Source organism: Crinia signifera, chromosome 2 (assembly GCF_055691185.1).
Source record: "Crinia signifera chromosome 2, ASM5569118v1, whole genome shotgun sequence".
NCBI classification, from domain to species: Eukaryota; Metazoa; Chordata; class Amphibia; order Anura; family Myobatrachidae; genus Crinia; species Crinia signifera.
Genome location: NC_139218.1, coordinates 160,779,813 through 160,851,679, shown reverse-complemented (window position 1 = coordinate 160,851,679; position 71,867 = coordinate 160,779,813). Strand labels below are relative to the sequence as shown.

General features: G+C 45.0%; 1 protein-coding gene and 1 long non-coding RNA gene across 2 annotated transcripts; one reads left to right on the top strand and one right to left on the bottom strand.

Moving 5' to 3' along the window:
• Nucleotides 1-24,317: 24,317 nt before the first annotated feature.
• Nucleotides 24,318-27,929, top strand: LOC146058917 (uncharacterized). The gene is made up of 6 exons (XM_083171116.1): nucleotides 24,318-24,545; nucleotides 24,640-24,885; nucleotides 24,991-25,324; nucleotides 25,403-25,717; nucleotides 25,811-26,945; nucleotides 27,872-27,929. Exons 1-5 carry the CDS (start codon nucleotides 24,339-24,341, stop codon nucleotides 26,485-26,487), a joined length of 1,779 nt encoding a protein of 592 aa, XP_083027242.1. The 5' UTR covers nucleotides 24,318-24,338; the 3' UTR covers nucleotides 26,488-26,945; nucleotides 27,872-27,929.
• A 160-nt stretch (nucleotides 27,930-28,089) lies between these two features.
• Nucleotides 28,090-29,772, bottom strand: LOC146058916 (uncharacterized). The gene is made up of 8 exons (XR_014470037.1): nucleotides 29,580-29,772; nucleotides 29,381-29,493; nucleotides 29,193-29,299; nucleotides 29,006-29,111; nucleotides 28,819-28,924; nucleotides 28,630-28,735; nucleotides 28,419-28,543; nucleotides 28,090-28,322 (listed from the first exon to the last, which is right to left on the bottom strand). It is a non-coding gene; the product is annotated as an uncharacterized LOC146058916 (long non-coding RNA).
• Nucleotides 29,773-71,867: the final 42,095 nt, after the last annotated feature.

Sequence of the window (71,867 nt, the reverse complement as noted above, 5' to 3'; positions counted from 1 at the left end):
TGGGCATTTCAAATTAGAAACAAGTCAAATGAACAAAATAGTGTGAATAAGTAAGTATTTCAGGGGTGAGTTAGCAGGTTATTGGGGTAGTAAGTCCTGATTTTTTTGGAGGTTGCAGTGACCACTACGCCATTCAAAATAGGCAGGCTTTAGCATAAGCATTTAGGCCCCGTAGGATGATTTTAGCTAAAATGTGCCCCAAACACTCAAACCGGCTTGTATCTTGCAATGGAAAATATGGGAAACATGACTTAGACAGCAAATGATACACTGTATGCCATGTTTCCAAATTTTTATGCACAGTGGTTACAGCATGAAGTGAATGCATGTGAATATACACAGGTGCATTGCATTAAACAAGTCCAATGAGCGTGAAAAAAATGGCCGGCCTGCCTGCTTTCATCCATCATTTGTTCTAAATTTATAATTAATCAATGAGCTGAGGTGGAGTCTTAGCCAGTGGTACCATCAGGGGTGTGTAATGCACTTTAGGGTAGACAGCCAATCAGCTGCCAGATTCAATCTGTCAATCAAACACAGCAGCCAATCAGAGAGCTGGCCATTGATCAGCAGGCCCTTTATGACATCACAGACAGACCCACGGAACTCTCTGTGCTTGTCTGCTGGCTGGCTGTCAGTTGGGTGGGTGGGCGGCAGAGGGGGAGGATGTACGTCTCGTTTCTCCTGAAAATTGCGGTTTTTCGGCGTTTCCGGAAAAAGTCGCGGTCCGACGCGCAAAAGTGGGGTATCGTAGAAATCGCCTTTTAAAGACGCACCTTTCTGGCCCCACAAAAATGGGCATTTCAAATTAGAAACAAGTCAAATGAACAAAATAGTGTGAATAAGTAAGTATTTCAGGGGTGAGTTAGCAGGTTATTGGGGTAGTAAGTCCTGATTTTTTTGGAGGTTGCAGTGACCACTACGCCATTCAAAATAGGCAGGCTTTAGCATAAGCATTTAGGCCCCGTAGGATGATTTTAGCTAAAATGTGCCCCAAACACTCAAACCGGCTTGTATCTTGCAATGGAAAATATGGGAAACATGACTTAGACAGCAAATGATACACTGTATGCCATGTTTCCAAATTTTTATGCACAGTGGTTACAGCATGAAGTGAATGCATGTGAATATACACAGGTGCATTGCATTAAACAAGTCCAATGAGCGTGAAAAAAATGGCCGGCCTGCCTGCTTTCTTCCATCATTTGTTCTAAATTTATAATTAATCAATGAGCTGAGGTGGAGTCTTAGCCAGTGGTACCATCAGGGGTGTGTAATGCACTTTAGGGTAGACAGCCAATCAGCTGCCAGATTCAATCTGTCAATCAAACACAGCAGCCAATCAGAGAGCTGGCCATTGATCAGCAGGCCCTTTATGACATCACAGACAGACCCACGGAACTCTCTGTGCTTGTCTGCTGGCTGGCTGTCAGTTGGGTGGGTGGGCGGCAGAGGGGGAGGATGTACGTCTCGTTTCTCCTGAAAATTGCGGTTTTTCGGCGTTTCCGGAAAAAGTCGCGGTCCGACGCGCAAAAGTGGGGTATCGTAGAAATCGCCTTTTAAAGACGCACCTTTCTGGCCCCACAAAAATGGGCATTTCAAATTAGAAACAAGTCAAATGAACAAAATAGTGTGAATAAGTAAGTATTTCAGGGGTGAGTTAGCAGGTTATTGGGGTAGTAAGTCCTGATTTTTTTGGAGGTTGCATTGACCACTACGCCATTCAAAAAAGGCAGGCTTTGGCATAAGCAGTTAGGCCCCGTAGGATGATTTTAGCTAAAATGTGCCCCAAACACTCAAACCGGCTTGTATCTTGCAATGGAAAATATGGGAAACATGACTTAGACAGCAAATGATACACTGTATGCCATGTTTCCAAATTTTTATGCACAGTGGTTACAGCATGAAGCGAATGCATGTGAATATACAAAGGTGCATTGCATTAAACAAGTCCAATGAGCGTGAAAAAAATGGCCGGCCTGCCTGCTTTCATCCATCATTTGTTCTAAATTTATAATTAATCAATGAGCTGAGGTGGAGTCTTAGCCAGTGGTACCATCAGGGGTGTGTAATGCACTTTAGGGTAGACAGCCAATCAGCTGCCAGATTCAATCTGTCAATCAAACACAGCAGCCAATCAGAGAGCTGGCCATTGATCAGCAGGCCCTTTATGACATCACAGACAGACCCACGGAACTCTCTGTGCTTGTCTGCTGGCTGGCTGTCAGTTGGGTGGGTGGGCGGCAGAGGGGGAGGATGTACGTCTCGTTTCTCCTGAAAATTGCGGTTTTTCAGCGTTTCCGGAAAAAGTCGCGGTCCGACGCGCAAAAGTGGGGTATCGTAGAAATCGCCTTTTAAAGACGCACCTTTCTGGCCCCACAAAAATGGGCATTTCAAATTAGAAACAAGTCAAATGAACAAAATAGTGTGAATAAGTAAGTATTTCAGGGGTGAGTTAGCAGGTTATTGGGGTAGTAAGTCCTGATTTTTTTGGAGGTTGCAGTGACCACTACGCCATTCAAAATAGGCAGGCTTTGGCATAAGCAGTTAGGCCCCGTAGGATGATTTTAGCTAAAATGTGCCCCAAACACTCAAACCGGCTTGTATCTTGCAATGGAAAATATGGGAAACATGACTTAGACAGCAAATGATACACTGTATGCCATGTTTCCAAATTTTTATGCACAGTGGTTACAGCATGAAGCGAATGCATGTGAATATACAAAGGTGCATTGCATTAAACAAGTCCAATGAGCGTGAAAAAAATGGCCGGCCTGCCTGCTTTCATCCATCATTTGTTCTAAATTTATAATTAATCAATGAGCTGAGGTGGAGTCTTAGCCAGTGGTACCATCAGGGGTATGTAATGCACTTTAGGGTAGACAGCCAATCAGCTCTCAGATTCAATCTGTCAATCAAACACAGCAGCCAATCAGAGAGCTGGCCATTGATCAGCAGGCCCTTTATGACATCACAGACAGACCCACGGAACTCTCTGTGCTTGTCTGCTGGCTGGCTGTCAGTTGGGTGGGTGGGCGGCAGAGGGGGAGGATGTACGTCTCGTTTCTCCTGAAAATTGCGGTTTTTCAGCGTTTCCGGAAAAAGTCACGGTCCGACGCGCAAAAGTGGGGTATCGTAGAAATCGCCTTTTAAAGACGCACCTTTCTGGCCCCACAAAAATGGGCATTTCAAATTAGAAACAAGTCAAATGAACAAAATAGTGTGAATAAGTAAGTATTTCAGGGGTGAGTTAGCAGGTTATTGGGGTAGTAAGTCCTGATTTTTTTGGAGGTTGCAGTGACCACTACGCCATTCAAAATAGGCAGGCTTTAGCATAAGCAGTTAGGCCCCGTAGGATGATTTTAGCTAAAATGTGCCCCAAACACTCAAACCGGCTTGTATCTTGCAATGGAAAATATGGGAAACATGACTTAGATAGCAAATGATACACTGTATGCCATGTTTCCAAATTTTTATGCACAGTGGTTACAGCATGAAGCGAATGCATGTGAATATACAAAGGTGCATTGCATTAAACAAGTCCAATGAGCGTGAAAAAAATGGCCGGCCTGCCTGCTTTCATCCATTATTTGTTCTAAATTTATAATTAATCAATGAGCTGAGGTGGAGTCTTAGCCAGTGGTACCATCAGGGGTGTGTAATGCACTTTAGGGTAGACAGCCAATCAGCTGCCAGATTCAATCTGTCAATCAAACACAGCAGCCAATCAGAGAGCTGGCCATTGATCAGCAGGCCCTTTATGACATCACAGACAGACCCACGGAACTCTCTGTGCTTGTCTGCTGGCTGGCTGTCAGTTGGGTGGGTGGGCGGCAGAGGGGGAGGATGTACGTCTCGTTTCTCCTGAAAATTGCGGTTTTTCGGCGTTTCCGGAAAAAGTCGCGGTCCGACGCGCAAAAGTGGGGTATCGTAGAAATCGCCTTTTAAAGACGCACCTTTCTGGCCCCACAAAAATGGGCATTTCAAATTAGAAACAAGTCAAATGAACAAAATAGTGTGAATAAGTAAGTATTTCAGGGGTGAGTTAGCAGGTTATTGGGGTAGTAAGTCCTGATTTTTTTGGAGGTTGCATTGACCACTACGCCATTCAAAATAGTCAGGCTTTGGCATAAGCAGTTAGGCCCCGTAGGATGATTTTAGCTAAAATGTGCCCCAAACACTCAAACCGGCTTGTATCTTGCAATGGAAAATATGGGAAACATGACTTAGACAGCAAATGATACACTGTATGCCATGTTTCCAAATTTTTATGCACAGTGGTTACAGCATGAAGCGAATGCATGTGAATATACAAAGGTGCATTGCATTAAACAAGTCCAATGAGCGTGAAAAAAATGGCCGGCCTGCCTGCTTTCATCCATCATTTGTTCTAAATTTATAATTAATCAATGAGCTGAGGTGGAGTCTTAGCCAGTGGTACCATCAGGGGTGTGTAATGCACTTTAGGGTAGACAGCCAATCAGCTGCCAGATTCAATCTGTCAATCAAACACAGCAGCCAATCAGAGAGCTGGCCATTGATCAGCAGGCCCTTTATGACATCACAGACAGACCCACGGAACTCTCTGTGCTTGTCTGCTGGCTGGCTGTCAGTTGGGTGGGTGGGCGGCAGAGGGGGAGGATGTACGTCTCGTTTCTCCTGAAAATTGCGGTTTTTCGGCGTTTCCGGAAAAAGTCGCGGTCCGACGCGCAAAAGTGGGGTATCGTAGAAATCGCCTTTTAAAGACGCACCTTTCTGGCCCCACAAAAATGGGCATTTCAAATTAGAAACAAGTCAAATGAACAAAATAGTGTGAATAAGTAAGTATTTCAGGGGTGAGTTAGCAGGTTATTGGGGTAGTAAGTCCTGATTTTTTTGGAGGTTGCATTGACCACTACGCCATTCAAAATAGGCAGGCTTTGGCATAAGCAGTTAGGCCCCGTAGGATGATTTTAGCTAAAATGTGCCCCAAACACTCAAACCGGCTTGTATCTTGCAATGGAAAATATGGGAAACATGACTTAGACAGCAAATGATACACTGTATGCCATGGTTCCAAATTTTTATGCACAGTGGTTACAGCATGAAGCGAATGCATGTGAATATACAAAGGTGCATTGCATTAAACAAGTCCAATGAGCGTGAAAAAAATGGCCGGCCTGCCTGCTTTCATCCATCATTTGTTCTAAATTTATAATTAATCAATGAGCTGAGGTGGAGTCTTAGCCAGTGGTACCATCAGGGGTGTGTAATGCACTTTAGGGTAGACAGCCAATCAGCTGCCAGATTCAATCTGTCAATCAAACACAGCAGCCAATCAGAGAGCTGGCCATTGATCAGCAGGCCCTTTATGACATCACAGACAGACCCACGGAACTCTCTGTGCTTGTCTGCTGGCTGGCTTTCAGTTGGGTGTGTGGGCGGCAGAGGGGGAGGATGTACGTCTCGTTTCTCCTGAAAATTGCGGTTTTTCAGCGTTTCCGGAAAAAGTTGCGGTCCGACGCGCAAAAGTGGGGTATCGTAGAAATCGCCTTTTAAAGACGCACCTTTCTGGCCCCACAAAAATGGGCATTTCAAATTAGAAACAAGTCAAATGAACAAAATAGTGTGAATAAGTAAGTATTTCAGGGGTGAGTTAGCAGGTTATTGGGGTAGTAAGTCCTGATTTTTTTGGAGGTTGCAGTGACCACTACGCCATTCAAAATAGGCAGGCTTTAGCATAAGCATTTAGGCCCCGTAGGATGATTTTAGCTAAAATGTGCCCCAAACACTCAAACCGGCTTGTATCTTGCAATGGAAAATATGGGAAACATGACTTAGACAGCAAATGAAACACTGTATGCCATGTTTCCAAATTTTTATGCACAGTGGTTACAGCATGAAGTGAATGCATGTGAATATACACAGGTGTATTGCATTAAACAAGTCCAATGAGCGTGAAAAAAATGGCCGGCCTGCCTGCTTTCATCCATCATTTGTTCTAAATTTATAATTAATCAATGAGCTGAGGTGGAGTCTTAGCCAGTGGTACCATCAGGGGTGTGTAATGCACTTTAGGGTAGACAGCCAATCAGCTGCCAGATTCAATCTGTCAATCAAACACAGCAGCCAATCAGAGAGCTGGCCATTGATCAGCAGGCCCTTTATGACATCACAGACAGACCCACGGAACTCTCTGTGCTTGTCTGCTGGCTGGCTGTCAGTTGGGTGGGTGGGCGGCAGAGGGGGAGGATGTACGTCTCGTTTCTCCTGAAAATTGCGGTTTTTCGGCGTTTCCGGAAAAATTCGCGGTCCGACGCGCAAAAGTGGGGTATCGTAGAAATCGCCTTTTAAAGACGCACCTTTCTGGCCCCACAAAAATGGGCATTTCAAATTAGAAACAAGTCAAATGAACAAAATAGTGTGAATAAGTAAGTATTTCAGGGGTGAGTTAGCAGGTTATTGGGGTAGTAAGTCCTGATTTTTTTGGAGGTTGCAGTGACCACTACGCCATTCAAAATAGGCAGGCTTTAGCATAAGCATTTAGGCCCCGTATCATGATTTTAGCTAAAATGTGCCCCAAACACTCAAACCGGCTTGTATCTTGCAATGGAAAATATGGGAAACATGACTTAGACAGCAAATGATACACTGTATGCCATGTTTCCAAATTTTTATGCACAGTGGTTACAGCATGAAGTGAATGCATGTGAATATACACAGGTGCATTGCATTAAACAAGTCCAATGAGCGTGAAAAAAATGGCCGGCCTGCCTGCTTTCATCCATCATTTGTTCTAAATTTATAATTAATCAATGAGCTGAGGTGGAGTCTTAGCCAGTGGTACCATCAGGGGTGTGTAATGCACTTTAGGGTAGACAGCCAATCAGCTGCCAGATTCAATCTGTCAATCAAACACAGCAGCCAATCAGAGAGCTGGCCATTGATCAGCAGGCCCTTTATGACATCACAGACAGACCCACGGAACTCTCTGTGCTTGTCTGCTGGCTGGCTGTCAGTTGGGTGGGTGGGCGGCAGAGGGGGAGGATGTACGTCTCGTTTCTCCTGAAAATTGCGGTTTTTCGGCGTTTCCGGAAAAAGTCGCGGTCCGACGCGCAAAAGTGGGGTATCGTAGAAATCGCCTTTTAAAGACGCACCTTTCTGGCCCCACAAAAATGGGCATTTCAAATTAGAAACAAGTCAAATGAACAAAATAGTGTGAATAAGTAAGTATTTCAGGGGTGAGTTAGCAGGTTATTGGGGTAGTAAGTCCTGATTTTTTTGGAGGTTGCAGTGACCACTACGCCATTCAAAATAGGCAGGCTTTGGCATAAGCAGTTAGGCCCCGTAGGATGATTTTAGCTAAAATGTGCCCCAAACACTCAAACCGGCTTGTATCTTGCAATGGAAAATATGGGAAACATGACTTAGACAGCAAATGATACACTGTATGCCATGTTTCCAAATTTTTATGCACAGTGGTTACAGCATGAAGCGAATGCATGTGAATATACAAAGGTGCATTGCATTAAACAAGTCCAATGAGCGTGAAAAAAATGGCCGGCCTGCCTGCTTTCATCCATCATTTGTTCTAAATTTATAATTAATCAATGAGCTGAGGTGGAGTCTTAGCCAGTGGTACCATCAGGGGTGTGTAATGCACTTTAGGGTAGACAGCCAATCAGCTCTCAGATTCAATCTGTCAATCAAACACAGCAGCCAATCAGAGAGCTGGCCATTGATCAGCAGGCCCTTTATGACATCACAGACAGACCCACGGAACTCTCTGTGCTTGTCTGCTGGCTGGCTGTCAGTTGGGTGGGTGGGCGGCAGAGGGGGAGGATGTACGTCTCGTTTCTCCTGAAAATTGCGGTTTTTCAGCGTTTCCGGAAAAAGTCACGGTCCGACGCGCAAAAGTGGGGTATCGTAGAAATCGCCTTTTAAAGACGCACCTTTCTGGCCCCACAAAAATGGGCATTTCAAATTAGAAACAAGTCAAATGAACAAAATAGTGTGAATAAGTAAGTATTTCAGGGGTGAGTTAGCAGGTTATTGGGGTAGTAAGTCCTGATTTTTTTGGAGGTTGCAGTGACCACTACGCCATTCAAAATAGGCAGGCTTTAGCATAAGCAGTTAGGCCCCGTAGGATGATTTTAGCTAAAATGTGCCCCAAACACTCAAACCGGCTTGTATCTTGCAATGGAAAATATGGGAAACATGACTTAGATAGCAAATGATACACTGTATGCCATGTTTCCAAATTTTTATGCACAGTGGTTACAGCATGAAGCGAATGCATGTGAATATACAAAGGTGCATTGCATTAAACAAGTCCAATGAGCGTGAAAAAAATGGCCGGCCTGCCTGCTTTCATCCATCATTTGTTCTAAATTTATAATTAATCAATGAGCTGAGGTGGAGTCTTAGCCAGTGGTACCATCAGGGGTGTGTAATGCACTTTAGGGTAGACAGCCAATCAGCTGCCAGATTCAATCTGTCAATCAAACACAGCAGCCAATCAGAGAGCTGGCCATTGATCAGCAGGCCCTTTATGACATCACAGACAGACCCACGGAACTCTCTGTGCTTGTCTGCTGGCTGGCTGTCAGTTGGGTGGGTGGGCGGCAGAGGGGGAGGATGTACGTCTCGTTTCTCCTGAAAATTGCGGTTTTTCTGCGTTTCCGGAAAAAGTCGCGGTCCGACGCGCAAAAGTGGGGTATCGTAGAAATCGCCTTTTAAAGACGCACCTTTCTGGCACCACAAAAATGGGCATTTCAAATTAGAAACAAGTCAAATGAACAAAATAGTGTGAATAAGTAAGTATTTCAGGGGTGAGTTAGCAGGTTATTGGGGTAGTAAGTCCTGATTTTTTTGGAGGTTGCAGTGACCACTACGCCATTCAAAATAGGCAGGCTTTAGCATAAGCAGTTAGGCCCCGTAGGATGATTTTAGCTAAAATGTGCCCCAACCACTCAAACCGGCTTGTATCTTGCAATGGAAAATATGGGAAACATGACTTAGATAGCAAATGATACACTGTATGCCATGTTTCCAAATTTTTATGCACAGTGGTTACAGCATGAAGCGAATGCATGTGAATATACAAAGGTGCATTGCATTAAACAAGTCCAATGAGCGTGAAAAAAATGGCCGGCCTGCCTGCTTTCATCCATCATTTGTTCTAAATTTATAATTAATCAATGAGCTGAGGTGGAGTCTTAGCCAGTGGTACCATCAGGGGTGTGTAATGCACTTTAGGGTAGACAGCCAATCAGCTGCCAGATTCAATCTGTCAATCAAACACAGCAGCCAATCAGAGAGCTGGCCATTGATCAGCAGGCCCTTTATGACATCACAGACAGACCCACGGAACTCTCTGTGCTTGTCTGCTGGCTGGCTGTCAGTTGGGTGGGTGGGCGGCAGAGGGGGAGGATGTACGTCTCGTTTCTCCTGAAAATTGCGGTTTTTCTGCGTTTCCGGAAAAAGTCGCGGTCCGACGCGCAAAAGTGGGGTATCGTAGAAATCGCCTTTTAAAGACGCACCTTTCTGGCACCACAAAAATGGGCATTTCAAATTAGAAACAAGTCAAATGAACAAAATAGTGTGAATAAGTAAGTATTTCAGGGGTGAGTTAGCAGGTTATTGGGGTAGTAAGTCCTGATTTTTTTGGAGGTTGCATTGACCACTACGCCATTCAAAATAGGCAGGCTTTGGCATAAGCAGTTAGGCCCCGTAGGATGATTTTAGCTAAAATGTGCCCCAAACACTCAAACCGGCTTGTATCTTGCAATGGAAAATATGGGAAACATGACTTAGACAGCAAATGATACACTGTATGCCATGTTTCCAAATTTTTATGCACAGTGGTTACAGCATGAAGCGAATGCATGTGAATATACAAAGGTGCATTGCATTAAACAAGTCCAATGAGCGTGAAAAAAATGGCCGGCCTGCCTGCTTTCATCCATCATTTGTTCTAAATTTATAATTAATCAATGAGCTGAGGTGGAGTCTTAGCCAGTGGTACCATCAGGGGTGTGTAATGCACTTTAGGGTAGACAGCCAATCAGCTCTCAGATTCAATCTGTCAATCAAACACAGCAGCCAATCAGAGAGCTGGCCATTGATCAGCAGGCCCTTTATGACATCACAGACAGACCCACGGAACTCTCTGTGCTTGTCTGCTGGCTGGCTGTCAGTTGGGTGGGTGGGCGGCAGAGGGGGAGGATGTACGTCTCGTTTCTCCTGAAAATTGCGGTTTTTCAGCGTTTCCGGAAAAAGTCACGGTCCGACGCGCAAAAGTGGGGTATCGTAGAAATCGCCTTTTAAAGACGCACCTTTCTGGCCCCACAAAAATGGGCATTTCAAATTAGAAACAAGTCAAATGAACAAAATAGTGTGAATAAGTAAGTATTTCAGGGGTGAGTTAGCAGGTTATTGGGGTAGTAAGTCCTGATTTTTTTGGAGGTTGCAGTGACCACTACGCCATTCAAAATAGGCAGGCTTTAGCATAAGCAGTTAGGCCCCGTAGGATGATTTTAGCTAAAATGTGCCCCAAACACTCAAACCGGCTTGTATCTTGCAATGGAAAATATGGGAAACATGACTTAGATAGCAAATGATACACTGTATGCCATGTTTCCAAATTTTTATGCACAGTGGTTACAGCATGAAGCGAATGCATGTGAATATACAAAGGTGCATTGCATTAAACAAGTCCAATGAGCGTGAAAAAAATGGCCGGCCTGCCTGCTTTCATCCATCATTTGTTCTAAATTTATAATTAATCAATGAGCTGAGGTGGAGTCTTAGCCAGTGGTACCATCAGGGGTGTGTAATGCACTTTAGGGTAGACAGCCAATCAGCTGCCAGATTCAATCTGTCAATCAAACACAGCAGCCAATCAGAGAGCTGGCCATTGATCAGCAGGCCCTTTATGACATCACAGACAGACCCACGGAACTCTCTGTGCTTGTCTGCTGGCTGGCTGTCAGTTGGGTGGGTGGGCGGCAGAGGGGGAGGATGTACGTCTCGTTTCTCCTGAAAATTGCGGTTTTTCGGCGTTTCCGGAAAAAGTCGCGGTCCGACGCGCAAAAGTGGGGTATCGTAGAAATCGCCTTTTAAAGACGCACCTTTCTGGCACCACAAAAATGGGCATTTCAAATTAGAAACAAGTCAAATGAACAAAATAGTGTGAATAAGTAAGTATTTCAGGGGTGAGTTAGCAGGTTATTGGGGTAGTAAGTCCTGATTTTTTTGGAGGTTGCATTGACCACTACGCCATTCAAAATAGGCAGGCTTTGGCATAAGCAGTTAGGCCCCGTAGGATGATTTTAGCTAAAATGTGCCCCAAACACTCAAACCGGCTTGTATCTTGCAATGGAAAATATGGGAAACATGACTTAGACAGCAAATGATACACTGTATGCCATGTTTCCAAATTTTTATGCACAGTGGTTACAGCATGAAGCGAATGCATGTGAATATACAAAGGTGCATTGCATTAAACAAGTCCAATGAGCGTGAAAAAAATGGCCGGCCTGCCTGCTTTCATCCATCATTTGTTCTAAATTTATAATTAATCAATGAGCTGAGGTGGAGTCTTAGCCAGTGGTACCATCAGGGGTGTGTAATGCACTTTAGGGTAGACAGCCAATCAGCTGCCAGATTCAATCTGTCAATCAAACACAGCAGCCAATCAGAGAGCTGGCCATTGATCAGCAGGCCCTTTATGACATCACAGACAGACCCACGGAACTCTCTGTGCTTGTCTGCTGGCTGGCTGTCAGTTGGGTGGGTGGGCGGCAGAGGGGGAGGATGTACGTCTCGTTTCTCCTGAAAAGTGCGGTTTTTCGGCGTTTCCGGAAAAAGTCGCGGTCCGACGCGCAAAAGTGGGGTATCGTAGAAATCGCCTTTTAAAGACGCACCTTTCTGGCCCCACAAAAATGGGCATTTCAAATTAGAAACAAGTCAAATGAACAAAATAGTGTGAATAAGTAAGTATTTCAGGGGTGAGTTAGCAGGTTATTGGGGTAGTAAGTCCTGATTTTTTTGGAGGTTGCAGTGACCACTACGCCATTCAAAATAGGCAGGCTTTAGCATAAGCATTTAGGCCCCGTAGGATGATTTTAGCTAAAATGTGCCCCAAACACTCAAACCGGCTTGTATCTTGCAATGGAAAATATGGGAAACATGACTTAGACAGCAAATGAAACACTGTATGCCATGTTTCCAAATTTTTATGCACAGTGGTTACAGCATGAAGTGAATGCATGTGAATATACACAGGTGTATTGCATTAAACAAGTCCAATGAGCGTGAAAAAAATGTCCGGCCTGCCTGCTTTCATCCATCATTTGTTCTAAATTTATAATTAATCAATGAGCTGAGGTGGAGTCTTAGCCAGTGGTACCATCAGGGGTGTGTAATGCACTTTAGGGTAGACAGCCAATCAGCTGCCAGATTCAATCTGTCAATCAAACACAGCAGCCAATCAGAGAGCTGGCCATTGATCAGCAGGCCCTTTATGACATCACAGACAGACCCACGGAACTCTCTGTGCTTGTCTGCTGGCTGGCTGTCAGTTGGGTGGGTGGGCGGCAGAGGGGGAGGATGTACGTCTCGTTTCTCCTGAAAATTGCGGTTTTTCAGCGTTTCCGGAAAAAGTCGCGGTCCGACGCGCAAAAGTGGGGTATCGTAGAAATCGCCTTTTAAAGACGCACCTTTCTGGCCCCACAAAAATGGGCATTTCAAATTAGAAACAAGTCAAATGAACAAAATAGTGTGAATAAGTAAGTATTTCAGGGGTGAGTTAGCAGGTTATTGGGGTAGTAAGTTCTGATTTTTTTGGAGGTTGCAGTGACCACTACGCCATTCAAAATAGGCAGGCTTTAGCATAAGCATTTAGGCCCCGTAGGATGATTTTAGCTAAAATGTGCCCCAAACACTCAAACCGGCTTGTATCTTGCAATGGAAAATATGGGAAACATGACTTAGATAGCAAATGATACACTGTATGCCATGTTTCCAAATTTTTATGCACAGTGGTTACAGCATGAAGCGAATGCATGTGAATATACAAAGGTGCATTGCATTAAACAAGTCCAATGAGCGTGAAAAAAATGGCCGGCCTGCCTGCTTTCATCCATCATTTGTTCTAAATTTATAATTAATCAATGAGCTGAGGTGGAGTCTTAGCCAGTGGTACCATCAGGGGTGTGTAATGCACTTTAGGGTAGACAGCCAATCAGCTGCCAGATTCAATCTGTCAATCAAACACAGCAGCCAATCAGAGAGCTGGCCATTGATCAGCAGGCCCTTTATGACATCACAGACAGACCCACGGAACTCTCTGTGCTTGTCTGCTGGCTGGCTGTCAGTTGGGTGGGTGGGTGGCAGAGGGGGAGGATGTACGTCTCGTTTCTCCTGAAAATTGCGGTTTTTCGGCGTTTCCGGAAAAAGTCGCGGTCCGACGCGCAAAAGTGGGGTATCGTAGAAATCGCCTTTTAAAGACGCACCTTTCTGGCCCCACAAAAATGGGCATTTCAAATTAGAAACAAGTCAAATGAACAAAATAGTGTGAATAAGTAAGTATTTCAGGGGTGAGTTAGCAGGTTATTGGGGTAGTAAGTCCTGATTTTTTTGGAGGTTGCATTGACCACTACGCCATTCAAAATAGTCAGGCTTTGGCATAAGCAGTTAGGCCCCGTAGGATGATTTTAGCTAAAATGTGCCCCAAACACTCAAACCGGCTTGTATCTTGCAATGGAAAATATGGGAAACATGACTTAGACAGCAAATGATACACTGTATGCCATGTTTCCAAATTTTTATGCACAGTGGTTACAGCATGAAGCGAATGCATGTGAATATACAAAGGTGCATTGCATTAAACAAGTCCAATGAGCGTGAAAAAAATGGCCGGCCTGCCTGCTTTCATCCATCATTTGTTCTAAATTTATAATTAATCAATGAGCTGAGGTGGAGTCTTAGCCAGTGGTACCATCAGGGGTGTGTAATGCACTTTAGGGTAGACAGCCAATCAGCTGCCAGATTCAATCTGTCAATCAAACACAGCAGCCAATCAGAGAGCTGGCCATTGATCAGCAGGCCCTTTATGACATCACAGACAGACCCACGGAACTCTCTGTGCTTGTCTGCTGGCTGGCTGTCAGTTGGGTGGGTGGGCGGCAGAGGGGGAGGATGTACGTCTCGTTTCTCCTGAAAATTGCGGTTTTTCGGCGTTTCCGGAAAAAGTCGCGGTCCGACGCGCAAAAGTGGGGTATCGTAGAAATCGCCTTTTAAAGACGCACCTTTCTGGCCCCACAAAAATGGGCATTTCAAATTAGAAACAAGTCAAATGAACAAAATAGTGTGAATAAGTAAGTATTTCAGGGGTGAGTTAGCAGGTTATTGGGGTAGTAAGTCCTGATTTTTTTGGAGGTTGCATTGACCACTACGCCATTCAAAATAGGCAGGCTTTGGCATAAGCAGTTAGGCCCCGTAGGATGATTTTAGCTAAAATGTGCCCCAAACACTCAAACCGGCTTGTATCTTGCAATGGAAAATATGGGAAACATGACTTAGACAGCAAATGATACACTGTATGCCATGGTTCCAAATTTTTATGCACAGTGGTTACAGCATGAAGCGAATGCATGTGAATATACAAAGGTGCATTGCATTAAACAAGTCCAATGAGCGTGAAAAAAATGGCCGGCCTGCCTGCTTTCATCCATCATTTGTTCTAAATTTATAATTAATCAATGAGCTGAGGTGGAGTCTTAGCCAGTGGTACCATCAGGGGTGTGTAATGCACTTTAGGGTAGACAGCCAATCAGCTGCCAGATTCAATCTGTCAATCAAACACAGCAGCCAATCAGAGAGCTGGCCATTGATCAGCAGGCCCTTTATGACATCACAGACAGACCCACGGAACTCTCTGTGCTTGTCTGCTGGCTGGCTTTCAGTTGGGTGGGTGGGCGGCAGAGGGGGAGGATGTACGTCTCGTTTCTCCTGAAAATTGCGGTTTTTCAGCGTTTCCGGAAAAAGTTGCGGTCCGACGCGCAAAAGTGGGGTATCGTAGAAATCGCCTTTTAAAGACGCACCTTTCTGGCCCCACAAAAATGGGCATTTCAAATTAGAAACAAGTCAAATGAACAAAATAGTGTGAATAAGTAAGTATTTCAGGGGTGAGTTAGCAGGTTATTGGGGTAGTAAGTCCTGATTTTTTTGGAGGTTGCAGTGACCACTACGCCATTCAAAATAGGCAGGCTTTAGCATAAGCATTTAGGCCCCGTAGGATGATTTTAGCTAAAATGTGTCCCAAACACTCAAACCGGCTTGTATCTTGCAATGGAAAATACGGGAAACATGACTTAGACAGCAAATGAAACACTGTATGCCATGTTTCCAAATTTTTATGCACAGTGGTTACAGCATGAAGTGAATGCATGTGAATATACACAGGTGTATTGCATTAAACAAGTCCAATGAGCGTGAAAAAAATGGCCGGCCTGCCTGCTTTCATCCATCATTTGTTCTAAATTTATAATTAATCAATGAGCTGAGGTGGAGTCTTAGCCAGTGGTACCATCAGGGGTGTGTAATGCACTTTAGGGTAGACAGCCAATCAGCTGCCAGATTCAATCTGTCAATCAAACACAGCAGCCAATCAGAGAGCTGGCCATTGATCAGCAGGCCCTTTATGACATCACAGACAGACCCACGGAACTCTCTGTGCTTGTCTGCTGGCTGGCTGTCAGTTGGGTGGGTGGGCGGCAGAGGGGGAGGATGTACGTCTCGTTTCTCCTGAAAATTGCGGTTTTTCGGCGTTTCCGGAAAAATTCGCGGTCCGACGCGCAAAAGTGGGGTATCGTAGAAATCGCCTTTTAAAGACGCACCTTTCTGGCCCCACAAAAATGGGCATTTCAAATTAGAAACAAGTCAAATGAACAAAATAGTGTGAATAAGTAAGTATTTCAGGGGTGAGTTAGCAGGTTATTGGGGTAGTAAGTCCTGATTTTTTTGGAGGTTGCAGTGACCACTACGCCATTCAAAATAGGCAGGCTTTAGCATAAGCATTTAGGCCCCGTATCATGATTTTAGCTAAAATGTGCCCCAAACACTCAAACCGGCTTGTATCTTGCAATGGAAAATATGGGAAACATGACTTAGACAGCAAATGATACACTGTATGCCATGTTTCCAAATTTTTATGCACAGTGGTTACAGCATGAAGTGAATGCATGTGAATATACACAGGTGCATTGCATTAAACAAGTCCAATGAGCGTGAAAAAAATGGCCGGCCTGGCTGTTTTTATCCATCATTTGTTCTAAATTTATAATTAATCAATGAGCTGAGGTGGAGTCTTAGCCAGTGGTACCATCAGGGGTGTGTAATGCACTTTAGGGTAGACAGCCAATCAGCTGCCAGATTCAATCTGTCAATCAAACACAGCAGCCAATCAGAGAGCTGGCCATTGATCAGCAGGCCCTTTATGACATCACAGACAGACCCACGGAACTCTCTGTGCTTGTCTGCTGGCTGGCTGTCAGTTGGGTGGGTGGGCGGCAGAGGGGGAGGATGTACGTCTCGTTTCTCCTGAAAATTGCGGTTTTTCGGCGTTTCCGGAAAAATTCGCGGTCCGACGCGCAAAAGTGGGGTATCGTAGAAATCGCCTTTTAAAGACGCACCTTTCTGGCCCCACAAAAATGGGCATTTCAAATTAGAAACAAGTCAAATGAACAAAATAGTGTGAATAAGTAAGTATTTCAGGGGTGAGTTAGCAGGTTATTGGGGTAGTAAGTCCTGATTTTTTTGGAGGTTGCAGTGACCACTACGCCATTCAAAATAGGCAGGCTTTAGCATAAGCATTTAGGCCCCGTATCATGATTTTAGCTAAAATGTGCCCCAAACACTCAAACCGGCTTGTATCTTGCAATGGAAAATATGGGAAACATGACTTAGACAGCAAATGATACACTGTATGCCATGTTTCCAAATTTTTATGCACAGTGGTTACAGCATGAAGTGAATGCATGTGAATATACACAGGTGCATTGCATTAAACAAGTCCAATGAGCGTGAAAAAAATGGCCGGCCTGCCTGCTTTCATCCATCATTTGTTCTAAATTTATAATTAATCAATGAGCTGAGGTGGAGTCTTAGCCAGTGGTACCATCAGGGGTGTGTAATGCACTTTAGGGTAGACAGCCAATCAGCTGCCAGATTCAATCTGTCAATCAAACACAGCAGCCAATCAGAGAGCTGGCCATTGATCAGCAGGCCCTTTATGACATCACAGACAGACCCACGGAACTCTCTGTGCTTGTCTGCTGGCTGGCTGTCAGTTGGGTGGGTGGGCGGCAGAGGGGGAGGATGTACGTCTCGTTTCTCCTGAAAATTGCGGTTTTTCGGCGTTTCCGGAAAAAGTCGCGGTCCGACGCGCAAAAGTGGGGTATTGTAGAAATCGCCTTTTAAAGACGCACCTTTCTGGCCCCACAAAAATGGGCATTTCAAATTAGAAACAAGTCAAATGAACAAAATAGTGTGAATAAGTAAGTATTTCAGGGGTGAGTTAGCAGGTTATTGGGGTAGTAAGTCCTGATTTTTTTGGAGGTTGCAGTGACCACTACGCCATTCAAAATAGGCAGGCTTTGGCATAAGCAGTTAGGCCCCGTAGGATGATTTTAGCTAAAATGTGCCCCAAACACTCAAACCGGCTTGTATCTTGCAATGGAAAATATGGGAAACATGACTTAGACAGCAAATGATACACTGTATGCCATGTTTCCAAATTTTTATGCACAGTGGTTACAGCATGAAGCGAATGCATGTGAATATACAAAGGTGCATTGCATTAAACAAGTCCAATGAGCGTGAAAAAAATGGCCGGCCTGCCTGCTTTCATCCATCATTTGTTCTAAATTTATAATTAATCAATGAGCTGAGGTGGAGTCTTAGCCAGTGGTACCATCAGGGGTGTGTAATGCACTTTAGGGTAGACAGCCAATCAGCTCTCAGATTCAATCTGTCAATCAAACACAGCAGCCAATCAGAGAGCTGGCCATTGATCAGCAGGCCCTTTATGACATCACAGACAGACCCACGGAACTCTCTGTGCTTGTCTGCTGGCTGGCTGTCAGTTGGGTGGGTGGGCGGCAGAGGGGGAGGATGTACGTCTCGTTTCTCCTGAAAATTGCGGTTTTTCAGCGTTTCCGGAAAAAGTCACGGTCCGACGCGCAAAAGTGGGGTATCGTAGAAATCGCCTTTTAAAGACGCACCTTTCTGGCCCCACAAAAATGGGCATTTCAAATTAGAAACAAGTCAAATGAACAAAATAGTGTGAATAAGTAAGTATTTCAGGGGTGAGTTAGCAGGTTATTGGGGTAGTAAGTCCTGATTTTTTTGGAGGTTGCAGTGACCACTACGCCATTCAAAATAGGCAGGCTTTAGCATAAGCAGTTAGGCCCCGTAGGATGATTTTAGCTAAAATGTGCCCCAAACACTCAAACCGGCTTGTATCTTGCAATGGAAAATATGGGAAACATGACTTAGATAGCAAATGATACACTGTATGCCATGTTTCCAAATTTTTATGCACAGTGGTTACAGCATGAAGCGAATGCATGTGAATATACAAAGGTGCATTGCATTAAACAAGTCCAATGAGCGTGAAAAAAATGGCCGGCCTGCCTGCTTTCATCCATCATTTGTTCTAAATTTATAATTAATCAATGAGCTGAGGTGGAGTCTTAGCCAGTGGTACCATCAGGGGTGTGTAATGCACTTTAGGGTAGACAGCCAATCAGCTGCCAGATTCAATCTGTCAATCAAACACAGCAGCCAATCAGAGAGCTGGCCATTGATCAGCAGGCCCTTTATGACATCACAGACAGACCCACGGAACTCTCTGTGCTTGTCTGCTGGCTGGCTGTCAGTTGGGTGGGTGGGCGGCAGAGGGGGAGGATGTACGTCTCGTTTCTCCTGAAAATTGCGGTTTTTCGGCGTTTCCGGAAAAAGTCGCGGTCCGACGCGCAAAAGTGGGGTATCGTAGAAATCGCCTTTTAAAGACGCACCTTTCTGGCACCACAAAAATGGGCATTTCAAATTAGAAACAAGTCAAATGAACAACATAGTGTGAATAAGTAAGTATTTCAGGGGTGAGTTAGCAGGTTATTGGGGTAGTAAGTCCTGATTTTTTTGGAGGTTGCATTGACCACTACGCCATTCAAAATAGGCAGGCTTTGGCATAAGCAGTTAGGCCCCGTAGGATGATTTTAGCTAAAATGTGCCCCAAACACTCAAACCGGCTTGTATCTTGCAATGGAAAATATGGGAAACATGACTTAGACAGCAAATGATACACTGTATGCCATGTTTCCAAATTTTTATGCACAGTGGTTACAGCATGAAGCGAATGCATGTGAATATACAAAGGTGCATTGCATTAAACAAGTCCAATGAGCGTGAAAAAAATGGCCGGCCTGCCTGCTTTCATCCATCATTTGTTCTAAATTTATAATTAATCAATGAGCTGAGGTGGAGTCTTAGCCAGTGGTACCATCAGGGGTGTGTAATGCACTTTAGGGTAGACAGCCAATTAGCTGCCAGATTCAATCTGTCAATCAAACACAGCAGCCAATCAGAGAGCTGGCCATTGATCAGCAGGCCCTTTATGACATCACAGACAGACCCACGGAACTCTCTGTGCTTGTCTGCTGGCTGGCTGTCAGTTGGGTGGGTGGGCGGCAGAGGGGGAGGATGTACGTCTCGTTTCTCCTGAAAATTGCGGTTTTTCAGCGTTTCCGGAAAAAGTTGCGGTCCGACGCGCAAAAGTGGGGTATCGTAGAAATCGCCTTTTAAAGACGCACCTTTCTGGCCCCACAAAAATGGGCATTTCAAATTAGAAACAAGTCAAATGAACAAAATAGTGTGAATAAGTAAGTATTTCAGGGGTGAGTTAGCAGGTTATTGGGGTAGTAAGTCCTGATTTTTTTGGAGGTTGCAGTGACCACTACGCCATTCAAAATAGGCAGGCTTTAGCATAAGCATTTAGGCCCCGTAGGATGATTTTAGCTAAAATGTGCCCCAAACACTCAAACCGGCTTGTATCTTGCAATGGAAAATATGGGAAACATGACTTAGACAGCAAATGAAACACTGTATGCCATGTTTCCAAATTTTTATGCACAGTGGTTACAGCATGAAGTGAATGCATGTGAATATACACAGGTGTATTGCATTAAACAAGTCCAATGAGCGTGAAAAAAATGGCCGGCCTGCCTGCTTTCATCCATCATTTGTTCTAAATTTATAATTAATCAATGAGCTGAGGTGGAGTCTTAGCCAGTGGTACCATCAGGGGTGTGTAATGCACTTTAGGGTAGACAGCCAATCAGCTGCCAGATTCAATCTGTCAATCAAACACAGCAGCCAATCAGAGAGCTGGCCATTGATCAGCAGGCCCTTTATGACATCACAGACAGACCCACGGAACTCTCTGTGCTTGTCTGCTGGCTGGCTGTCAGTTGGGTGGGTGGGCGGCAGAGGGGGAGGATGTACGTCTCGTTTCTCCTGAAAATTGCGGTTTTTTTAGCGTTTCCGGAAAAAGTCGCGGTCCGACGCGCAAAAGTGGGGTATCGTAGAAATCGCCTTTTAAAGACGCACCTTTCTGGCCCCACAAAAATGGGCATTTCAAATTAGAAACAAGTCAAATGAACAAAATAGTGTGAATAAGTAAGTATTTCAGGGGTGAGTTAGCAGGTTATTGGGGTAGTAAGTCCTGATTTTTTTGGAGGTTGCAGTGACCACTACGCCATTCAAAATAGGCAGGCTTTAGCATAAGCAGTTAGGCCCCGTATCATGATTTTAGCTAAAATGTGCCCCAAACACTCAAACCGGCTTGTATCTTGCAATGGAAAATATGGGAAACATGACTTAGACAGCAAATGATACACTGTATGCCATGTTTCCAAATTTTTATGCACAGTGGTTACAGCATGAAGTGAATGCATGTGAATATACACAGGTGCATTGCATTAAACAAGTCCAATGAGCGTGAAAAAAATGGCCGGCCTGCCTGCTTTCATCCATCATTTGTTCTAAATTTATAATTAATCAATGAGCTGAGGTGGAGTCTTAGCCAGTGGTACCATCAGGGGTGTGTAATGCACTTTAGGGTAGACAGCCAATCAGCTGCCAGATTCAATCTGTCAATCAAACACAGCAGCCAATCAGAGAGCTGGCCATTGATCAGCAGGCCCTTTATGACATCACAGACAGACCCACGGAACTCTCTGTGCTTGTCTGCTGGCTGGCTGTCAGTTGGGTGGGTGGGCGGCAGAGGGGGAGGATGTACGTCTCGTTTCTCCTGAAAATTGCGGTTTTTCGGCGTTTCCGGAAAAAGTCGCGGTCCGACGCGCAAAAGTGGGGTATCGTAGAAATCGCCTTTTAAAGACGCACCTTTCTGGCCCCACAAAAATGGGCATTTCAAATTAGAAACAAGTCAAATGAACAAAATAGTGTGAATAAGTAAGTATTTCAGGGGTGAGTTAGCAGGTTATTGGGGTAGTAAGTCCTGATTTTTTTGGAGGTTGCAGTGACCACTACGCCATTCAAAATAGGCAGGCTTTGGCATAAGCAGTTAGGCCCCGTAGGATGATTTTAGCTAAAATGTGCCCCAAACACTCAAACCGGCTTGTATCTTGCAATGGAAAATATGGGAAACATGACTTGGGGCAGTATTCAATGCAAATATTCTCCGTGCACGGCGAGCATTTTTTTTTGCTCGCCGTGCACTCTCCGTGATTTTGCGGAGATTCTCCATGTTTGGAGATTCTCCGTCACGGGTCTTTAGTGAGTATTCAATGCGGCTGATACTCGCCGCCCCTCGCGGCGAGTATCAGCCAATCCGGAGAATGAGGTGACATGGGAGGAGGGCGGGAGAATGATTTCCCGCTCTCCCGTCCCATATAAATAAATTCTCCGCTGCGCACTCTCGCCGTTGGAGAACTGCAGAGAGCAGAGAGCAGTTGTTCAGCACCTATTCAGCACCTACTAACCTACCTGAATTCAGGAGCCTACGCACCCCCGGAGAGAGGAGAGGAGAGGAGAGGAGTGGAGAGGAGTGGAGTGGAGTTTGGAGTGTGGAATTTGTTTTTTTTTTTTTAGGTGAGAAATCTGTGTAGTGTTATGTCGGCTGCTATGGGGGTTTTGGTTTCACTTTAGGGGGGCTATGGCAGTTGTGCATTGTGTGATCAGTTGATTTTGTTTTGTTGTTTGTTTTTGCTGTTTTTTTTGGCTTTTATTGTCATGCTGCATGCTTTTTTGGGGTCTTAGGGGGTGCCCAGCTTGCTTCGGGCGTGGCCCTGGCTCCCCCTTTGCAAGGTTGGGGTTTTTTTTTTTTAAATGGTGCTTTTTTTCTTGCAAAGTGCATTTTTTCTTTAAAGCATGCAGCATGGCTTTTGGGGGTGGGGGTGGGGGTGGGTGCCCCCCTCTCCTGGGTGTGTGATCTGACCTTGCATGGGGCTTTTGGGGGTGTAAATGTGTTTCAGATGTGTTTTTCATGTTTTTTTTTTTCCACCAAAAGTCATGCTGCATGCTTTTTTGGGGTCTTAGGGGGTGCCCAGCTTGCTTCGGGCGTGGCCCTGGCTCCCCCTTTGCAAGGTTGGTTTTTTTTTTTTTAAATGGTGCTTTTTTTCTTGCAAAGTGCATTTTTTCTTTAAAGCATGCAGCATGGCTTTTGGGGGTGGGGGTGGGTGCCCCCCTCTCCTGGGTGTGTGATCTGACCTTGCATGGGGCTTTTGGGGGTGTAAATGTGTTTCAGATGTGTTTTTCATGTTTTTTTTTTTCCAGCAAAAGTCATGCTGCATGCTTTTTTGGGGTCTTAGGGGGTGCCCAGCTTGCTTCGGGCGTGGCCCTGGCTCCCCCTTTGCAAGGTTGGTTTTTTTTTTTTTAAATGGTGCTTTTTTTCTTGCAAAGTGCATTTTTTCTTTAAAGCATGCAGCATGGCTTTTGGGGGTGGGGGTGGGTGCCCCCCTCTCCTGGGTGTGTGATCTGACCTTGCATGGGGCTTTTGGGGGTGTAAATGTGTTTCAGATGTGTTTTTCATGTTTTTTTTTTTCCACCAAAAGTCATGCTGCATGCTTTTTTGGGGTCTTAGGGGGTGCCCAGCTTGCTTCGGGCGTGGCCCTGGCTCCCCCTTTGCAAGGTTGGGTTTTTTTTTTTTAAATGGTGCTTTTTTTCTTGCAAAGTGCATTTTTTCTTTAAAGCATGCAGCATGGCTTTTGGGGGTGGGGGTGGGTGCCCCCCTCTCCTGGGTGTGTGATCTGACCTTGCATGGGGCTTTTGGGGGTGTAAATGTGTTTCAGATGTGTTTTTCATGTTTTTTTTTTCCAGCAAAAGTCATGCTGCATGCTTTTTTGGGGTCTTAGGGGGTGCCCAGCTTGCTTCGGGCGTGGCCCTGGCTCCCCCTTTGCAAGGTTGGGTTTTTTTTTTTTAAATGGTGCTTTTTTTCTTGCAAAGTGCATTTTTTCTTTAAAGCATGCAGCATGGCTTTTGGGGGTGGGGGTGGGTGCCCCCCTCTCCTGGGTGTGTGATCTGACCTTGCATGGGGCTTTTGGGGGTGTAAATGTGTTTCAGATGTGTTTTTCATGTTTTTTTTTTCCACCAAAAGTCATGCTGCATGCTTTTTTGGGGTCTTAGGGGGTGCCCAGCTTGCTTCGGGCGTGGCCCTGGCTCCCCCTTTGTAAGGTTGGGTTTTTTTTTTTTTAAATGGTGCTTTTTTTCTTGCAAAGTGCATTTTTTCTTTAAAGCATGCAGCATGGCTTTTGGGGGTGGGGGTGGGTGCCCCCCTCTCCTGGGTGTGTGATCTGACCTTGCATGGGGCTTTTGGGGGTGTACAGATGGAGCAGGGCTTGTTATTGCTGGCGGAGCGCCAGGACCGTGTCCCTGGCGATCCGCCAGCAATCTGGCGCTCTGGCTGAATGAGACGCTCGTGCGTCTCCCACGCACGAGCGTCTCAATAGCCGGGCGGCGAGGCGGCGCGGCGGGTGCAGTCCTGCCCGTCTCCAGCTTCAGGGAGACGGGCAGGGCTGCGGGGGGCTGCGGGGGGGCGGTGTGGACCGGCGGGGACCCGGGGAAGCCGGCGGGGACCCGGGCAAAAGCTCCGTCGGAACGGGACGCGCGTGCACCTCGTGCACGCGCGTCCCCTTCCGACATACAGATGGCGCGGGGCGGGGGATGGCGGGTGGCGAGTCCTCCGCCATCCCCAGCAAAGACAAGCCCTGCGCTATCTGTAAATGTGTTTCAGATGTGTTTTTCATGTATTTTTTTCTCCTTTATATACAACAGGTATGTCGAGGCCAAACAGAGCACGTGGACCCCCTTCCCCTCTTTTTTCCCATACAGGTGAGTCCAGTCAGGAAGCAATGGAATCAAGGGAGGAAGAAACGGAGACCATTCCTACGTTGGCGAGGAATCCTAACCGGCCGGTGCAGGATGTAGCGGAAAGCCAAGGACAAGGAGTGCAACGCACACAAACAATAACTAAAAGAAGACAGGTACTGTAACTTACGGAACAATGAATATGCACACCAGGATGACATACAATCAAAACCAAACTAATTTTTGTTTAATCATTTTTTCAAAAAACAGGCCACAGATGAGGAACAACCCAGTGGATCGGGTGCACAACCGTCTGCACCAAAGAAAAAAAGAGGACGGAAGAAGAAGGGACCCACAGAGGATGCAACAGCGGAAGAGAACACTCCGTTCACTACAACGGAGAATAATGTTCTGGTGGAATACGCGTACAAATTCCAGGACAAGCTGTTTGGTGTACGCAGACAGGAGACCAGCTTCAAGGAGCGAAAGAAGATCTGGTCATACATTGCTGAGAAGGTACGGTCTACAGCTGTTTACATCCTTTTAATTCAACTTGTTCATAAGGTCCTTTTTCCAGTTTAATTCCAGATTTATTGATGTATATTTTCACTTCCATCATAGGTTACAGCTGTGAGTGGCAACCCAAAGGATGCAGACAAATGCCACAAACGATTCAATGACTGTCGCCAGCAAACGAAGAAGAAGATGGGAAAGGTTCGGCAACATGGTTTGGGGACTGGAGGAGGCTCTCCATTACAGGTGAAATGGCTTCCATGGGAGGAAGTCATCCAGGCCCACTTCAATCCCATCATGGTTGAAGGAGTACCAGGTTCGGTGGAGTCTAATGTACGCCGGGCCGAAGTGTTGAATGCACAGGCAGATGCGATTCCCAGACAGCACAGAAGACGACGAGAGGAAACACCAGCAGGAACCTCTTCGCAAAGACCACAGGAGGGTAAGCATTTGTGATTAACATATGAGAATTTTTTTTAGACTTTTCAACTTAAATGATTTTCTGACATTTGTATAACAGATGTTCAAGCAGAAAACACAGCAGCTGTAACTGCACCAGCTCCAACTACAATCAACCAGGAAAATGCACCCGACGAAGAATCGACGGCACAAGAGACCTTCACCCTGGAACTTTGTCCACTTAGTCACTTGGAAAGCTCAAATGTGACTGAAGACACCCTCATTGGATTTGAAGGAAGCAGTTTGTCTACTTCCCAGCGAACAGAAGAAACAGGATTTTCCATTCAACAACCGAGTTTCCAGCTTTCCAACCTGGATACCGTAGAGGAATCGGAGGAAGAGGAGGTGGATGCAATAACAACACCGCCATTGCAACGTAAGCTAAAATCCTTATTTTAAACCTTGTGTTACAGTTATAAAAATGGGTCATTTTGCAGTTTCTCAGACAATCTTTTCTTGATTATTGTAGCGGACTTGCAGCTGATTGAAGACATCCAGCAACGCCAGACTCCATCACGTGTGCAGAGAGTACGTCAAATGGCAGCAGTCATCGAAGACAGCCAGAACCAGTACCGCCTCATGATGGAACAACGGATGACTGCCATGGAGAGGCACCTGGAAACGCTGGCAACATCAATGGCTGACATTGAAAGACGAAGGCAAGAGGACTGGGCAGAAATCGAAAGACGACGTCATGAAGACTGGCTGGAATCCGAACGCAGACGACAAGAAGACAGCAAGGGACTTCGAGAAAGCATTCAGATTTTGACAACGGGAATCTACAAGCTGGTAGAGAACGTCACGTGTCAACAGGAGACCTTGAGGAACATGTCTGCTTGCCAGACTCAAATCTCTGCAAGCTGCATGCTAATTGCCAACTGCCTGAGGACCAGGAATGAACAGGACTACGTGGGACAACAAAGAAGTTCAGACCTAACGACGCCACATCTACACCAGCAGCCTGTGCATCCACCTACATTCATGTATGGTCCATCCCAGTCTTACCAAGGATACTCTGGACTGTACAGCCATCCACCTCCGTCAAGCACCGTCCAAAGGCCAAGCAGACCACCAAGACACTCAACACCTGAAAGAGCATCAACCACCCAAGCACCAGCTGAGGAGGAAGAGGAGCACACATTGTGAACACGGTTGTATATTTCCTTATATATTTTGATTTGTATGTCTATCTTAATTCTTACTTTTTTATGTTTATGTTCTCATCCCTTCTTTCTTTTTTTTCAATTTTGTGTGTTTATTTAACCCCTGCTTTTACATTTTCAGCTGTGTTCATAAAGGAGTTGGGCGTTACAGATATGCAATGGATGCGCGTGCATGCATTGTAAATTGTTGGGAAATGATGAGAGCTCCTTAACAATGGTGGATGTAATAATGGGCCAAAAAACAGCAATCTGATCCCACATTTTCTTTTTTCCCAAAAATCTTTACTTTTGTTTGTGAAATATGTTATATTGAATGCCAGATGTATCACCATTTTTCCCTAATTTTTTTTTTCAGATGTTGCAAAGAAGATTGGTTAGAGTTGAAATCGGGACTCATCTATTTTTGAAGCGGACAGAATGAGACAACATGATCGCATAATGGTGAGTTACAATAACCGTGCACTTGTGTTATCGCACAGGCCAAGCGCTGGACTCCATCCTTTGGCCTGTGAGATAGAACAACTGCTCTTTGCAAGTGTTTGCGCCAGCAAAGCTCCATTCCACAGGCTCCACGCACCACCCCAACCGTGCACTTGTGTTATCGCACAGGCCAAGCGCTGGACTCCAGCCTTTGGCCTGTGAGATAGAACAACTGCTCTTTGCAAGTGTTTGCGCCAGCAAAGCTCCATTCCACAGGCTCCACGCACCACCCCAACCGTGCACTTGTGTTATCGCACAGGCCAAGCGCTGGACTCCAGCCTTTGGCCTGTGAGATAGAACAACTGCTCTTTGCAAGTGTTTGCGCCAGCAAAGCTCCATTCCACAGGCTCCACGCACCACCCCAACCGTGCACTTGTGTTATCGCACAGGCCAAGCGCTGGACTCCAGCCTTTGGCCTGTGAGATAGAACAACTGCTCTTTGCAAGTGTTTGCGCCAGCAAAGCTCCATTCCACAGGCTCCACGCACCACCCCAACCGTGCACTTGTGTTATCGCACAGGCCAAGCGCTGGACTCCAGCCTTTGGCCTGTGAGATAGAACAACTGCTCTTTGCAAGTGTTTGCGCCAGCAAAGCTCCATTCCACAGGCTCCACGCACCACCCCAACCGTGCACTTGTGTTATCGCACAGGCCAAGCGCTGGACTCCAGCCTTTGGCCTGTGAGATAGAACAACTGCTCTTTGCAAGTGTTTGCGCCAGTAAAAGCTCCATTCCACAGGCTCCACGCACCACCACAACCGTGCACTGGTGTTATCGCACAGGCCAAGCGCTGGACTCCAGCCTTTGGCCTGTGAGATAGAACAACTGCTCTTTGCAAGTGTTTGCAATAAATACATTATTAATTTATTTTATCTGTTTTTAATTACAGGTAGGTTCTACTGCAATCAAATGAAGATTACAAAGTAATGAAAGACAATTGAAATTTCGCAAAACTTTTATTTTTAACATGAAACATATTTATGTAATTTTTTTCTAATAAAAAAAGAAAAAAAAATGCTGTGTCAAGTGTTTAAATTGTTAAAAAGGTGTAGATTCATTGCGAGTGTCCATTAATGTTCAGAAGGTATAGCCCTTAGGTATATAGGTCCAGGGCAAGTGTCCCAAAGGTATAGGTCCAGGGCAAGTGTCCCAAAGGTATAGGTCCAGGGCAAGTGTCCCAAAGGTATAGGTCCAGGGCAAGTGTCCCAAAGGTATAGGTCCAGGGCAAGTGTCCAAAAGGTATAGGTCCAGGGCAAGTGTCCAAAAGGTCCAGGGCAAATGTACCAAATTGTTCTCATGGTAAAGGACCAGGGCAAGTGTTCACAAATATTCGGAGGAATCTGTAAGAAAATTTTTTTTCAAAAATCATTTTCATTGATAAGTAGATTTATATTAAAGTACAAATGAGGATGTCTTCCTGATAGTGCGACACTCACCTGATAACAGCAGCAAGTCGACTAAAAGTAGTCATGGAGCACACATCATCAGGTACAGCCTGTTCTAAAAGTAGGGGGTGACACACATCAGTCCACAGCCATTTGGGATCAACCGACGGAAGATGCTGGAAGAAAAAAACAGAAGGTATTATTCCAATTACACAAGGCCCCATTCCTCCTCCCACCTTCCCCATGGGGAAGCGATGCTCACCTGGTGACAGCTCCTGGGAATGAGGCAAGCAGCATCACAACAGCAGGGGTTCCCCATATACACAGGTATTCATCTGTAGGCCCCAAAACCATTCCGCCTGAAGAAGCTAGAAGAGAAAAAGAAGGTGTATTATTAACATTACACAGGGCCCCATTCCTCCCACCTTCCCCATGGGGAAGCGATGCTCACCTGGTGACAGCTCCTGGGAATGAGGCAAGCAGCATCACAACAGCAGGGGTTACCCATATACACAGGTATTCATCTGTAGGCCCCAAAACCATTCCGCCTGAAGAAGCTAGAAGAGAAAAAGAAGGTATTATTAACATTACACAGTGCCCCATTCCTCCCACCTTCCCCATGGGGAAGCGATGCTCACCTGGTGACAGCTCCTGGGAATGAGGCAAGCAGCATCACAACAGCAGGGGTTACCCATATACACAGGTATTCATCTGTAGGCCCCAAAACCATTCCGCCTGAAGAAGCTAGAAGAGAAAAAGAAGGTATTATTAACATTACACAGTGCCCCATTCCTCCCACCTTCCCCATGGGGAAGCGATGCTCACCTGGTGACAGCTCCTGGGAATGAGGCAAGCAGCATCACAACAGCAGGGGTTACCCATATACACAGGTATTCATCTGTAGGCCCAAAAAACTATTCCAACTGAAGAAGCTAGAAGAGAAAAAGAAGGTATTATTAACATTACACAGTGCCCCATTCCTCCCACCATAACCATGGGGAAGCGATGCTCACCTGGTGACAGCTCCAAAGTAGCATAATTTCAACAAAATGATCGGCAAACAACAAGGAACAACCAAACTAGTGGGCCAACAGATGTAAACAAAAACAACCACGCCAAATAAACTCTGAAAAACATGAAAGAAAAATATAGAAAGCATTAAAAAAATATATTTATACAAAAAAAAAGAAACTATGGAATAAAAATACTCACAGCGTGAAAAATAAGTCCGGATGAGTCGAGCTCTCGCTGTATCTCGTTCATTCATACCGGTGTGCAAATCTGTAGAAAGGTCCCCATGCCGGAAAACCTCGGCATCTACAGTCACCGGCAAACGGTTTGCGATACAAATGTTGTGTAGCACACAACAGGCATTAATTATACCGCAAACCTTCGCCGGTGAGTATAAAAGGGCCCCACCGGTCTTGTCTAAACATCTGAACCGGCTTTTAAGGACACCGAAGGTTCGCTCAATTACTGCCCTCGCTGTCGTATGAGCCTTTTGGTAGTTTTCTGCAGCTTCGCCCACCGGATCAGACAATGGGGTCAGGAGCCAGTCCTTATTGGGATAACCGCCATCACCTATATCAAAAAATGAAAAAATTCAATTGTAGATATTTGTATTGCAATAACAAAAAAAAAAAAAAAGGAATAGGCTACTCACCTAACAGCCAGCCGTCCGGCATTCGACCGTGCTCGAAATCGGCATACAAGGCAGACTGGCTTAAAATGAACGAGTCGTGGGACGACCCAGGAAAACCCACGAGTAAATCAGTAATTTTCATTCGGTGGTCGCAGACCACCTGAACGTTCAGTGAGTGAAAATGTTTTCGATTGCGAAAACACTCCTCACTTTCACGCGGTGGTCTGAACGCCACATGGGTGCAGTCGATCGCGCCCAGCACATTGGGGAACTTCCATTTTGAATAAAAACCAAATCTGATCTCATTCCAACCGCTCTCTTGATCTGGGAATTTTATAAACTGGGTCGTCAATTTGCGGAATGCCTTTATGACCTGGCCTATACAGCGCGAAAGGGTCGGCTGTGAGTATCCGCAGGTTTGGCTCAAAGTGGGCTGGAATGTGCCCGACGCAAAAAAATGCAACGCACCCAACAGTTTCTGGAAACCGGTGAGTGCGTGATTGCCCCGTCCCCGAGCGACCAGGTCTGGCTCCATGAGATCATAGAGCATGTGGATTGCCTCAGACGAAAGGCGATAATTAGATATCACCTCCGCCTCGGTGAGATCACCCAGTTCACGCCTACTACGAAAATGGCGTGGACGTGGGACTGAAACCCGCACTGCCTCACCTAATGGAGCTATCGCCGAAACACTAGTGCCATCATCCAAATCTGATTCCTCCTCCACGCAGGCATTCAGCATGAACGTGACAAAAGTGTCCCTAAACAACTCCATAACTGTAGACAGTGTTAAGAAATTGCAGACAAATGCAAAAAAACGCAAATTACCCTGAAAAAACGTTTCCAAACAGCAGACTGCAAAAGCTGTGTTATCTCCTCAAAGGCCAAACGAAGGAGTGAGGTGGGGAGGTGATTCATGGGTAAAAAACGTGTGGAGAATCATGCTGGGTAAAAAAAAAATAAACTTATAAATCAGATATATATTTATAATGAACTTGGAGAACAAAATGAACTTGAAGGAAACTCAAAATAAATTAAAATACACTAGTACAGTTTATATTAACACTGCAAAATGCTTATTGCATGAATTCAGAATACTTTTCTCCATGAAAAGATGACGAGGGATACACGGAGAGGCACGGAGAACTTTACCTAGAAATTTATTCTCCATCTTCGCATTGAATACACTCATGGAGAGTGACGGCGAGAGACGGAGAATCTACATGTAAAATCCCATTGACAACACGCGGAGAGTGGCGGCGAGTAAAAGACGGAGAGCACGCAATAAATCACTGTTCTCCGACGGCGAAAATGTCACATTGAATAGGGTGGCTCGCCTTTGGAGAAAAAAAACCTCTCTCCACGGCGAAAAAAGCACAAATTCTCCACAAAACACGGAGAACTTTTGTCATTGAATACTGCCCTCTGACAGCAAATGATACACTGTATGCCATGTTTCCAAATTTTTATGCACAGTGGTTACAGCATGAAGCGAATGCATGTGAATATACAAAGGTGCATTGCATTAAACAAGTCCAATGAGCGTGAAAAAAATGGCCGGCCTGCCTGCTTTCATCCATCATTTGTTCTAAATTTATAATTAATCAATGAGCTGAGGTGGAGTCTTAGCCAGTGGTACCATCAGGGGTGTGTAATGCACTTTAGGGTAGACAGCCAATCAGCTGCCAGATTCAATCTGTCAATCAAACACAGCAGCCAATCAGAGAGCTGGCCATTGATCAGCAGGCCCTTTATGACATCACAGACAGACCCACGGAACTCTCTGTGCTTGTCTGCTGGCTGGCTGTCAGTTGGGTGGGTGGGCGGCAGAGGGGGAGGATGTACGTCTCGTTTCTCCTGAAAATTGCGGTTTTTCGGCGTTTCCGGAAAAAGTCGCGGTCCGACGCGCAAAAGTGGGGTATCGTAGAAATCGCCTTTTAAAGACGCACCTTTCTGGCCCCACAAAAATGGGCATTTCAAATTAGAAACAAGTCAAATGAACAAAATAGTGTGAATAAGTAAGTATTTCAGGGGTGAGTTAGCAGGTTATTGGGGTAGTAAGTCCTGATTTTTTTGGAGGTTGCATTGACCACTACGCCATTCAAAATAGTCAGGCTTTGGCATAAGCAGTTAGGCCCCGTAGGATGATTTTAGCTAAAATGTGCCCCAAACACTCAAACCGGCTTGTATCTTGCAATGGAAAATATGGGAAACATGACTTAGACAGCAAATGATACACTGTATGCCATGTTTCCAAATTTTTATGCACAGTGGTTACAGCATGAAGCGAATGCATGTGAATATACAAAGGTGCATTGCATTAAACAAGTCCAATGAGCGTGAAAAAAATGGCCGGCCTGCCTGCTTTCATCCATCATTTGTTCTAAATTTATAATTAATCAATGAGCTGAGGTGGAGTCTTAGCCAGTGGTACCATCAGGGGTGTGTAATGCACTTTAGGGTAGACAGCCAATCAGCTGCCAGATTCAATCTGTCAATCAAACACAGCAGCCAATCAGAGAGCTGGCCATTGATCAGCAGGCCCTTTATGACATCACAGACAGACCCACGGAACTCTCTGTGCTTGTCTGCTGGCTGGCTGTCAGTTGGGTGGGTGGGCGGCAGAGGGGGAGGATGTACGTCTCGTTTCTCCTGAAAATTGCGGTTTTTCGGCGTTTCCGGAAAAAGTCGCGGTCCGACGCGCAAAAGTGGGGTATCGTAGAAATCGCCTTTTAAAGACGCACCTTTCTGGCCCCACAAAAATGGGCATTTCAAATTAGAAACAAGTCAAATGAACAAAATAGTGTGAATAAGTAAGTATTTCAGGGGTGAGTTAGCAGGTTATTGGGGTAGTAAGTCCTGATTTTTTTGGAGGTTGCATTGACCACTACGCCATTCAAAATAGGCAGGCTTTGGCATAAGCAGTTAGGCCCCGTAGGATGATTTTAGCTAAAATGTGCCCCAAACACTCAAACCGGCTTGTATCTTGCAATGGAAAATATGGGAAACATGACTTAGACAGCAAATGATACACTGTATGCCATGGTTCCAAATTTTTATGCACAGTGGTTACAGCATGAAGCGAATGCATGTGAATATACAAAGGTGCATTGCATTAAACAAGTCCAATGAGCGTGAAAAAAATGGCCGGCCTGCCTGCTTTCATCCATCATTTGTTCTAAATTTATAATTAATCAATGAGCTGAGGTGGAGTCTTAGCCAGTGGTTTCATCAGGGGTGTGTAATGCACTTTAGGGTAGACAGCCAATCAGCTGCCAGATTCAATCTGTCAATCAAACACAGCAGCCAATCAGAGAGCTGGCCATTGATCAGCAGGCCCTTTATGACATCACAGACAGACCCACGGAACTCTCTGTGCTTGTCTGCTGGCTGGCTGTCAGTTGGGTGGGTGGGCGGCAGAGGGGGAGGATGTACGTCTCGTTTCTCCTGAAAATTGCGGTTTTTCAGCGTTTCCGGAAAAAGTTGCGGTCCGACGCGCAAAAGTGGGGTATCGTAGAAATCGCCTTTTAAAGACGCACCTTTCTGGCCCCACAAGAATGGGCATTTCAAATTAGAAACAAGTCAAATGAACAAAATAGTGTGAATAAGTAAGTATTTCAGGGGTGAGTTAGCAGGTTATTGGGGTAGTAAGTCCTGATTTTTTTGGAGGTTGCAGTGACCACTACGCCATTCAAAATAGGCAGGCTTTAGCATAAGCATTTAGGCCCCGTAGGATGATTTTAGCTAAAATGTGCCCCAAACACTCAAACCGGCTTGTATCTTGCAATGGAAAATATGGGAAACATGACTTAGACAGCAAATGAAACACTGTATGCCATGTTTCCAAATTTTTATGCACAGTGGTTACAGCATGAAGTGAATGCATGTGAATATACACAGGTGCATTGCATTAAACAAGTCCAATGAGCGTGAAAAAAATGGCCGGCCTGCCTGCTTTCATCCATCATTTGTTCTAAATTTATAATTAATCAATGAGCTGAGGTGGAGTCTTAGCCAGTGGTACCATCAGGGGTGTGTAATGCACTTTAGGGTAGACAGCCAATCAGCTGCCAGATTCAATCTGTCAATCAAACACAGCAGCCAATCAGAGAGCTGGCCATTGATCAGCAGGCCCTTTATGACATCACAGACAGACCCACGGAACTCTCTGTGCTTGTCTGCTGGCTGGCTGTCAGTTGGGTGGGTGGGCGGCAGAGGGGGAGGATGTACGTCTCGTTTCTCCTGAAAATTGAGGTTTTTCGGCGTTTCCAGAAAAATTCGCGGTCTGACGCGCAAAAGTGGGGTATCGTAGAAATCGCCTTTTAAAGACGCACCTTTCTGGCCCCACAAAAATGGGCATTTCAAATTAGAAACAAGTCAAATGAACAAAATAGTGTGAATAAGTAAGTATTTCAGGGGTGAGTTAGCAGGTTATTGGGGTAGTAAGTCCTGATTTTTTTGGAGGTTGCAGTGACCACTACGCCATTCAAAATAGGCAGGCTTTAGCATAAGCAGTTAGGCCCCGTAGGATGATTTTAGCTAAAATGTGCCCCAAACACTCACACCGGCTTGTATCTTGCATTGGAAAATATGGGAAACATGACTTAGACAGCAAATGATACACTGTATGCCATGTTTCCAAATTTTTATGCACAGTGGTTACAGCATGAAGTGAATGCATGTGAATATACACAGGTGCATTGCATTAAACAAGTCCAATGAGCGTGAAAAAAATGGCCGGCCTGCCTGCTTTCATCCATCATTTGTTCTAAATTTATAATTAATCAATGAGCTGAGGTGGAGTCTTAGCCAGTGGTACCATCAGGGGTGTGTAATGCACTTTAGGGTAGACAGCCAATCAGCTGCCAGATTCAATCTGTCAATCAAACACAGCAGCCAATCAGAGAGCTGGCCATTGATCAGCAGGCCCTTTATGACATCACAGACAGACCCACGGAACTCTCTGTGCTTGTCTGCTGGCTGGCTGTCAGTTGGGTGGGTGGGCGGCAGAGGGGGAGGATGTACGTCTCGTTTCTCCTGAAAATTGCGGTTTTTCAGCGTTTCCGGAAAAAGTCGCGGTCCGACGCGCAAAAGTGGGGTATCGTAGAAATCGCCTTTTAAAGACGCACCTTTCTGGCCCCACAAAAATGGGCATTTCAAATTAGAAACAAGTCAAATGAACAAAATAGTGTGAATAAGTAAGTATTTCAGGGGTGAGTTAGCAGGTTATTGGGGTAGTAAGTCCTGATTTTTTTGGAGGTTGCAGTGACCACTACGCCATTCAAAATAGGCAGGCTTTAGCATAAGCATTTAGGCCCCGTATCATGATTTTAGCTAAAATGTGCCCCAAACACTCAAACCGGCTTGTATCTTGCAATGGAAAATATGGGAAACATGACTTAGACAGCAAATGATACACTGTATGCCATGTTTCCAAATTTTTATGCACAGTGGTTACAGCATGAAGTGAATGCATGTGAATATACACAGGTGCATTGCATTAAACAAGTCCAATGAGCGTGAAAAAAATGGCCGGCCTGCCTGCTTTCATCCATCATTTGTTCTAAATTTATAATTAATCAATGAGCTGAGGTGGAGTCTTAGCCAGTGGTACCATCAGGGGTGTGTAATGCACTTTAGGGTAGACAGCCAATCAGCTGCCAGATTCAATCTGTCAATCAAACACAGCAGCCAATCAGAGAGCTGGCCATTGATCAGCAGGCCCTTTATGACATCACAGACAGACCCACGGAACTCTCTGTGCTTGTCTGCTGGCTGGCTGTCAGTTGGGTGGGTGGGCGGCAGAGGGGGAGGATGTATGTCTCGTTTCTCCTGAAAATTGCGGTTTTTCAGCGTTTCCGGAAAAAGTCGCGGTCCGACGCGCAAAAGTGGGGTATCGTAGAAATCGCCTTTTAAAGACGCACCTTTCTGGCCCCACAAAAATGGGCATTTCAAATTAGAAACAAGTCAAATGAACAAAATAGTGTGAATAAGTAAGTATTTCAGGGGTGAGTTAGCAGGTTATTGGGGTAGTAAGTCCTGATTTTTTTGGAGGTTGCAGTGACCACTACGCCATTCAAAATAGGCAGGCTTTGGCATAAGCAGTTAGGCCCCGTAGGATGATTTTTGCTAAAATGTGCCCCAAACACTCAAACCGGCTTGTATCTTGCAATGGAAAATATGGGAAACATGACTTAGACAGCAAATGATACACTGTATGCCATGTTTCCAAATTTTTATGCACAGTGGTTACAGCATGAAGCGAATGCATGTGAATATACAAAGGTGCATTGCATTAAACAAGTCCAATGAGCGTGAAAAAAATGGCCGGCCTGCCTGCTTTCATCCATCATTTGTTCTAAATTTATAATTAATCAATGAGCTGAGGTGGAGTCTTAGCCAGTGGTACCATCAGGGGTGTGTAATGCACTTTAGGGTAGACAGCCAATCAGCTGCCAGATTCAATCTGTCAATCAAACACAGCAGCCAATCAGAGAGCTGGCCATTGATCAGCAGGCCCTTTATGACATCACAGACAGACCCACGGAACTCTCTGTGCTTGTCTGCTGGCTGGCTGTCAGTTGGGTGGGTGGGCGGCAGAGGGGGAGGATGTACGTCTCGTTTCTCCTGAAAATTGCGGTTTTTCGGCGTTTCCGGATAAAAAGTCGCGGTCCGACGCGCAAAAGTGGGGCACATACAAGGTTTTTTAGGCTTTATACTTATAGTATTCAGGCTTGTGAACAGTGGTGGGGTATATCAGGCTGTAGATACCGCGATGTTCTCCGACCGATGTTTCAATCGATTAGACGGTCATATCCGAGAATTGATCGTTGGTGGTGTCTAGTGGTAGCCACATGTGTTCCCCCTCGTTCCTCTACGCGTTTCTCCGCCTCACAGTACTTATCAGCGGCTTCCTCAGGAGTGGAAGCCGCTGATAAGTACTGTGAGGCGGAGAAACGCGTAGAGGAACGAGGGGGAACACATGTGGCTACCACTAGACACCACCAACGATCAATTCTCGGATATGACCGTCTAATCGATTGAAACATCGGTCGGAGAACATCGCGGTATCTACAGCCTGATATACCCCACCACTGTTCACAAGCCTGAATACTATAAGTATAAAGCCTAAAAAACCTTGTATGTGCACAACAAGTGTTGGGACTGTTACTAATATTTCCGCTACAATTACCACTAATACCATCCATGCATGCTATTAACTACTAATCAGTCCTGAGGGATGATAATTGGACTAACTATTTATATGTTGTAAGTCATGTTTGTCTAATGTTGGCCACATTATTGTTATATTTTATATTATATTTTAAATAAATTTTCTATATTCAGTACAGCGCTGCTCCATATTTTCTTTTTTCTTGTCTATTCAAATATTAAAGGGGTTTAGGTAATCCCCCTTTTTGGTGCAGCTGCAGTACAGAATAAATTTAATCAGCGCTCAATATCATTTTGGTTTGCAAGTTTTATCGTAGAAATCGCCTTTTAAAGACGCACCTTTCTGGCCCCACAAAAATGGGCATTTCAAATTAGAAACAAGTCAAATGAACAAAATAGTGTGAATAAGTAAGTATTTCAGGGGTGAGTTAGCAGGTTATTGGGGTAGTAAGTCCTGATTTTTTTGGAGGTTGCAGTGACCACTACGCCATTCAAAATAGGCAGGCTTTAGCATAAGCAGTTAGGCCCCGTAGGATGATTTTAGCTAAAATGTGCCCCAAACACTCAAACCGGCTTGTATCTTGCAATGGAAAATATGGGAAACATGACTTAGACAGCAAATGATACACTGTATGCCATGTTTCCAAATTTTTATGCACAGTGGTTACAGCATGAAGCGAATGCATGTGAATAAACAAAGGTGCATTGCATTAAACAAGTCCAATGAGCTTGAAAAAAATGGCCGGCCTGCCTGCTTTCATCCATCATTTGTTCTAAATTTATAATTAATCAATGAGCTGAGGTGGAGTCTTAGCCAGTGGTACCATCAGGGGTGTGTAATGCACTTTAGGGTAGACAGCCAATCAGCTGCCAGATTCAATCTGTCAATCAAACACAGCAGCCAATCAGAGAGCTGGCCATTGATCAGCAGGCCCTTTATGACATCACAGACAGACCCACGGAACTCTCTGTGCTTGTCTGCTGGCTGGCTGTCAGTTGGGTGGGTGGGCGGCAGAGGGGGAGGATGTACGTCTCGTTTCTCCTGAAAATTGCGGTTTTTCGGCGTTTCCGGAAAAAGTCGCGGTCCGACGCGCAAAAGTGGGGTATCGTAGAAATCGCCTTTTAAAGACACACCTTTCTGGCCCCACAAAAATGGGCATTTCAAATTAGAAACAAGTCAAATGAACAAAATAGTGTGAATAAGTAAGTATTTCAGGGGTGAGTTAGCAGGTTATTGGGGTAGTAAGTCCTGATTTTTTTGGAGGTTGCATTGACCACTACGCCATTCAAAATAGGCAGGCTTTGGCATAAGCAGTTAGGCCCCGTAGGATGATTTTAGCTAAAATGTGCCCCAAACACTCAAACCGGCTTGTATCTTGCAATGGAAAATATGGGAAACATGACTTAGACAGCAAATGATACACTGTATGCCATGTTTCCAAATTTTTATGCACAGTGGTTACAGCATGAAGCGAATGCATGTGAATATACAAAGGTGCATTGCATTAAACAAGTCCAATGAGCGTGAAAAAAATGGCCGGCCTGCCTGCTTTCATCCATCATTTGTTCTAAATTTATAATTAATCAATGAGCTGAGGTGGAGTCTTAGCCAGTGGTACCATCAGGGGTGTGTAATGCACTTTAGGGTAGACAGCCAATCAGCTGCCAGATTCAATCTGTCAATCAAACACAGCAGCCAATCAGAGAGCTGGCCATTGATCAGCAGGCCCTTTATGACATCACAGACAGACCCACGGAACTCTCTGTGCTTGTCTGCTGGCTGGCTGTCAGTTGGGTGGGTGGGCGGCAGAGGGGGAGGATGTACGTCTCGTTTCTCCTGAAAATTGCGGTTTTTCGGCGTTTCCGGAAAAAGTCGCGGTCCGACGCGCAAAAGTGGGGTATCGTAGAAATCGCCTTTTAAAGACGCACCTTTCTGGCCCCACAAAAATGGGCATTTCAAATTAGAAACAAGTCAAATGAACAAAATAGTGTGAATAAGTAAGTATTTCAGGGGTGAGTTAGCAGGTTATTGGGGTAGTAAGTCCTGATTTTTTTGGAGGTTGCATTGACCACTACGCCATTCAAAATAGGCAGGCTTTGGCATAAGCAGTTAGGCCCCGTAGGATGATTTTAGCTAAAATGTGCCCCAAACACTCAAACCGGCTTGTATCTTGCAATGGAAAATATGGGAAACATGACTTAGACAGCAAATGATACACTGTATGCCATGGTTCCAAATTTTTATGCACAGTGGTTACAGCATGAAGCGAATGCATGTGAATATACAAAGGTGCATTGCATTAAACAAGTCCAATGAGCGTGAAAAAAATGGCCGGCCTGCCTGCTTTCATCCATCATTTGTTCTAAATTTATAATTAATCAATGAGCTGAGGTGGAGTCTTAGCCAGTGGTACCATCAGGGGTGTGTAATGCACTTTAGGGTAGACAGCCAATCAGCTGCCAGATTCAATCTGTCAATCAAACACAGCAGCCAATCAGAGAGCTGGCCATTGATCAGCAGGCCCTTTATGACATCACAGACAGACCCACGGAACTCTCTGTGCTTGTCTGCTGGCTGGCTGTCAGTTGGGTGGGTGGGCGGCAGAGGGGGAGGATGTACGTCTCGTTTCTCCTGAAAATTGCGGTTTTTCAGCGTTTCCGGAAAAAGTTGCGGTCCGACGTGCAAAAGTGGGGTATCGTAGAAATCGCCTTTTAAAGACGCACCTTTCTGGCCCCACAAAAATGGGCATTTCAAATTAGAAACAAGTCAAATGAACAAAATAGTGTGAATAAGTAAGTATTTCGGGGTGAGTTAGCAGGTTATTGGGGTAGTAAGTCCTGATTTTTTTGGAGGTTGCAGTGACCACTACGCCATTCAAAATAGGCAGGCTTTAGCATAAGCATTTAGGCCCCGTAGGATGATTTTAGCTAAAATGTGCCCCAAACACTCAAACCGGCTTGTATCTTGCAATGGAAAATATGGGAAACATGACTTAGACAGCAAATGAAACACTGTATGCCATGTTTCCAAATTTTTATGCACAGTGGTTACAGCATGAAGTGAATGCATGTGAATATACACAGGTGCATTGCATTAAACAAGTCCAATGAGCGTGAAAAAAATGGCCGGCCTGCCTGCTTTCATCCATCATTTGTTCTAAATTTATAATTAATCAATGAGCTGAGGTGGAGTCTTAGCCAGTGGTACCATCAGGGGTGTGTAATGCACTTTAGGGTAGACAGCCAATCAGCTGCCAGATTCAATCTGTCAATCAAACACAGCAGCCAATCAGAGAGCTGGCCATTGATCAGCAGGCCCTTTATGACATCACAGACAGACCCACGGAACTCTCTGTGCTTGTCTGCTGGCTGGCTGTCAGTTGGGTGGGTGGGCGGCAGAGGGGGAGGATGTACGTCTCGTTTCTCCTGAAAATTGCGGTTTTTCGGCGTTTTCGGAAAAAGTCGCGGTCCGACGCGCAAAAGTGGGGTATCGTAGAAATCGCCTTTTAAAGACGCACCTTTCTGGCCCCACAAAAATGGGCATTTCAAATTAGAAACAAGTCAAATGAACAAAATAGTGTGAATAAGTAAGTATTTCAGGGGTGAGTTAGCAGGTTATTGGGGCAGTAAGTCCTGATTTTTTTGGAGGTTGCAGTGACCACTACGCCATTCAAAATAGGCAGGCTTTAGCATAAGCAGTTAGGCCCCGTAGGATGATTTTAGCTAAAATGTGCCCCAAACACTCAAACCGGCTTGTATCTTGCAATGGAAAATATGGGAAACATGACTTAGACAGCAAATGATACACTGTATGCCATGTTTCCAAATTTTTATGCACAGTGGTTACAGCATGAAGCGATTGCATGTGAATATACAAAGGTGCATTGCATTAAACAAGTCCAATGAGCGTGAAAAAAATGGCCGGCCTGCCTGCTTTCATCCATCATTTGTTCTAAATTTATAATTAATCAATGAGCTGAGGTGGAGTCTTAGCCAGTGGTACCATCAGGGGTGTGTAATGCACTTTAGGGTAGACAGCCAATCAGCTGCCAGATTCAATCTGTCAATCAAACACAGCAGCCAATCAGAGAGCTGGCCATTGATCAGCAGGCCCCTTATGACATCACAGACAGACCCACGGAACTCTCTGTGCTTGTCTGCTGGCTGGCTGTCAGTTGGGTGGGTGGGCGGCAGAGGAGGAGGATGTACGTCTCGTTTCTCCTGAAAATTGCGGTTTTTCGGCGTTTCCGGAAAAAGTCGCGGTCCGATGCGCAAAAGTGGGGTATCGTAGAAATCGCCTTTTAAAGACGCACCTTTCTGGCCCCACAAAAATGGGCATTTCAAATTAGAAACAAGTCAAATGAACAAAATAGTGTGAATAAGTAAGTATTTCAGGGGTGAGTTAGCAGGTTATTGGGGTAGTAAGTCCTGATTTTTTTGGAGGTTGCAGTGACCACTACGCCATTCAAAATAGGCAGGCTTTAGCATAAGCAGTTAGGCCCCGTAGGATGATTTTAGCTAAAATGTGCCCCAAACACTCAAACCGGCTTGTATCTTGCAATGGAAAATATGGGAAACATGACTTAGACAGCAAATGATACACTGTATGCCATGTTTCCAAATTTTTATGCACAGTGGTTACAGCATGAAGCGAATGCATGTGAATATACAAAGGTGCATTGCATTAAACAAGTCCAATGAGCGTGAAAAAAATGGCCGGCCTGCCTGCTTTCATCCATCATTTGTTCTAAATTTATAATTAATCAATGAGCTGAGGTGGAGTCTTAGCCAGTGGTACCATCAGGGGTGTGTAATGCACTTTAGGGTAGACAGCCAATCAGCTGCCAGATTCAATCTGTCAATCAAACACAGCAGCCAATCAGAGAGCTGGCCATTGATCAGCAGGCCCTTTATGACATCACAGACAGACCCACGGAACTCTCTGTGCTTGTCTGCTGGCTGGCTGTCAGTTGGGTGGGTGGGCGGCAGAGGGGGAGGATGTACGTCTCGTTTCTCCTGAAAATTGCGGTTTTTCGGCGTTTCCGGAAAAAGTCGCGGTCCGACGTGCAAAAGTGGGGTATCGTAGAAATCGCCTTTTAAAGACGCACCTTTCTGGCCCCACAAAAATGGGCATTTCAAATTAGAAACAAGTCAAATGAACAAAATAGTGTGAATAAGTAAGTATTTCAGGGGTGAGTTAGCAGGTTATTGGGGTAGTAAGTCCTGATTTTTTTGGAGGTTGCAGTGACCACTACGCCATTCAAAATAGGCAGGCTTTAGCATAAGCAGTTAGGCCCCGTAGGATGATTTTAGCTAAAATGTGCCCCAAACACTCAAACCGGCTTGTATCTTGCAATGGAAAATATGGGAAACATGACTTAGACAGCAAATGATACACTGTATGCCATGTTTCCAAATTTTTATGCACAGTGGTTACAGCATGAAGCGAATGCATGTGAAGATACAAAGGTGCATTGCATTAAACAAGTCCAATGAGCGTGAAAAAAATGGCCGGCCTGCCTGCTTTCATCCATCATTTGTTCTAAATTTATAATTAATCAATGAGCTGAGGTGGAGTCTTAGCCAGTGGTACCATCAGGGGTGTGTAATGCACTTTAGGGTAGACAGCCAATCAGCTGCCAGATTCAATCTGTCAATCAAACACAGCAGCCAATCAGAGAGCTGGCCATTGATCAGCAGGCCCTTTATGACATCACAGACAGACCCACGGAACTCTCTGTGCTTGTCTGCTGGCTGGCTGTCAGTTGGGTGGGTGGGCGGCAAAGGGGGAGGATGTACGTCTCGTTTCTCCTGAAAATTGCGGTTTTTCGGCGTTTCCGGAAAAAGTCGCGGTCCGACGCGCAAAAGTGGGGTATCGTAGAAATCGCCTTTTAAAGACGCACCTTTCTGGCCCCACAAAAATGGGCATTTCAAATTAGAAACAAGTCAAATGAACAAAATAGTGTGAATAAGTAAGTATTTCAGGGGTGAGTTAGCAGGTTATTGGGGTAGTAAGTCCTGATTTTTTTGGAGGTTGCAGTGACCACTACGCCATTCAAAATAGGCAGGCTTTAGCATAAGCAGTTAGGCCCCGTAGGATGATTTTAGCTAAAATGTGCCCCAAACACTCAAACCGGCTTGTATCTTGCAATGGAAAATATGGGAAACATGACTTAGACAGCAAATGATACACTGTATGCCATGTTTCCAAATTTTTATGCACAGTGGTTACAGCATGAAGCGAATGCATGTGAATATACAAAGGTGCATTGCATTAAACAAGTCCAATGAGCGTGAAAAAAATGGCCGGCCTGCCTGCTTTCATCCATCATTTGTTCTAAATTTATAATTAATCAATGAGCTGAGGTGGAGTCTTAGCCAGTGGTACCATCAGGGGTGTGTAATGCACTTTAGGGTAGACAGCCAATCAGCTGCCAGATTCAATCTGTCAATCAAACACAGCAGCCAATCAGAGAGCTGGCCATTGATCAGCAGGCCCTTTATGACATCACAGACAGACCCACGGAACTCTCTGTGCTTGTCTGCTGGCTGGCTGTCAGTTGGGTGGGTGGGCGGCAGAGGGGGAGGATGTACGTCTCGTTTCTCCTGAAAATTGCGGTTTTTCAGCGTTTCCGGAAAAAGTCGCGGTCCGACGCGCAAAAGTGGGGTATCGTAGAAATCGCCTTTTAAAGACGCACCTTTCTGGCCCCACAAAAATGGGCATTTCAAATTAGAAACAAGTCAAATGAACAAAATAGTGTGAATAAGTAAGTATTTCAGGGGTGAGTTAGCAGGTTATTGGGGTAGTAAGTCCTGATTTTTTTGGAGGTTGCAGTGACCACTACGCCATTCAAAATAGGCAGGCTTTAGCATAAGCAGTTAGGCCCCGTAGGATGATTTTAGCTAAAATGTGCCCCAAACACTCAAACCGGCTTGTATCTTGCAATGGAAAATATGGGAAACATGACTTAGACAGCAAATGATACACTGTATGCCATGTTTCCAAATTTTTATGCACAGTGGTTACAGCATGAAGCGAATGCATGTGAATATACAAAGGTGCATTGCATTAAACAAGTCCAATGAGCGTGAAAAAAATGGCCGGCCTGCCTGCTTTCATCCATCATTTGTTCTAAATTTATAATTAATCAATGAGCTGAGGTGGAGTCTTAGCCAGTGGTACCATCAGGGGTGTGTAATGCACTTTAGGGTAGACAGCCAATCAGCTGCCAGATTCAATCTGTCAATCAAACACAGCAGCCAATCAGAGAGCTGGCCATTGATCAGCAGGCCCTTTATGACATCACAGACAGACCCACGGAACTCTCTGTGCTTGTCTGCTGGCTGGCTGTCAGTTGGGTGGGTGGGCGGCAGAGGGGGAGGATGTACGTCTCGTTTCTCCTGAAAATTGCGGTTTTTCGGCGTTTCTGGAAAAAGTCGCGGTCCGACGCGCAAAAGTGGGGTATCGTAGAAATCGCCTTTTAAAGACGCACCTTTCTGGCCCCACAAAAATGGGCATTTCAAATTAGAAACAAGTCAAATGAACAAAATAGTGTGAATAAGTAAGTATTTCAGGGGGGAGTTAGCAGGTTATTGGGGTAGTAAGTCCTGATTTTTTTGGAGGTTGCATTGACCACTACGCCATTCAAAATAGGCAGGCTTTGGCATAAGCAGTTAGGCCCCGTAGGATGATTTTAGCTAAAATGTGCCCCAAACACTCAAACCGGCTTGTATCTTGCAATGGAAAATATGGGAAACATGACTTAGACAGCAAATGATACACTGTATGCCATGTTTCCAAATTTTTATGCACAGTGGTTACAGCATGAAGCGAATGCATGTGAATATACAAAGGTGCATTGCATTAAACAAGTCCAATGAGCGTGAAAAAAATGGCCGGCCTGCCTGCTTTCATCCATCATTTGTTCTAAATTTATAATTAATCAATGAGCTGAGGTGGAGTCTTAGCCAGTGGTACCATCAGGGGTGTGTAATGCACTTTAGGGTAGACAGCCAATCAGCTGCCAGATTCAATCTGTCAATCAAACACAGCAGCCAATCAGAGAGCTGGCCATTGATCAGCAGGCCCTTTATGACATCACAGACAGACCCACGGAACTCTCTGTGCTTGTCTGCTGGCTGGCTGTCAGTTGGGTGGGTGGGCGGCAGAGGGGGAGGATGTACGTCTCGTTTCTCCTGAAAATTGCGGTTTTTCGGCGTTTCCGGAAAAAGTTGCGGTCCGACGCGCAAAAGTGGGGTATCGTAGAAATCGCCTTTTAAAGACGCACCTTTCTGGCCCCACAAAAATGGGCATTTCAAATTAGAAACAAGTCAAATGAACAAAATAGTGTGAATAAGTAAGTATTTCAGGGGTGAGTTAGCAGGTTATTGGGGTAGTAAGTCCTGATTTTTTTGGAGGTTGCATTGACCACTACGCCATTCAAAATAGGCAGGCTTTGGCATAAGCAGTTAGGCCCCGTAGGATGATTTTAGCTAAAATGTGCCCCAAACACTCAAACCGGCTTGTATCTTGCAATGGAAAATATGGGAAACATGACTTAGACAGCAAATGATACACTGTATGCCATGGTTCCAAATTTTTATGCACAGTGGTTACAGCATGAAGCGAATGCATGTGAATATACAAAGGTGCATTGCATTAAACAAGTCCAATGAGCGTGAAAAAAATGGCCGGCCTGCCTGCTTTCATCCATCATTTGTTCTAAATTTATAATTAATCAATGAGCTGAGGTGGAGTCTTAGCCAGTGGTACCATCAGGGGTGTGTAATGCACTTTAGGGTAGACAGCCAATCAGCTGCCAGATTCAATCTGTCAATCAAACACAGCAGCCAATCAGAGAGCTGGCCATTGATCAGCAGGCCCTTTATGACATCACAGACAGACCCACGGAACTCTCTGTGCTTGTCTGCTGGCTGGCTGTCAGTTGGGTGGGTGGGCGGCAGAGGGGGAGGATGTACGTCTCGTTTCTCCTGAAAATTGCGGTTTTTCGGCGTTTCCGGAAAAATTCGCGGTCCGACGCGCAAAAGTGGGGTATCGTAGAAATCGCCTTTTAAAGACGCACCTTTCTGGCCCCACAAAAATGGGCATTTCAAATTAGAAACAAGTCAAATGAACAAAATAGTGTGAATAAGTAAGTATTTCAGGGGTGAGTTAGCAGGTTATTGGGGTAGTAAGTCCTGATTTTTTTGGAGGTTGCATTGACCACTACGCCATTCAAAATAGGCAGGCTTTGGCATAAGCAGTTAGGCCCCGTAGGATGATTTTAGCTAAAATGTGCCCCAAACACTCAAACCGGCTTGTATCTTGCAATGGAAAATATGGGAAACATGACTTAGACAGCAAATGATACACTGTATGCCATGGTTCCAAATTTTTATGCACAGTGGTTACAGCATGAAGCGAATGCATGTGAATATACAAAGGTGCATTGCATTAAACAAGTCCAATGAGCGTGAAAAAAATGGCCGGCCTGCCTGCTTTCATCCATCATTTGTTCTAAATTTATAATTAATCAATGAGCTGAGGTGGAGTCTTAGCCAGTGGTACCATCAGGGGTGTGTAATGCACTTTAGGGTAGACAGCCAATCAGCTGCCAGATTCAATCTGTCAATCAAACACAGCAGCCAATCAGAGAGCTGGCCATTGATCAGCAGGCCCTTTATGACATCACAGACAGACCCACGGAACTCTCTGTGCTTGTCTGCTGGCTGGCTGTCAGTTGGGTGGGTGGGCGGCAGAGGGGGAGGATGTACTTCTCGTTTCTCCTGAAAATTGCGGTTTTTCGGCGTTTCCAGAAAAAGTCGCGGTCCGACGCGCAAAAGTGGGGTATCGTAGAAATCGCCTTTTAAAGACGCACCTTTCTGGCCCCACAAAAATGGGCATTTCAAATTAGAAACAAGTCAAATGAACAAAATAGTGTGAATAAGTAAGTATTTCAGGGGTGAGTTAGCAGGTTATTGGGGTAGTAAGTCCTGATTTTTTTGGAGATTGCAGTGACCACTACGCCATTCAAAATAGGCAGGCTTTAGCATAAGCATTTAGGCCCCGTAGGATGATTTTAGCTAAAATGTGCCCCAAACACTCAAACCGGCTTGTATCTTGCAATGGGAAATATGGGAAACATGACTTAGACAGCAAATGAAAAATTGTATGCCATGTTTCCAAATTTTTATGCACAGTGGTTACAGCATGAAGTGAATGCATGTGAATATACACAGGTGCATTGCATTAAACAAGTCCAATGAGCGTGAAAAAAATGGCCGGCCTGCCTGCTTTCATCCATCATTTGTTCTAAATTTATAATTAATCAATGAGCTGAGGTGGAGTCTTAGCCAGTGGTACCATCAGGGGTGTGTAATGCACTTTAGGGTAGACAGCCAATCAGCTGCCAGATTCAATCTGTCAATCAAACACAGCAGCCAATCAGAGAGCTGGCCATTGATCAGCAGGCCCTTTATGACATCACAGACAGACCCACGGAACTCTCTGTGCTTGTCTGCTGGCTGGCTGTCAGTTGGGTGGGTGGGCGGCAGAGGGGGAGGATGTACGTCTCGTTTCTCCTGAAAATTGCGGTTTTTCGGCGTTTCCGGAAAAAGTCGCGGTCCGACGCGCAAAAGTGGGGTATCGTAGAAATCGCCTTTTAAAGACGCACCTTTCTGGCCCCACAAAAATGGGCATTTCAAATTAGAAACAAGTCAAATGAACAAAATAGTGTGAATAAGTAAGTATTTCAGGGGTGAGTTAGCAGGTTATTGGGGTAGTAAGTCCTGATTTTTTTGGAGGTTGCATTGACCACTACGCCATTCAAAATAGGCAGGCTTTGGCATAAGCAGTTAGGCCCCGTAGGATGATTTTAGCTAAAATGTGCCCCAAACACTCAAACCGGCTTGTATCTTGCAATGGAAAATATGGGAAACATGACTTAGACAGCAAATGATACACTGTATGCCATGTTTCCAAATTTTTATGCACAGTGGTTACAGCATGAAGCGAATGCATGTGAATATACAAAGGTGCATTGCATTAAACAAGTCCAATGAGCGTGAAAAAAATGGCCGGCCTGCCTGCTTTCATCCATCATTTGTTCTAAATTTATAATTAATCAATGAGCTGAGGTGGAGTCTTAGCCAGTGGTACCATCAGGGGTGTGTAATGCACTTTAGGGTAGACAGCCAATCAGCTGCCAGATTCAATCTGTCAATCAAACACAGCAGCCAATCAGAGAGCTGGCCATTGATCAGCAGGCCCTTTATGACATCACAGACAGACCCACGGAACTCTCTGTGCTTGTCTGCTGGCTGGCTGTCAGTTGGGTGGGTGGGCGGCAGAGGGGGAGGATGTACGTCTCGTTTCTCCTGAAAATTGCGGTTTTTCAGCGTTTCCGGAAAAAGTCGCGGTCCGACGCGCAAAAGTGGGGTATCGTAGAAATCGCCTTTTAAAGACGCACCTTTCTGGCCCCACAAAAATGGGCATTTCAAATTAGAAACAAGTCAAATGAACAAAATAGTGTGAATAAGTAAGTATTTCAGGGGTGAGTTAGCAGGTTATTGGGGTAGTAAGTCCTGATTTTTTTGGAGGTTGCATTGACCACTACGCCATTCAAAATAGGCAGGCTTTGGCATAAGCAGTTAGGCCCCGTAGGATGATTTTAGCTAAAATGTGCCCCAAACACTCAAACCGGCTTGTATCTTGCAATGGAAAATATGGGAAACATGACTTAGACAGCAAATGATACACTGTATGCCATGTTTCCAAATTTTTATGCACAGTGGTTACAGCATGAAGCGAATGCATGTGAATATACAAAGGTGCATTGCATTAAACAAGTCCAATGAGCGTGAAAAAAATGGCCGGCCTGCCTGCTTTCATCCATCATTTGTTCTAAATTTATAAATAATCAATGAGCTGAGGTGGAGTCTTAGCCAGTGGTACCATCAGGGGTGTGTAATGCACTTTAGGGTAGACAGCCAATCAGCTGCCAGATTCAATCTGTCAATCAAACACAGCAGCCAATCAGAGAGCTGGCCATTGATCAGCAGGCCCTTTATGACATCACAGACAGACCCACGGAACTCTCTGTGCTTGTCTGCTGGCTGGCTGTCAGTTGGGTGGGTGGGCGGCAGAGGGGGAGGATGTACGTCTCGTTTCTCCTGAAAATTGCGGTTTTTCGGCGTTTCCGGAAAAAGTCGCGGTCCGATGCGCAAAAGTGGGGTATCGTAGAAATCGCCTTTTAAAGACGCACCTTTCTGGCCCCACAAAAATGGGCATTTCAAATTAGAAACAAGTCAAATGAACAAAATAGTGTGAATAAGTAAGTATTTCAGGGGTGAGTTAGCAGGTTATTGGGGTAGTAAGTCCTGATTTTTTTGGAGGTTGCAGTGACCACTACGCCATTCAAAATAGGCAGGCTTTAGCATAAGCAGTTAGGCCCCGTAGGATGATTTTAGCTAAAATGTGCCCCAAACACTCAAACCGGCTTGTATCTTGCAATGGAAAATATGGGAAACATGACTTAGACAGCAAATGATACACTGTATGCCATGTTTCCAAATTTTTATGCACAGTGGTTACAGCATGAAGTGAATGCATGTGAATATACACAGGTGCATTGCATTAAACAAGTCCAATGAGCGTGAAAAAAATGGCCGGCCTGCCTGCTTTCATCCATCATTTGTTCTAAATTTATAATTAATCAATGAGCTGAGGTGGAGTCTTAGCCAGTGGTACCATCAGGGGTGTGTAATGCACTTTAGGGTAGACAGCCAATCAGCTGCCAGATTCAATCTGTCAATCAAACACAGCAGCCAATCAGAGAGCTGGCCATTGATCAGCAGGCCCTTTATGACATCACAGACAGACCCACGGAACTCTCTGTGCTTGTCTGCTGGCTGGCTGTCAGTTGGGTGGGTGGGCGGCAGAGGGGGAGGATGTACGTCTCGTTTCTCCTGAAAATTGCGGTTTTTCGGCGTTTCCGGAAAAAGTCGCGGTCCGATGCGCAAAAGTGGGGTATCGTAGAAATCGCCTTTTAAAGACGCACCTTTCTGGCCCCACAAAAATGGGCATTTCAAATTAGAAACAAGTCAAATGAACAAAATAGTGTGAATAAGTAAGTATTTCAGGGGTGAGTTAGCAGGTTATTGGGGTAGTAAGTCCTGATTTTTTTGGAGGTTGCAGTGACCACTACGCCATTCAACATAGGCAGGCTTTGGCATAAGCAGTTAGGCCCCGTAGGATGATTTTAGCTAAAATGTGCCCCAAACACTCAAACCGGCTTGTATCTTGCAATGGAAAATATGGGAAACATGACTTAGACAGCAAATGATACACTGTATGCCATGTTTCCAAATTTTTATGCACAGTGGTTACAGCATGAAGCGAATGCATGTGAATATACAAAGGTGCATTGCATTAAACAAGTCCAATGAGCGTGAAAAAAATGGCCGGCCTGCCTGCTTTCATCCATCATTTGTTCTAAATTTATAATTAATCAATGAGCTGAGGTGGAGTCTTAGCCAGTGGTACCATCAGGGGTGTGTAATGCACTTTAGGGTAGACAGCCAATCAGCTGCCAGATTCAATCTGTCAATCAAACACAGCAGCCAATCAGAGAGCTGGCCATTGATCAGCAGGCCCTTTATGACATCACAGACAGACCCACGGAACTCTCTGTGCTTGTCTGCTGGCTGGCTGTCAGTTGGGTGGGTGGGCGGCAGAGGGGGAGGATGTACGTCTCGTTTCTCCTGAAAATTGCGGTTTTTCAGCGTTTCCGGAAAAAGTCGCGGTCCGACGCGCAAAAGTGGGGTATCGTAGAAATCGCCTTTTAAAGACGCACCTTTCTGGCCCCACAAAAATGGGCATTTCAAATTAGAAACAAGTCAAATGAACAAAATAGTGTGAATAAGTAAGTATTTCAGGGGTGAGTTAGCAGGTTATTGGGGTAGTAAGTCCTGATTTTTTTGGAGGTTGCAGTGACCACTACGCCATTCAAAATAGGCAGGCTTTAGCATAAGCAGTTAGGCCCCGTAGGATGATTTTAGCTAAAATGTGCCCCAAACACTCAAACCGGCTTGTATCTTGCAATGGAAAATATGGGAAACATGACTTAGACAGCAAATGATACACTGTATGCCATGTTTCCAAATTTTTATGCACAGTGGTTACAGCATGAAGCGAATGCATGTGAATATACAAAGGTGCATTGCATTAAACAAGTCCAATGAGCGTGAAAAAAATGGCCGGCCTGCCTGCTTTCATCCATCATTTGTTCTAAATTTATAATTAATCAATGAGCTGAGGTGGAGTCTTAGCCAGTGGTACCATCAGGGGTGTGTAATGCACTTTAGGGTAGACAGCCAATCAGCTGCCAGATTCAATCTGTCAATCAAACACAGCAGCCAATCAGAGAGCTGGCCATTGATCATCAGGCCCTTTATGACATCACAGACAGACCCACGGAACTCTCTGTGCTTGTCTGCTGGCTGGCTGTCAGTTGGGTGGGTGGGCGGCAGAGGGGGAGGATGTACGTCTCGTTTCTCCTGAAAATTGCGGTTTTTCGGCGTTTCCGGAAAAAGTCGCGGTCCGACGCGCAAAAGTGGGGTATCGTAGAAATCGCCTTTTAAAGACGCACCTTTCTGGCCCCACAAAAATGGGCATTTCAAATTAGAAACAAGTCAAATGAACAAAATAGTGTGAATAAGTAAGTATTTCAGGGGGGAGTTAGCAGGTTATTGGGGTAGTAAGTCCTGATTTTTTTGGAGGTTGCATTGACCACTACGCCATTCAAAATAGGCAGGCTTTGGCATAAGCAGTTAGGCCCCGTAGGATGATTTTAGCTAAAATGTGCCCCAAACACTCAAACCGGCTTGTATCTTGCAATGGAAAATATGGGAAACATGACTTAGACAGCAAATGATACACTGTATGCCATGTTTCCAAATTTTTATGCACAGTGGTTACAGCATGAAGCGAATGCATGTGAATATACAAAGGTGCATTGCATTAAACAAGTCCAATGAGCGTGAAAAAAATGGCCGGCCTGCCTGCTTTCATCCATCATTTGTTCTAAATTTATAATTAATCAATGAGCTGAGGTGGAGTCTTAGCCAGTGGTACCATCAGGGGTGTGTAATGCACTTTAGGGTAGACAGCCAATCAGCTGCCAGATTCAATCTGTCAATCAAACACAGCAGCCAATCAGAGAGCTGGCCATTGATCAGCAGGCCCTTTATGACATCACAGACAGACCCACGGAACTCTCTGTGCTTGTCTGCTGGCTGGCTGTCAGTTGGGTGGGTGGGCGGCAGAGGGGGAGGATGTACGTCTCGTTTCTCCTGAAAATTGCGGTTTTTCAGCGTTTCCGGAAAAAGTCGCGGTCCGACGCGCAAAAGTGGGGTATCGTAGAAATCGCCTTTTAAAGACGCACCTTTCTGGCCCCACAAAAATGGGCATTTCAAATTAGAAACAAGTCAAATGAACAAAATAGTGTGAATAAGTAAGTATTTCAGGGGTGAGTTAGCAGGTTATTGGGGTAGTAAGTCCTGATTTTTTTGGAGGTTGCATTGACCACTACGCCATTCAAAATAGGCAGGCTTTGGCATAAGCAGTTAGGCCCCGTAGGATGATTTTAGCTAAAATGTGCCCCAAACACTCAAACCGGCTTGTATCTTGCAATGGAAAATATGGGAAACATGACTTAGACAGCAAATGATACACTGTATGCCATGTTTCCAAATTTTTATGCACAGTGGTTACAGCATGAAGCGAATGCATGTGAATATACAAAGGTGCATTGCATTAAACAAGTCCAATGAGCGTGAAAAAAATGGCCGGCCTGCCTGCTTTCATCCATCATTTGTTCTAAATTTATAATTAATCAATGAGCTGAGGTGGAGTCTTAGCCAGTGGTACCATCAGGGGTGTGTAATGCACTTTAGGGTAGACAGCCAATCAGCTGCCAGATTCAATCTGTCAATCAAACACAGCAGCCAATCAGAGAGCTAGCCATTGATCAGCAGGCCCTTTATGACATCACAGACAGACCCACGGAACTCTCTGTGCTTGTCTGCTGGCTGGCTGTCAGTTGGGTGGGTGGGCGGCAGAGGGGGAGGATGTACGTCTCGTTTCTCCTGAAAATTGCGGTTTTTCAGCGTTTCCGGAAAAAGTCGCGGTCCGACGCGCAAAAGTGGGGTATCGTAGAAATCGCCTTTTAAAGACGCACCTTTCTGGCCCCACAAAAATTGGCATTTCAAATTAGAAACAAGTCAAATGAACAAAATAGTGTGAATAAGTAAGTATTTCAGGGGTGAGTTAGCAGGTTATTGGGGTAGTAAGTCCTGATTTTTTTGGAGGTTGCAGTGACCACTACGCCATTCAAAATAGGCAGGCTTTAGCATAAGCATTTAGGCCCCGTAGGATGATTTTAGCTAAAATGTGCCCCAAACACTCAAACCGGCTTGTATCTTGCAATGGAAAATATGGGAAACATGACTTAGACAGCAAATGATACACTGTATGCCATGTTTCCAAATTTTTATGCACAGTGGTTACAGCATGAAGTGAATGCATGTGAATATACACAGGTGCATTGCATTAAACAAGTCCAATGAGCGTGAAAAAAATGGCCGGCCTGCCTGCTTTCATCCATCATTTGTTCTAAATTTATAATTAATCAATGAGCTGAGGTGGAGTCTTAGCCAGTGGTACCATCAGGGGTGTGTAATGCACTTTAGGGTAGACAGCCAATCAGCTGCCAGATTCAATCTGTCAATCAAACACAGCAGCCAATCAGAGAGCTGGCCATTGATCAGCAGGCCCTTTATGACATCACAGACAGACCCACGGAACTCTCTGTGCTTGTCTGCTGGCTGGCTGTCAGTTGGGTGGGTGGGCGGCAGAGGGGGAGGATGTACGTCTCGTTTCTCCTGAAAATTGCGGTTTTTCGGCGTTTCCGGAAAAAGTCGCGGTCCGATGCGCAAAAGTGGGGTATCGTAGAAATCGCCTTTTAAAGACGCACCTTTCTGGCCCCACAAAAATGGGCATTTCAAATTAGAAACAAGTCAAATGAACAAAATAGTGTGAATAAGTAAGTATTTCAGGGGTGAGTTAGCAGGTTATTGGGGTAGTAAGTCCTGATTTTTTTGGAGGTTGCAGTGACCACTACGCCATTCAAAATAGGCAGGCTTTAGCATAAGCAGTTAGGCCCCGTAGGATGATTTTAGCTAAAATGTGCCCCAAACACTCAAACCGGCTTGTATCTTGCAATGGAAAATATGGGAAACATGACTTAGACAGCAAATGATACACTGTATGCCATGTTTCCAAATTTTTATGCACAGTGGTTACAGCATGAAGTGAATGCATGTGAATTTACACAGGTGCATTGCATTAAACAAGTCCAATGAGCGTGAAAAAAATGGCCGGCCTGCCTGCTTTCATCCATCATTTGTTCTAAATTTATAATTAATCAATGAGCTGAGGTGGAGTCTTAGCCAGTGGTACCATCAGGGGTGTGTAATGCACTTTAGGGTAGACAGCCAATCAGCTGCCAGATTCAATCTGTCAATCAAACACAGCAGCCAATCAGAGAGCTGGCCATTGATCAGCAGGCCCTTTATGACATCACAGACAGACCCACGGAACTCTCTGTGCTTGTCTGCTGGCTGGCTGTCAGTTGGGTGGGTGGGCGGCAGAGGGGGAGGATGTACGTCTCGTTTCTCCTGAAAATTGCGGTTTTTTGGCGTTTCCGGAAAAAGTCGCGGTCCGATGCGCAAAAGTGGGGTATCGTAGAAATCGCCTTTTAAAGATGCACCTTTCTGGCCCCACAAAAATGGGCATTTCAAATTAGAAACAAGTCAAATGAACAAAATAGTGTGAATAAGTAAGTATTTCAGGGGTGAGTTAGCAGGTTATTGGGGTAGTAAGTCCTGATTTTTTTGGAGGTTGCAGTGACCACTACGCCATTCAAAATAGGCAGGCTTTAGCATAAGCAGTTAGGCCCCGTAGGATGATTTTAGCTAAAATGTGCCCCAAACACTCAAACCGGCTTGTATCTTGCAATGGAAAATATGGGAAACATGACTTAGACAGCAAATGATACACTGTATGCCATGTTTCCAAATTTTTATGCACAGTGGTTACAGCATGAAGTGAATGCATGTGAATATACACAGGTGCATTGCATTAAACAAGTCCAATGAGCGTGAAAAAAATGGCCGGCCTGCCTGCTTTCATCCATCATTTGTTCTAAATTTATAATTAATCAATGAGCTGAGGTGGAGTCTTAGCCAGTGGTACCATCAGGGGTGTGTAATGCACTTTAGGGTAGACAGTCAATCAGCTGCCAGATTCAATCTGTCAATCAAACACAGCAGCCAATCAGAGAGCTGGCCATTGATCAGCAGGCCCTTTATGACATCACAGACAGACCCACGGAACTCTCTGTGCTTGTCTGCTGGCTGGCTGTCAGTTGGGTGGGTGGGTGGGTGGGCGGCAGAGGGGGAGGATGTACGTCTCGTTTCTCCTGAAAATTGCGGTTTTTCGGCGTTTCCGGAAAAAGTCGCGGTCCGACGCGCAAAAGTGGGGTATCGTAGAAATCGCCTTTTAAAGACGCACCTTTCTGGCCCCACAAATATGGGCATTTCAAATTAGAAACAAGTCAAATGAACAAAATAGTGTGAATAAGTAAGTATTTCAGGGGTGAGTTAGCAGGTTATTGGGGTAGTAAGTCCTGATTTTTTTGGAGGTTGCAGTGACCACTACGCCATTCAAAATAGGCAGGCTTTGGCATAAGCAGTTAGGCCCCGTAGGATGATTTTAGCTAAAATGTGCCCCAAACACTCAAACCGGCTTGTATCTTGCAATGGAAAATATGGGAAACATGACTTAGACAGCAAATGATACACTGTATGCCATGTTTCCAAATTTTTATGCACAGTGGTTACAGCATGAAGCGAATGCATGTGAATATACAAAGGTGCATTGCATTAAACAAGTCCAATGAGCGTGAAAAAAATGGCCGGCCTGCCTGCTTTCATCCATCATTTGTTCTAAATTTATAATTAATCAATGAGCTGAGGTGGAGTCTTAGCCAGTGGTACCATCAGGGGTGTGTAATGCACTTTAGGGTAGACAGCCAATCAGCTGCCAGATTCAATCTGTCAATCAAACACAGCAGCCAATCAGAGAGCTGGCCATTGATCAGCAGGCCCTTTATGACATCACAGACAGACCCACGGAACTCTCTGTGCTTGTCTGCTGGCTGGCTGTCAGTTGGGTGGGTGGGCGGCAGAGGGGGAGGATGTACGTCTCGTTTCTCCTGAAAATTGCGGTTTTTCAGCGTTTCCGGAAAAAGTCGCGGTCCGACGCGCAAAAGTGGGGTATCGTAGAAATCGCCTTTTAAAGACGCACCTTTCTGGCCCCACAAAAATGGGCATTTCAAATTAGAAACAAGTCAAATGAACAAAATAGTGTGAATAAGTAAGTATTTCAGGGGTGAGTTAGCAGGTTATTGGGGTAGTAAGTCCTGAATTTTTTGGAGGTTGCAGTGACCACTACGCCATTCAAAATAGGCAGGCTTTAGCATAAGCAGTTAGGCCCCGTAGGATGATTTTAGCTAAAATGTGCCCCAAACACTCAAACCGGCTTGTATCTTGCAATGGAAAATATGGGAAACATGACTTAGACAGCAAATGATACACTGTATGCCATGTTTCCAAATTTTTATGCACAGTGGTTACAGCATGAAGCGAATGCATGTGAATATACAAAGGTGCATTGCATTAAACAAGTCTAATGAGCGTGAAAAAAATGGCCGGCCTGCCTGCTTTCATCCATCATTTGTTCTAAATTTATAATTAATCAATGAGCTGAGGTGGAGTCTTAGCCAGTGGTACCATCAGGGGTGTGTAATGCACTTTAGGGTAGACAGCCAATCAGCTGCCAGATTCAATCTGTCAATCAAACACAGCAGCCAATCAGAGAGCTGGCCATTGATCAGCAGGCCCTTTATGACATCACAGACAGACCCACGGAACTCTCTGTGCTTGTCTGCTGGCTGGCTGTCAGTTGGGTGGGTGGGTGGGCGGCAGAGGGGGAGGATGTACGTCTCGTTTCTCCTGAAAATTGCGGTTTTTCGGCGTTTCCGGAAAAAGTCGCGGTCCGACGCGCAAAAGTGGGGTATCGTAGAAATCGCCTTTTAAAGACGCACCTTTCTGGCCCCACAAAAATGGGCATTTCAAATTAGAAACAAGTCAAATGAACAAAATAGTGTGAATAAGTAAGTATTTCAGGGGTGAGTTAGCAGGTTATTGGGGTAGTAAGTCCTGATTTTTTTGGAGGTTGCAGTGACCACTACGCCATTCAAAATAGGCAGGCTTTAGCATAAGCATTTAGGCCCCGTAGGATGATTTTAGCTAAAATGTGCCCCAAACACTCAAACCGGCTTGTATCTTGCAATGGAAAATATGGGAAACATGACTTAGACAGCAAATGATACACTGTATGCCATGTTTCCAAATTTTTATGCACAGTGGTTACAGCATGAAGTGAATGCATGTGAATATACACAGGTGCATTGCATTAAACAAGTCCAATGAGCGTGAAAAAAATGGCCGGCCTGCCTGCTTTCATCCATCATTTGTTCTAAATTTATAAATAATCAATGAGCTGAGGTGGAATCTTAGCCAGTGGTACCATCAGGGGTGTGTAATGCACTTTAGGGTAGACAGCCAATCAGCTGCCAGATTCAATCTGTCAATCAAACACAGCAGCCAATCAGAGAGCTGGCCATTGATCAGCAGGCCCTTTATGACATCACAGACAGACCCACGGAACTCTCTGTGCTTGTCTGCTGGCTGGCTGTCAGTTGGGTGGGTGGGCGGCAGAGGGGGAGGATGTACGTCTCGTTTCTCCTGAAAATTGCGGTTTTTCGGCGTTTCCGGAAAAAGTCGCGGTCCGACGCGCAAAAGTGGGGTATCGTAGAAATCGCCTTTTAAAGACGCACCTTTCTGGCCCCACAAAAATGGGCATTTCAAATTAGAAACAAGTCAAATGAACAAAATAGTGTGAATAAGTAAGTATTTCAGGGGTGAGTTAGCAGGTTATTGGGGTAGTAAGTCCTGATTTTTTTGGAGGTTGCAGTGACCACTACGCCATTCAAAATAGGCAGGCTTTAGCATAAGCATTTAGGCCCCGTAGGATGATTTTAGCTAAAATGTGCCCCAAACACTCAAACCGGCTTGTATCTTGCAATGGAAAATATGGGAAACATGACTTAGACAGCAAATGATACACTGTATGCCATGTTTCCAAATTTTTATGCACAGTGGTTACAGCATGAAGTGAATGCATGTGAATATACACAGGTGCATTGCATTAAACAAGTCCAATGAGCGTGAAAAAAATGGCCGGCCTGCCTGCTTTCATCCATCATTTGTTCTAAATTTATAATTAATCAATGAGCTGAGGTGGAGTCTTAGCCAGTGGTACCATCAGGGGTGTGTAATGCACTTTAGGGTAGACAGCCAATCAGCTGCCAGATTCAATCTGTCAATCAAACACAGCAGCCAATCAGAGAGCTGGCAATTGATCAGCAGGCCCTTTATGACATCACAGACAGACCCACGGAACTCTCTGTGCTTGTCTGCTGGCTGGCTGTCAGTTGGGTGGGTGGGCGGCAGAGGGGGAGGATGTACGTCTCGTTTCTCCTGAAAATTGCGGTTTTTCGGCGTTTCCGGAAAAAGTCGTGGTCCGACGCGCAAAAGTGGGGTATCGTAGAAATCGCCTTTTAAAGACGCACCTTTCTGGCCCCACAAAAATGGGCATTTCAAATTAGAAACAAGTCAAATGAACAAAATAGTGTGAATAAGTAAGTATTTCAGGGGTGAGTTAGCAGGTTATTGGGGTAGTAAGTCCTGATTTTTTTGGAGGTTGCATTGACCACTACGCCATTCAAAATAGGCAGGCTTTGGCATAAGCAGTTAGGCCCCGTAGGATGATTTTAGCTAAAATGTGCCCCAAACACTCAAACCGGCTTGTATCTTGCAATGGAAAATATGGGAAACATGACTTAGACAGCAAATGATACACTGTATGCCATGTTTCCAAATTTTTATGCACAGTGGTTACAGCATGAAGCGAATGCATGTGAATATACAAAGGTGCATTGCATTAAACAAGTCCAATGAGCGTGAAAAAAATGTCCGGCCTGCCTGCTTTCATCCATCATTTGTTCTAAATTTATAATTAATCAATGAGCTGAGGTGGAGTCTTAGCCAGTGGTCCCATCAGGGGTGTGTAATGCACTTTAGGGTAGACAGCCAATCAGCTGCCAGATTCAATCTGTCAATCAAACACAGCAGCCAATCAGAGAGCTGGCCATTGATCAGCAGGCCCTTTATGACATCACAGACAGACCCACGGAACTCTCTGTGCTTGTCTGCTGGCTGGCTGTCAGTTGGGTGGGTGGGCGGCAGAGGGGGAGGATGTACGTCTCGTTTCTCCTGAAAATTGCGGTTTTTCAGCGTTTCCGGAAAAAGTCGCGGTCCGACGCGCAAAAGTGGGGTATCGTAGAAATCGCCTTTTAAAGACGCACCTTTCTGGCCCCACAAAAATGGGCATTTCAAATTAGAAACAAGTCAAATGAACAAAATAGTGTGAATAAGTAAGTATTTCAGGGGTGAGTTAGCAGGTTATTGGGGTAGTAAGTCCTGATTTTTTTGGAGGTTGCAGTGACCACTACGCCATTCAAAATAGGCAGGCTTTAGCATAAGCATTTTGGCCCCGTAGGATGATTTTAGCTAAAATGTGCCCCAAACACTCAAACCGGCTTGTATCTTGCAATGGAAAATATGGGAAACATGACTTAGACAGCAAATGATACACTGTATGCCATGTTTCCAAATTTTTATGCACAGTGGTTACAGCATGAAGTGAATGCATGTGAATATACACAGGTGCATTGCATTAAACAAGTCCAATGAGCGTGAAAAAAATGGCCGGCCTGCCTGCTTTCATCCATCATTTGTTCTAAATTTATAATTAATCAATGAGCTGAGGTGGAGTCTTAGCCAGTGGTACCATCAGGGGTGTGTAATACACTTTAGGGTAGACAGCCAATCAGCTGCCAGATTCAATCTGTCAATCAAACACAGCAGCCAATCAGAGAGCTGGCCATTGATCAGCAGGCCCTTTATGACATCACAGACAGACCCACGGAACTCTCTGTGCTTGTCTGCTGGCTGGCTGTCAGTTGGGTGGGTGGGCGGCAGAGGGGGAGGATGTACGTCTCGGTTCTCCTGAAAATTGCGGTTTTTCGGCGTTTCTGGAAAAAGTCGCGGTCCGCCGCGCAAAAGTGGGGTATCGTAGAAATCGCCTTTTAAAGACGCACCTTTCTGGCCCCACAAAAATGGGCATTTCAAATTAGAAACAAGTCAAATGAACAAAATAGTGTGAATAAGTAAGTATTTCAGGGGTGAGTTAGCAGGTTATTGGGGTAGTAAGTCCTGATTTTTTTGGAGGTTGCAGTGACCACTACGCCATTCAAAATAGGCAGGCTTTAGCATAAGCAGTTAGGCCCCGTAGGATGATTTTAGCTAAAATGTGCCCCAAACACTCAAACCGGCTTGTATCTTGCAATGGAAAATATGGGAAACATGACTTAGACAGCAAATGATACACTGTATGCCATGTTTCCAAATTTTTATGCACAGTGGTTACAGCATGAAGTGAATGCATGTGAATATACACAGGTGCATTGCATTAAACAAGTCCAATGAGCGTGAAAAAAATGGCCGGCCTGCCTGCTTTCATCCATCATTTGTTCTAAATTTATAATTAATCAATGAGCTGAGGTGGAGTCTTAGCCAGTGGTACCATCAGGGGTGTGTAATGCACTTTAGGGTAGACAGCCAATCAGCTGCCAGATTCAATCTGTCAATCAAACACAGCAGCCAATCAGAGAGCTGGCCATTGATCAGCAGGCCCTTTATGACATCACAGACAGACCCACGGAACTCTCTGTGCTTGTCTGCTGGCTGGCTGTCAGTTGGGTGGGTGGGCGGCAGAGGGGGAGGATGTACGTCTCGTTTCTCCTGAAAATTGCGGTTTTTCGGCGTTTCCGGAAAAAGTCGCGGTCCGACGCGCAAAAGTGGGGTATCGTAGAAATCGCCTTTTAAAGACGCACCTTTCTGGCCCCACAAAAATGGGCATTTCAAATTAGAAACAAGTCAAATGAACAAAATAGTGTGAATAAGTAAGTATTTCAGGGGTGAGTTAGCAGGTTATTGGGGTAGTAAGTCCTGATTTTTTTGGAGGTTGCATTGACCACTACGCCATTCAAAATAGGCAGGCTTTGGCATAAGCAGTTAGGCCCCGTAGGATGATTTTAGCTAAAATGTGCCCCAAACACTCAAACCGGCTTGTATCTTGCAATGGAAAATATGGGAAACATGACTTAGACAGCAAATGATACACTGTATGCCATGTTTCCAAATTTTTATGCACAGTGGTTACAGCATGAAGCGAATGCATGTGAATATACAAAGGTGCATTGCATTAAACAAGTCCAATGAGCGTGAAAAAAATGGCCGGCCTGCCTGCTTTCATCCATCATTTGTTCTAAATTTATAATTAATCAATGAGCTGAGGTGGAGTCTTAGCCAGTGGTACCATCAGGGGTGTGTAATGCACTTTAGGGTAGACAGCCAATCAGCTGCCAGATTCAATCTGTCAATCAAACACAGCAGCCAATCAGAGAGCTGGCCATTGATCAGCAGGCCCTTTATGACATCACAGACAGACCCACGGAACTCTCTGTGCTTGTCTGCTGGCTGGCTGTCAGTTGGGTGGGTGGGCGGCAGAGGGGGAGGATGTACGTCTCGTTTCTCCTGAAAATTGCGGTTTTTCGGCGTTTCCGGAAAAAGTCGCGGTCCGATGCGCAAAAGTGGGGTATCGTAGAAATCGCCTTTTAAAGACGCACCTTTCTGGCCCCACAAAAATGGGCATTTCAAATTAGAAACAAGTCAAATGAACAAAATAGTGTGAATAAGTAAGTATTTCAGGGGTGAGTTAGCAGGTTATTGGGGTAGTAAGTCCTGATTTTTTTGGAGGTTGCAGTGACCACTACGCCATTCAAAATAGGCAGGCTTTAGCATAAGCAGTTAGGCCCCGTAGGATGATTTTAGCTAAAATGTGCCCCAAACACTCAAACCGGCTTGTATCTTGCAATGGAAAATATGGGAAACATGACTTAGACAGCAAATGATACACTGTATGCCATGTTTCCAAATTTTTATGCACAGTGGTTACAGCATGAAGTGAATGCATGTGAATATACACAGGTGCATTGCATTAAACAAGTCCAATGAGCGTGAAAAAAATGGCCGGCCTGCCTGCTTTCATCCATCATTTGTTCTAAATTTATAATTAATCAATGAGCTGAGGTGGAGTCTTAGCCAGTGGTACCATCAGGGGTGTGTAATGCACTTTAGGGTAGACAGCCAATCAGCTGCCAGATTCAATCTGTCAATCAAACACAGCAGCCAATCAGAGAGCTGGCCATTGATCAGCAGGCCCTTTATGACATCACAGACAGACCCACGGAACTCTCTGTGCTTGTCTGCTGGCTGGCTGTCAGTTGGGTGGGTGGGCGGCAGAGGGGGAGGATGTACGTCTCGTTTCTCCTGAAAATTGCGGTTTTTCGGCGTTTCCGGAAAAAGTCGCGGTCCGATGCGCAAAAGTGGGGTATCGTAGAAATCGCCTTTTAAAGACGCACCTTTCTGGCCCCACAAAAATGGGCATTTCAAATTAGAAACAAGTCAAATGAACAAAATAGTGTGAATAAGTAAGTATTTCAGGGGTGAGTTAGCAGGTTATTGGGGTAGTAAGTCCTGATTTTTTTGGAGGTTGCAGTGACCCCTACGCCATTCAAAATAGGCAGGCTTTAGCATAAGCAGTTAGGCCCCGTAGGATGATTTTAGCTAAAATGTGCCCCAAACACTCAAACCGGCTTGTATCTTGCAATGGAAAATATGGGAAACATGACTTAGACAGCAAATGATACACTGTATGCCATGTTTCCAAATTTTTATGCACAGTGGTTACAGCATGAAGTGAATGCATGTGAATATACACAGGTGCATTGCATTAAACAAGTCCAATGAGCGTGAAAAAAATGGCCGGCCTGCCTGCTTTCATCCATCATTTGTTCTAAATTTATAATTAATCAATGAGCTGAGGTGGAGTCTTAGCCAGTGGTACCATCAGGGGTGTGTAATGCACTTTAGGGTAGACAGTCAATCAGCTGCCAGATTCAATCTGTCAATCAAACACAGCAGCCAATCAGAGAGCTGGCCATTGATCAGCAGGCCCTTTATGACATCACAGACAGACCCACGGAACTCTCTGTGCTTGTCTGCTGGCTGGCTGTCAGTTGGGTGGGTGGGTGGGCGGCAGAGGGGGAGGATGTACGTCTCGTTTCTCCTGAAAATTGCGGTTTTTCGGCGTTTCCGGAAAAAGTCGCGGTCCGACGCGCAAAAGTGGGGTATCGTAGAAATCGCCTTTTAAAGACGCACCTTTCTGGCCCCACAAATATGGGCATTTCAAATTAGAAACAAGTCAAATGAACAAAATAGTGTGAATAAGTAAGTATTTCAGGGGTGAGTTAGCAGGTTATTGGGGTAGTAAGTCCTGATTTTTTTGGAGGTTGCAGTGACCACTACGCCATTCAAAATAGGCAGGCTTTGGCATAAGCAGTTAGGCCCCGTAGGATGATTTTAGCTAAAATGTGCCCCAAACACTCAAACCGGCTTGTATCTTGCAATGGAAAATATGGGAAACATGACTTAGACAGCAAATGATACACTGTATGCCATGTTTCCAAATTTTTATGCACAGTGGTTACAGCATGAAGCGAATGCATGTGAATATACAAAGGTGCATTGCATTAAACAAGTCCAATGAGCGTGAAAAAAATGGCCGGCCTGCCTGCTTTCATCCATCATTTGTTCTAAATTTATAATTAATCAATGAGCTGAGGTGGAGTCTTAGCCAGTGGTACCATCAGGGGTGTGTAATGCACTTTAGGGTAGACAGCCAATCAGCTGCCAGATTCAATCTGTCAATCAAACACAGCAGCCAATCAGAGAGCTGGCCATTGATCAGCAGGCCCTTTATGACATCACAGACAGACCCACGGAACTCTCTGTGCTTGTCTGCTGGCTGGCTGTCAGTTGGGTGGGTGGGCGGCAGAGGGGGAGGATGTACGTCTCGTTTCTCCTGAAAATTGCGGTTTTTCGGCGTTTCCGGAAAAAGTCGTGGTCCGACGCGCAAAAGTGGGGTATCGTAGAAATCGCCTTTTAAAGACGCACCTTTCTGGCCCCACAAAAATGGGCATTTCAAATTAGAAACAAGTCAAATGAACAAAATAGTGTGAATAAGTAAGTATTTCAGGGGTGAGTTAGCAGGTTATTGGGGTAGTAAGTCCTGATTTTTTTGGAGGTTGCATTGACCACTACGCCATTCAAAATAGGCAGGCTTTGGCATAAGCAGTTAGGCCCCGTAGGATGATTTTAGCTAAAATGTGCCCCAAACACTCAAACCGGCTTGTATCTTGCAATGGAAAATATGGGAAACATGACTTAGACAGCAAATGATACACTGTATGCCATGTTTCCAAATTTTTATGCACAGTGGTTACAGCATGAAGCGAATGCATGTGAATATACAAAGGTGCATTGCATTAAACAAGTCCAATGAGCGTGAAAAAAATGTCCGGCCTGCCTGCTTTCATCCATCATTTGTTCTAAATTTATAATTAATCAATGAGCTGAGGTGGAGTCTTAGCCAGTGGTCCCATCAGGGGTGTGTAATGCACTTTAGGGTAGACAGCCAATCAGCTGCCAGATTCAATCTGTCAATCAAACACAGCAGCCAATCAGAGAGCTGGCCATTGATCAGCAGGCCCTTTATGACATCACAGACAGACCCACGGAACTCTCTGTGCTTGTCTGCTGGCTGGCTGTCAGTTGGGTGGGTGGGCGGCAGAGGGGGAGGATGTACGTCTCGTTTCTCCTGAAAATTGCGGTTTTTCAGCGTTTCCGGAAAAAGTCGCGGTCCGACGCGCAAAAGTGGGGTATCGTAGAAATCGCCTTTTAAAGACGCACCTTTCTGGCCCCACAAAAATGGGCATTTCAAATTAGAAACAAGTCAAATGAACAAAATAGTGTGAACAAGTAAGTATTTCAGGGGTGAGTTAGCAGGTTATTGGGGTAGTAAGTCCTGATTTTTTTGGAGGTTGCAGTGACCACTACGCCATTCAAAATAGGCAGGCTTTAGCATAAGCATTTTGGCCCCGTAGGATGATTTTAGCTAAAATGTGCCCCAAACACTCAAACCGGCTTGTATCTTGCAATGGAAAATATGGGAAACATGACTTAGACAGCAAATGATACACTGTATGCCATGTTTCCAAATTTTTATGCACAGTGGTTACAGCATGAAGTGAATGCATGTGAATATACACAGGTGCATTGCATTAAACAAGTCCAATGAGCGTGAAAAAAATGGCCGGCCTGCCTGCTTTCATCCATCATTTGTTCTAAATTTATAATTAATCAATGAGCTGAGGTGGAGTCTTAGCCAGTGGTACCATCAGGGGTGTGTAATGCACTTTAGGGTAGACAGCCAATCAGCTGCCAGATTCAATCTGTCAATCAAACACAGCAGCCAATCAGAGAGCTGGCCATTGATCAGCAGGCCCTTTATGACATCACAGACAGACCCACGGAACTCTCTGTGCTTGTCTGCTGGCTGGCTGTCAGTTGGGTGGGTGGGCGGCAGAGGGGGAGGATGTACGTCTCGGTTCTCCTGAAAATTGCGGTTTTTCGGCGTTTCTGGAAAAAGTCGCGGTCCGCCGCGCAAAAGTGGGGTATCGTAGAAATCGCCTTTTAAAGACGCACCTTTCTGGCCCCACAAAAATGGGCATTTCAAATTAGAAACAAGTCAAATGAACAAAATAGTGTGAATAAGTAAGTATTTCAGGGGTGAGTTAGCAGGTTATTGGGGTAGTAAGTCCTGATTTTTTTGGAGGTTGCAGTGACCACTACGCCATTCAAAATAGGCAGGCTTTAGCATAAGCAGTTAGGCCCCGTAGGATGATTTTAGCTAAAATGTGCCCCAAACACTCAAACCGGCTTGTATCTTGCAATGGAAAATATGGGAAACATGACTTAGACAGCAAATGATACACTGTATGCCATGTTTCCAAATTTTTATGCACAGTGGTTACAGCATGAAGTGAATGCATGTGAATATACACAGGTGCATTGCATTAAACAAGTCCAATGAGCGTGAAAAAAATGGCCGGCCTGCCTGCTTTCATCCATCATTTGTTCTAAATTTATAATTAATCAATGAGCTGAGGTGGAGTCTTAGCCAGTGGTACCATCAGGGGTGTGTAATGCACTTTAGGGTAGACAGCCAATCAGCTGCCAGATTCAATCTGTCAATCAAACACAGCAGCCAATCAGAGAGCTGGCCATTGATCAGCAGGCCCTTTATGACATCACAGACAGACCCACGGAACTCTCTGTGCTTGTCTGCTGGCTGGCTGTCAGTTGGGTGGGTGGGCGGCAGAGGGGGAGGATGTACGTCTCGTTTCTCCTGAAAATTGCGGTTTTTCGGCGTTTCCGGAAAAAGTCGCGGTCCGACGCGCAAAAGTGGGGTATCGTAGAAATCGCCTTTTAAAGACGCACCTTTCTGGCCCCACAAAAATGGGCATTTCAAATTAGAAACAAGTCAAATGAACAAAATAGTGTGAATAAGTAAGTATTTCAGGGGTGAGTTAGCAGGTTATTGGGGTAGTAAGTCCTGATTTTTTTGGAGGTTGCATTGACCACTACGCCATTCAAAATAGGCAGGCTTTGGCATAAGCAGTTAGGCCCCGTAGGATGATTTTAGCTAAAATGTGCCCCAAACACTCAAACCGGCTTGTATCTTGCAATGGAAAATATGGGAAACATGACTTAGACAGCAAATGATACACTGTATGCCATGTTTCCAAATTTTTATGCACAGTGGTTACAGCATGAAGCGAATGCATGTGAATATACAAAGGTGCATTGCATTAAACAAGTCCAATGAGCGTGAAAAAAATGGCCGGCCTGCCTGCTTTCATCCATCATTTGTTCTAAATTTATAATTAATCAATGAGCTGAGGTGGAGTCTTAGCCAGTGGTACCATCAGGGGTGTGTAATGCACTTTAGGGTAGACAGCCAATCAGCTGCCAGATTCAATCTGTCAATCAAACACAGCAGCCAATCAGAGAGCTGGCCATTGATCAGCAGGCCCTTTATGACATCACAGACAGACCCACGGAACTCTCTGTGCTTGTCTGCTGGCTGGCTGTCAGTTGGGTGGGTGGGCGGCAGAGGGGGAGGATGTACGTCTCGTTTCTCCTGAAAATTGCGGTTTTTCGGCGTTTCCGGAAAAAGTCGCGGTCCGATGCGCAAAAGTGGGGTATCGTAGAAATCGCCTTTTAAAGACGCACCTTTCTGGCCCCACAAAAATGGGCATTTCAAATTAGAAACAAGTCAAATGAACAAAATAGTGTGAATAAGTAAGTATTTCAGGGGTGAGTTAGCAGGTTATTGGGGTAGTAAGTCCTGATTTTTTTGGAGGTTGCAGTGACCACTACGCCATTCAAAATAGGCAGGCTTTAGCATAAGCAGTTAGGCCCCGTAGGATGATTTTAGCTAAAATGTGCCCCAAACACTCAAACCGGCTTGTATCTTGCAATGGAAAATATGGGAAACATGACTTAGACAGCAAATGATACACTGTATGCCATGTTTCCAAATTTTTATGCACAGTGGTTACAGCATGAAGTGAATGCATGTGAATATACACAGGTGCATTGCATTAAACAAGTCCAATGAGCGTGAAAAAAATGGCCGGCCTGCCTGCTTTCATCCATCATTTGTTCTAAATTTATAATTAATCAATGAGCTGAGGTGGAGTCTTAGCCAGTGGTACCATCAGGGGTGTGTAATGCACTTTAGGGTAGACAGCCAATCAGCTGCCAGATTCAATCTGTCAATCAAACACAGCAGCCAATCAGAGAGCTGGCCATTGATCAGCAGGCCCTTTATGACATCACAGACAGACCCACGGAACTCTCTGTGCTTGTCTGCTGGCTGGCTGTCAGTTGGGTGGGTGGGCGGCAGAGGGGGAGGATGTACGTCTCGTTTCTCCTGAAAATTGCGGTTTTTCGGCGTTTCCGGAAAAAGTCGCGGTCCGATGCGCAAAAGTGGGGTATCGTAGAAATCGCCTTTTAAAGACGCACCTTTCTGGCCCCACAAAAATGGGCATTTCAAATTAGAAACAAGTCAAATGAACAAAATAGTGTGAATAAGTAAGTATTTCAGGGGTGAGTTAGCAGGTTATTGGGGTAGTAAGTCCTGATTTTTTTGGAGGTTGCAGTGACCCCTACGCCATTCAAAATAGGCAGGCTTTAGCATAAGCAGTTAGGCCCCGTAGGATGATTTTAGCTAAAATGTGCCCCAAACACTCAAACCGGCTTGTATCTTGCAATGGAAAATATGGGAAACATGACTTAGACAGCAAATGATACACTGTATGCCATGTTTCCAAATTTTTATGCACAGTGGTTACAGCATGAAGTGAATGCATGTGAATATACACAGGTGCATTGCATTAAACAAGTCCAATGAGCGTGAAAAAAATGGCCGGCCTGCCTGCTTTCATCCATCATTTGTTCTAAATTTATAATTAATCAATGAGCTGAGGTGGAGTCTTAGCCAGTGGTACCATCAGGGGTGTGTAATGCACTTTAGGGTAGACAGTCAATCAGCTGCCAGATTCAATCTGTCAATCAAACACAGCAGCCAATCAGAGAGCTGGCCATTGATCAGCAGGCCCTTTATGACATCACAGACAGACCCACGGAACTCTCTGTGCTTGTCTGCTGGCTGGCTGTCAGTTGGGTGGGTGGGTGGGCGGCAGAGGGGGAGGATGTACGTCTCGTTTCTCCTGAAAATTGCGGTTTTTCGGCGTTTCCGGAAAAAGTCGCGGTCCGACGCGCAAAAGTGGGGTATCGTAGAAATCGCCTTTTAAAGACGCACCTTTCTGGCCCCACAAATATGGGCATTTCAAATTAGAAACAAGTCAAATGAACAAAATAGTGTGAATAAGTAAGTATTTCAGGGGTGAGTTAGCAGGTTATTGGGGTAGTAAGTCCTGATTTTTTTGGAGGTTGCAGTGACCACTACGCCATTCAAAATAGGCAGGCTTTGGCATAAGCAGTTAGGCCCCGTAGGATGATTTTAGCTAAAATGTGCCCCAAACACTCAAACCGGCTTGTATCTTGCAATGGAAAATATGGGAAACATGACTTAGACAGCAAATGATACACTGTATGCCATGTTTCCAAATTTTTATGCACAGTGGTTACAGCATGAAGCGAATGCATGTGAATATACAAAGGTGCATTGCATTAAACAAGTCCAATGAGCGTGAAAAAAATGGCCGGCCTGCCTGCTTTCATCCATCATTTGTTCTAAATTTATAATTAATCAATGAGCTGAGGTGGAGTCTTAGCCAGTGGTACCATCAGGGGTGTGTAATGCACTTTAGGGTAGACAGCCAATCAGCTGCCAGATTCAATCTGTCAATCAAACACAGCAGCCAATCAGAGAGCTGGCCATTGATCAGCAGGCCCTTTATGACATCACAGACAGACCCACGGAACTCTCTGTGCTTGTCTGCTGGCTGGCTGTCAGTTGGGTGGGTGGGCGGCAGAGGGGGAGGATGTACGTCTCGTTTCTCCTGAAAATTGCGGTTTTTCGGCGTTTCCGGAAAAAGTCGCGGTCCGATGCGCAAAAGTGGGGTATCGTAGAAATCGCCTTTTAAAGACGCACCTTTCTGGCCCCACAAAAATGGGCATTTCAAATTAGAAACAAGTCAAATGAACAAAATAGTGTGAATAAGTAAGTATTTCAGGGGTGAGTTAGCAGGTTATTGGGGTAGTAAGTCCTGATTTTTTTGGAGGTTGCAGTGACCCCTACGCCATTCAAAATAGGCAGGCTTTAGCATAAGCAGTTAGGCCCCGTAGGATGATTTTAGCTAAAATGTGCCCCAAACACTCAAACCGGCTTGTATCTTGCAATGGAAAATATGGGAAACATGACTTAGACAGCAAATGATACACTGTATGCCATGTTTCCAAATTTTTATGCACAGTGGTTACAGCATGAAGTGAATGCATGTGAATATACACAGGTGCATTGCATTAAACAAGTCCAATGAGCGTGAAAAAAATGGCCGGCCTGCCTGCTTTCATCCATCATTTGTTCTAAATTTATAATTAATCAATGAGCTGAGGTGGAGTCTTAGCCAGTGGTACCATCAGGGGTGTGTAATGCACTTTAGGGTAGACAGTCAATCAGCTGCCAGATTCAATCTGTCAATCAAACACAGCAGCCAATCAGAGAGCTGGCCATTGATCAGCAGGCCCTTTATGACATCACAGACAGACCCACGGAACTCTCTGTGCTTGTCTGCTGGCTGGCTGTCAGTTGGGTGGGTGGGTGGGCGGCAGAGGGGGAGGATGTACGTCTCGTTTCTCCTGAAAATTGCGGTTTTTCGGCGTTTCCGGAAAAAGTCGCGGTCCGACGCGCAAAAGTGGGGTATCGTAGAAATCGCCTTTTAAAGACGCACCTTTCTGGCCCCACAAATATGGGCATTTCAAATTAGAAACAAGTCAAATGAACAAAATAGTGTGAATAAGTAAGTATTTCAGGGGTGAGTTAGCAGGTTATTGGGGTAGTAAGTCCTGATTTTTTTGGAGGTTGCAGTGACCACTACGCCATTCAAAATAGGCAGGCTTTGGCATAAGCAGTTAGGCCCCGTAGGATGATTTTAGCTAAAATGTGCCCCAAACACTCAAACCGGCTTGTATCTTGCAATGGAAAATATGGGAAACATGACTTAGACAGCAAATGATACACTGTATGCCATGTTTCCAAATTTTTATGCACAGTGGTTACAGCATGAAGCGAATGCATGTGAATATACAAAGGTGCATTGCATTAAACAAGTCCAATGAGCGTGAAAAAAATGGCCGGCCTGCCTGCTTTCATCCATCATTTGTTCTAAATTTATAATTAATCAATGAGCTGAGGTGGAGTCTTAGCCAGTGGTACCATCAGGGGTGTGTAATGCACTTTAGGGTAGACAGCCAATCAGCTGCCAGATTCAATCTGTCAATCAAACACAGCAGCCAATCAGAGAGCTGGCCATTGATCAGCAGGCCCTTTATGACATCACAGACAGACCCACGGAACTCTCTGTGCTTGTCTGCTGGCTGGCTGTCAGTTGGGTGGGTGGGCGGCAGAGGGGGAGGATGTACGTCTCGTTTCTCCTGAAAATTGCGGTTTTTCAGCGTTTCCGGAAAAAGTCGCGGTCCGACGCGCAAAAGTGGGGTATCGTAGAAATCGCCTTTTAAAGACGCACCTTTCTGGCCCCACAAAAATGGGCATTTCAAATTAGAAACAAGTCAAATGAACAAAATAGTGTGAATAAGTAAGTATTTCAGGGGTGAGTTAGCAGGTTATTGGGGTAGTAAGTCCTGATTTTTTTGGAGGTTGCAGT

Excerpts from the sequence above, each read along its gene's own strand:
- LOC146058917 (XM_083171116.1), top strand. The coding sequence starts at position 24,339 with ATGTCGAGGCCAAACAGAGCACGTGGACCCCCTTCCCCTCTTTTTTCC. Across the intron at positions 24,546-24,639 it reads CAATAACTAAAAGAAGACAG|GCCACAGATGAGGAACAACC; the intron begins GTACTGTAACTT and ends TTCAAAAAACAG. Across the intron at positions 24,886-24,990 it reads GGTCATACATTGCTGAGAAG|GTTACAGCTGTGAGTGGCAA; the intron begins GTACGGTCTACA and ends CTTCCATCATAG.